We start from the raw sequence: 72,089 nt of genomic DNA, 5'->3' as shown, positions 1-72,089 counted from the left end.
CCCTGGAGGCTCCACCATTTGAAATGATAGACAGGAACTGTCTGTCCCCTCCTTGGTGTGTTAGCGACCTTTTCACTGCTATGACCTAATACCCCACAGAAGGGGCTTAAGGAAAGAGGTGTTTATTTGACTCATGGTTTGGAGTATACAGTTATTCCATCATGGCAGGGAAGACATAGCTTCTGAAGTATGAAGCTGCTGGTTACATTACATATACAGTCAGGAATCAGAGAGAGAAATGGGTGAGCCCCTGTGGTGGTTTGAATAGGAATGGCACCCATAGACTCATGTGTCTGAATGCTTGGCCTGTCGGGAGTGGCATTATTAGGACGTGTGGCCTTGTTGGAGTAAGTGTGGCCTTGGGGGAAGTGTGTCACTGTTGGGGCGGGCTTTGAGGTCTTATATGCTCAAGCTATGCCCAGTGTGATACACGGTCTCCTTCTGCTGCCTGCAGATCAGGATGTAGAACTCTCAGCTCTTTTTCCAGCACCATGTCTGTCTGCACGCTGCCATGTCCCGCCATGATGATAATGGATTGAACCTCTGAAACTGTAAGCCGCCCCATTAAATGCTTCCTATGTAGGGTTTGCCATGGTCGTTGTGTCTCTTCACAGCAATAGAAACAAAAGATACCTTCTCACACATCTTCTATGTTCCATCAATATCCATAGGTGACTAGATGTTCATGCTCAGGGTGATTTAGGAAGCCAACCTGGGCCCATCAGCTTGGGTCTCAGGATGGAGCCTTCCCATGCATTTTACAGGCCGATAGACTAATAATTCTGTAACATACAAGTCTTTCCTACAAGTAATACTACATCCTGTTCCTCAATGCCCTTGAGCTTGTGTCTGTGGCACAGAGAGCATGGATTGAGTTTTGATAGCTCGACAGACTGCAGTTAGTTGTAAAAACATCAATCATTTTGCTGGGTTTGGGATAGCCTAGAGAAACAAAAAAGGTAAGTCTGTGTTCGCTGAGCAGCCTGCAATTCAGGGTAGAGGTCCTTTTACAATCCCATTCCCGAGTCACCCTCTCTGCTGTTAAAATTCATAATCCCATAACAGAAGATTTGCAAGGGTCACGGAGAGAGCCTATCCTCAAGACAACTCGAAGCTTTATTATGCCAAGGAATGCTCACGGGTCTCTCTTAGGGTAGTATTTTATGACGAAGCCAACACATTCCCCCACACAGCATGGATCCTGGAATCGTCTGAGTAACACCAGTGTCATGCCTTCATGGGTGAAATAGTTTCCTGTTTGACCCCCAGGAAAGCAGACCTCCTGATTCCGAGCACTTCATCTCCTAGAGGTGTTTTTCTTGGTCAACTGCTCAGTCATTTCTCTCGGCAGCCAAAGGCAATCTCTTGGTGTGAAGCATCCAGCTTTGCTTTCCAGTCAGGAAGGGCAGGGCAGCACAGGCCTGTCTGACACACGCTGATTCATTATTGCTCTAGGGAAATCGCTCCTTGCCATTTTATTAGAATATGAATCTGGTAGCAGTGGCCAGATTTCGGTTCAGTTTGTAAAAGCACAGTGAAAAAAAACACATGTTGTAAAGCATGAGGGTGGACATATTGTATGTTTTGTTTGGGAGAGCGTCTTGTGTGGAGTCCAGGATGGCCTTGTAATCCTCCTGCCTCAGCTTCCCAAGTGCTCTGCTTTGTCTCTTTTATGACACCGTGAGACTAGGAATGGTCAAGGAGGCGGTTCTCAAAGACTGTAACATGGAGAGTTTAGAAAAACAGGAAGGGAGTTTGCTGGTAAGGGCATGTAGGGCCCAGTTAAGCTGTTTTCTTTTTTAAAATGTATTTCTTAGTTAAAAAGTTGAAGTTAGCATTCCAAATGATGATTGAGTTATGGCATTTCCGGCATCTCTGTCACTATATTATTGAGCCTCCTCTCCTGCCATCTTTTCCTTTCCTCCCTGCCCCCTCCTTGCTGTCTCTCTTCCTCCCCTCCAAAAGCTGTTTTCAGTCTGATGAGCTGGCCATAAAGTCTGATGAGGACTGAAAGACGGGATCCTACCTGGTAGCTGGCAAGCAGACTGTGTGAGGCCAGTCTGGATTTTTTTTTTTTTTTTTTGGTTACTCAGAGGGACCCCCCGCCCCACTACACACCTATACAACTGAGAGAGATAATTTGATAGAGCGTGTGGCCAGATTGCTATGGTTGTCTGAGTGTGAAATGTTCAACTCTTGGTCCTCAGCTGGTGGTGCCGTGTGAGCTCACGGATCCTTCAAGAGGCAAAGCTTTGCTGAAGGAATGAGCCACTGGACGTGGGACTAGCGTTTTATAGTCTGGCCCCACCACCTCCGAGTCTCTCCCTGCTTCCTGACTTCAACACACTATGACCAGCTGCCTCCTGCTGCCTTCCCCACCACGAAGGCTTTATCCCCTCAAACTCGGGGCTAGAATGAACCCTTTATCGCTCAGTAGTACCTTGTTGGGAACTTTGTCTCAGCCACAAGGAAAGTGGTGGCACAGCTGTGATACGCCATTCGTTAGAGAGTCAAGGGCGTTGGGGGTTTGGGCTCTGGCAATGGACTCCTACTGCAAGGCTGAGGTTGATTGCTGATTGGCCCGTTCACCCAACCAGCATGTGACATCTTGGAGGTTCTGGGGCGGGAGATTGTGGTTAACTAACAACCCGAGGGCTTCTTCTGAGGGCTTGCTTCACAGTTCACGAGGGGTACAGATCAAGGAAGAGGGACTGTGGAGTGCAGGGAGCTCTGTAAAATCACAGCAGAACTGCAAGAGAGACCAGACAAGGTCCTGTCAATGCAGCTTCCTGGAAGGACCAGGGGAAGCTTCCTGGAAGGACCAGGGGAAGCTTCCTGGAAGGACCAGGGGAAGCTTCCTGGAAGCCTAGATGTCTAGCCTGTGACATGAAATGTCGAGGGTGGAAGCAAGTGGAAGCTGTGGTTGTGGGGGAGGAAGGATTTGATCGGGGAAGAGGTTGAAGGAGAGAGTGAAGTTGGGTGAAGGCAAGGGCCAGGTCTTGCAGAGCTTTGCTGAACATTTCAGAGGAGGCAGGGATGTCAGGAGAAATGGGAGTTACTGAGGTGATCTGAAAATGGCTGGATTCTTAATTAGTCCTGGAGATGGGTGATCTTACATCAGCCACTTGTTTTGAGAAGGTGACTGGCATGGCTATTCTTGGTTGTAATTTGATCACCTCTGGAATTAACTAAAACCCCAAAATGGAGGGACACACTTGCGAGGGATTTTTGCTTAATTTGAAGTGGAAAGATCAGCTTCTAATAGGAACTTTGGGGTGGGAAGACACAGCTTTAAACCAGATCTCAAGACAGGAAGACACACATTTAATCCAGATCTTTTGAGGTGGGAAAATCCACCTCTAATCTGGGCCACACCTTCTGTTGGAAGCCTAGCTAAGACATGGAAGAAAAAAGCTCTTGTTTTTTGTCTGCTTGCTCTCACCTTGCTAGCAAGTCCATCCCTCCACTGGCATAGAGACTACTTCTTTATGTATATATCCTTGGTGTATACTGAAGACCAGCTGAGACATCCAGCCTTGTGTACTGAACAACTACTGCATTCTTGGATCTTCGGTTCAGAGGCAGCCATTGTTGGACTAGCTGGACCAAGTCTGTAAGTCATTCTAATAAATACCCTTTCTATACACATAGAGAGATTCATTCTGTAAATTCTGTTCCTCTAGAGAATCCTGACTAATGCAGTGACCACAGAAACAAGCGGGGTATATGTGTGTGTGTGTGTGTGTGTGTGTGTGTGTGTGTGTGTGTGTGTGTGTGTGTGTATGCACACCTGAGTACACACTCACTCAGAATAACTTCATCAAGTGCTAACTGTGTACAACAGACTGCTCGTGTTTCACATGTACAGTCTGATGAACTTGGACCCCTGCACACACCTGTGAAAATGCCATCACATTTAAGGCAAAGGTGTGTGTACCCACCACTTTTGAGAATTTCCTCATGCCCTTGAGTTCATGATTTGCATATGTGCCTGCCAACTGAAGGAAAGACTATGACCTACAGATGGACAGTTGCTAGAGTCATTCCTCCAGGATTTGATAAGCTCTTCAAGGAAGTATGTGGAGTGATGTAACAGAACCCCGGGAACACTCATTTATTTGTAAAAGCAAACAGCACCCCGGCGTCAGCAAACCTCCCAGACAGTAACTTGCTCAATATTTTAAGTAGGTCTTGAAGGAGTAGTTGGAGTCTTAAACTTGACATTGGAGAGAAAGAATATATATGTTAAGAAGAAACTGTTGATGCAAAACAAGACAGTTCTTACCTCAAAAGAAATAAGAGGTAGTTTATTCTGGAGCCAAATTTGAGTAACCATAGACTGGGAATTATGAGGCCTGGTTACCCCACATTCCACATTCTCCTGGAGTTTTATAATAACAGAACAAAGAGAGTTATAAACCAAGAAACTTAAAACATACGTTGGTGGAAACATCACCGAGGTAGGTGATGCGGGAAACTCTCCTTAGCCCTTAGATGCTATCTAATGGCATCTTAGCTTTAGGGTTGGTGGAAGCTAATTGTCTGCTACGTTAATTGATTTCATAAGATTTTTATCTATTCAGAGGATGCTAGTTCCAGACACAGAGATGGGCAAGGAATGTCTATTAGGGGGCTAAAGCTCACCTAAGGTAAGTTCTAATTAGGCTCTGGATCTGCAACATTCCAACCTCTCCATGTCACTGCAGTTCTAACCCGCCCATCAGTCCTTGTGGATGCAGCTCCTTCCCAGAGAGTGTTGTTCACAGAATTTATATATAGGACAAATGTTGGACAACTGAAAATCATGAATGATTTTGACACATTTTAAACAGTAAACTTTAAATTACATTTTATTTACTTATTTATTTGTGTGTGTGTGTGTGTGTGTGTGTGTGTGTGTGTGTGTGTGTGTGTGTGTGTTGCACACAGGGCAGCTTATGGGTCTCTTCTTCTACCATGTATGCCTGGTGGCAGGTACCTTTGCCTACCCAGCCATCTTACTAGCCTTTTAAGTGATCATTTTTAATGGAAAAAGTAGTATGGGGAAACCCTTAACACTTACCTCTCAAAAGGCTCTGTAGAAACGAAGCAGCTCCGGGCCTGTTTTCTCCCCGACATCTTCCTTTGCTGATGGAGGTTAGAGGGCAACAGGCCAGGCCTGGAAGACTTCCCTGAGATGTTTTATTGTCAAGACATTCTCGCCAATCGATGCAGTTTCTACCCACTTTGGATCTCACAAGTATAGAAAGGGTGATCCAAGTGGAGGGAATGAACACATGATAAAAGCTACCTAACCCCTCCCCGCTAAAGTTGAAACAACCACCATTCACATCAGGAAAAACGTCTAAGGTCTGCTATGTTCCGGTGAGCCTGGGAGGGGGTTTCAGTGATTCTAAGTGGACAGTACCAGGCACAAAAAGAGGCTGAGTGAGGCAAGAGGAGCGTGAGTTTGAAGCCAACCCAGGTTATGTACTGAGACTGTCTCAGAAAACAAAAACCAAACAACAAATAAAACAACAAATAAAAACAAAAATCCTAAAACAACAAGATGAATGCAGAGGGGTTAAAGCTGAAGACAGAACCTGGTCCCTGAGATGGGTCTTTCCACTGGAATGAGTGCCTAGTACTTCCAACTATTGAGATATATATATGGAGAGAAAGAGAGAGAGAGAGAGAGAGAGAGAGAGAGAGAGAGAGAGAGAGAGAGAGAGAGACACAGAGAGACAGAGACACAGAGACAGAGTAGGAGTAGAGCAAATATCTCCCTAGTTCCTCCCCCAGGGACTGGTTTAATTAAATACTTAGCAAATGTGAATTCTCCTGGCAATCTTACATTTCAGATACAATTGGTGTCTCCCTTTTACAGAAAAACACACAGAGAAGCTGAGTAACTCGCCTGAGGTTACCCAGCTGGAGAGTGGGAGGGCTGGGGTCCAGATGCAGAAAGGCAGGCTCCAGGGCATGTTTCAAAACTGCACATGTCACAACTGCTTGGATGAAATGACTCAAGGCCTACGAAGATGCACAGAGTCAGGAGTTCAGGTTTCATGGTGTTTTCACTTACCTTGGGTCACACACACTTAGGCAAGAGTAGATTTTCAAAGCCTGCCTCTATACTACATGTCCCGAACAGGAGGTCTAGATGTCCACATCTGATAGGGATCCCGTGACCCCCCATACCCACATGTTCTCTGCTCGCGGGTGGTCCGATTTCATCTGCTATGCCAAATCAGCCCCCCACTGGCTTCTCCTTCTGGTGGATGGTGGGTGGGGGCTGGTCTGGCCTGCAGCGTCAGGGCTGTCTTACTGGCACAGAGGGACAAGGAGGGGCTCTCCATGCCTCATGTTCAGTCACAATGTACACTACATGTTCTAGAAAAAAAAAACCGCCTTAAGTGTAAGCAGACTCAGTAAACCCATCAAACACTATACACCACACACGCACACATACCGTACCCCTCCACACCACATCTACCCCCCAACCATACACTACATACACACACATCACATATACCACACGCACACACACACACACACACACACATCCCATGTATACCCCCAAACACATATCACAAACACCACACACACTATCACTCACACAATCACTATGTCACACTATATACAGAATTACACACAAACACACACACAATCACTATTGTCATCCCCACTCCCATGCATACACACACCATACAGCACACACATATATACACATCTGCCTTCCATACCATACACCACACACACCACATACACACACATCCCACACATACCCAAACACCACGCACATACCATACACACATCCCACACGTATTTACAAACACACACCACACACACTACATATACAAACACCACACACCATATACCACACACATACACATGCCACACCACACAGACACACACAATACACACCATCTTGCCTTGGTGTTTTCACTTACCTTGCGTACACACACGGATACACCATCCCTATCCCCACTCCTATACATACACACGCCACACATACACAGACACAGATACACATACCCCCCCCCATGCCTTCGCACCCCACATACCTCCAAACACCACACACACACACCCTGAGCCTCCCGCTGAATCAGGACCCCCATGAACAAGCATTTGTGTAGAGGCCTGCGGGGCCCTGCTGTGCTTGGGATCAGGGCTGAGACCCCATGAAGAAATGGCTTTAGCAGAGTGGAGGCTGCAACTGACCCTATAAATCACAGCGTTGACGAAAGAGGAGGGAGGAGACGGGGTAGAGCACTTTTGAGTGGACGTTTAGGAGTGGATAAAGTACTTAAAAACCAGTAAATCTTACTGCGTGGATCTGGGCTTCACAACAGGGTGTTCGGGGACACATATGGATTGTGAAAGAGTTGTCAACAGAGGAACAGACGGACACATCTCTCATCACACATGGTACTTCTTCTTCTTCTTGTTGTTGTTTTTTGACAAGAGCATCTAAAATCTACCCGACAAAGTCCCCAACACGATACAGGTCTTCAAAATGCATTAAATCTTGTTATGTGTGTATTTTTTATTGAAAATATTTTTTCATGTAATGTATTCTGATCGCAGTTTTCTCTCCCCCCAACTCCTCCCAGATCCTCCTCAGCTCCCCACTCCCCAACTCCATGCCCTTCCTTTCTCTCTTTAGAGAACATACAAGCAAGCAAACAAACAAAAAACCCAAATAAACCAGAATTTAAACAACAAAACAGAAGAAACAAGCAGACATAGACATGCACAAAATCCGTAAAAACACAAAAGCAGAAGCCATCATACACAAGCGGAAGACCAGTAGGGCAAACGATGCCCAAACACAGCAGTATGAGACACAAAGCCTACAGAAATGCCATTGAGTTCATTTTGTGTTGGCCATCTACTGCTGGCGATGGGCCTGCCCTGAAGTATTGTTCATACGCACAGTGAGACTCCCCTTGACAGAATTGCTTTGTCCTTTGAAAGCAGATGTCACTTGCACATAGCGTCTTGGTTAGGGATGGGGGCTCAAGTCTGCTTTCCCATCTCAGGGCTGGGACCGTGGCTGGCTTAAACCTGTGCAGACGCTGTGCAAAAGTCCCCAACACGATACAGTTTTACAGACGTTCCTCCTCATGTGGCCTATCTGCCGACTTGCTCTCCATACCTAAGGTACTTGGTAGGAAAATATTCTCAACCTATTCCTCTAGTTTGGGCCTAAAAACAAACAAAACAAAGAACAAAACATGTTTTCCTCTTGAGAAATTATAAAGCAAGCAAAGAAAAATCTATAGATAAAATTCTCTACATCATAAAGTAGATGATTTTCCCTTTCCTTTAGCAGACCGGTTTCTTTTATGTGAAATAGAACCACAAAAACTTCCTTTAACTAGTTTCCCAACTTTATAAAAAGAATTTCTGTTTGCTTCTTTTCATAAAAGAATTCAACAATTTCTGCTCCGAAAGGGCTAAGTTGTGGTATATAACCATAGATTTAATCAATTCCTAAAAGACACTTGTGAAGGCTTTGGCAGAAACAAAATTCTAAGTGGTATATTTAATCCAAGGAGCGTTATTTAAAGTATACCTTCTTGTGGCCACAACATACCAAGTAGCCGACCTGCCCAGATTTGCATTTTCCCAACTAACAGCCTTAAAAATTTAGCTTTGTGACCCGAACGTTACCTCCTTTCCCCTTTGGGTAAGAGAGTTTTGAAGGTTTATCAGACATCTGTAAAGAAAAGCGTTTGCCTGCAAGGTGTGTGGGACCTCTGTTCAAGAAGAGAATGACCACAATGTTGAGACCATGGCTGTCCCTCAGCATTTCCAGATGTGGAACCAAGTGTCAGCGTACATTTCTCCAGATTTGCTCCAAGTGCGGGCTTGGCTGGCCTCAGTGCCTGGAACACACAGGGAGATGGTACCGAGGCAGAGGCCGTTGTCCTGCATGTAAAGGCTGGGCTTGTGTCTCTCCCAAAATCGAACTCTCGTGCTCAGAAGCCAGCTCCCGGGAGACACAGTCTAACCACAGTGTTGGCTGTTTTGGAGTAAACTAGAAGTCTCAAGAAGCGCAGGAGTAAGGGAACAGACTGACGGAGAGGACAACGGTCTCCCGCTCACACACCTTAAGCTTTGATTTAAGGTTCACTGAAAGATTTAGTTCGTTCCCAGAACTCCTTGTGGTGGAGCCCCGTGTTTCTACCTGTATGCTAATTCACAGCACTAGCTTTAGACATACCTGCTAGTTCAATTCACTGTTCCCTTGTTGGAAATCAAGCCCTTCTCTGCTTCATCTGTGTCTTTCTGTGTGTGTTTCTTGTTGTTGTTTTTTAAATACGGTTTGTTTGCCTTTGACTTGCTTGTTTGTTTTCTCAAGAGAGAAAAGAGGCCTGGAATTGAATGGGTGGGAGGCAGGAGGACCTGGGGGATGATGGAGGAGGGAACTGTGATCAGAATATAGTGTATGCATTTTCAGTTCAAAAAAGAAGACTTCGCAATTAATTCAGTTAGAAGTTCCATGAACGTAATGGTCTTTAGAATATTTTGTGGGGTTTCCTGTTCTTCAAAGTGTGCCTTCCAATGGCACTTATGTGTATCACGAGAGTGGGGTCTTCTTTGGCGATTGTCACATCGCCTCTTGAAAAGTCATTATCAAACAGGGAGTAGTAGGGAAGGATGGAAAAGTGGAGGAAGGAAGGGAGGGAGGGAGAGAGGGATGACAGAGGAAGGAAGGGAGGGAAGGAGAGGGAGGAAGGAAGGAAGAAAGGGAGGGAAGGGGGAGAGAGGGAAGGAGGGAGTTAGTTTTAAAAGGACTGAGAAAATGTGAATTTGATGAAATCTGAACGGAAATAGGCAGATACTCATGCACTCCTTTAAAACTCAAAATAAAACTTCTAAATACAAAAGGTAAAGGAGTAGACAAAAAAAGTTGTCCACAACCTGAGTCATCTGCATGATAAGCCACACCCACACGTGGAGGATTTAAGCCCCTTTTTCTTTTTTTTTTTTTTGTTTTTGTTTTTTCGAGACAGGGTTTCACTGTGTAGCTTTGCGCCTTTCCTGGAACTTACTCTGTAGCCCAGGTTGGCCTTGAACTCACAGAGATCCACCTGCCTCTGCCTCCCAAGTGCTGGGATTAAAGGCGTGCTCCACCACCGCCCGGCTGGATTTAAGCCCCTTTTCTCCGCCAGTTTGCGTTTCCCAGGCTGAAACAGTGAAGTGCATGCTCACAAGTTCATCAAGTGCTCACTCTGTGCTGGGGAGTGTTTGGGTGGGAGCTCCAACTCAACCCCTGGCAGGCTGGCATCCTTATACCCAAACAGTCTGGAACGGTTGGAAGGAGTCTGGTGGAAGATCCACCTGGGCTCCCCTCCCCAGCTCCTCCCCAAACCCGCCCCTTCAAAGCCCGCCAAACACAGCTCCTCCCCCAGAGATGCTCAAGAGCACTCCCACAGGGGGTATATAAGTGGGGCATCCCAGAAAACAGACTGGTGGTTCTTTTGGTCTAGTATCCCAGTCTCCTCTCCGTGGGCTGGGGAATCCCCCGGAAGCGCTTTACTCATTAAACCTGGGCTTTCCAGTTTGGTCTGATTCAGTTTGGTGTGACAGCCGAGAGACCTTCAGCAGGCCTAAAACTTATCAGGGAGTTTTGTGTTTTGTGAGATCTATTAACTCTTAGGAAAACCTATGAGAAAGCAACTATTATTCTTCCTATTTACAAGTGGAAGCCGAGCCTTGGCAAGGTCACAGAAATGCCCAAGGTCACCATCAGGTTCTTAAACTCTCCCCAGCTGCATCACTGTCCACATCTTGTAAGACATAAGATGTTCCTCGGTTTCCTCAGTGGCGGATCCCTGCGGTCCTGCCCTTGCCGGCATCTTGGCATCTCCCTCATCACTGCCCCTCTACCCTCACCATGCTTCTCCTTCTGTTCACATGAGCCTCTCTCTTGGTTTTCTCTCCTGGTTTGCCAAAGCACCCCCGGAGAAGAGTGTACGCAGGAACATTTCTCTGAGAGCTTGGATTCCAAAAATGCCTCTCAGGTGCTGGACATGGAATCCTACCCTGACGATATTTTGTTTGCTTGGTTATTTTAGTTTTTTTTTTTTTTTAAGGTGGTTTTTCGCTGGCCTCGAACTCACTGTATATCTAAGGTGTCCGTGAACTCATGAAGCCCCAGCCTTCCAAGTGCTGGTATTACTGGAGTGTCACCACCATGTCTGGGAACCAAGCATTTCCTTCAGAAATTTTAAGGAATTGTTCCTCAGTCTTCCAGCTCGCACTGGCATCCTGAGTCTTGATTTTTGTGTGCAAAACCTGTTTTAGCTTTCTAGAAGCCTTGTGTATTATACTGTTATCTCTGATTTAAATAGACTGGGTGCCCCCCAAATAGAGGATCCCTCAAATCTGTGAGTAGATTTGTGTGTGTGTGTGTGTGTGTGTGTGTGTGTGTGTGTGTGTGTGTGTGTGTGTGTGTGTGTGTAACAGAGAGATTACTCTCAGGAGACATGGGGTGAAGGACCCCGGGGCAATAATGGAAGTGGTGTCCCAGGACCCTACCCTCTAACTGGCAGGAGGGTCTGTAGCCGGAACTGCACCACAGATTTGGCTCTCTTTGGAGAGAGAAAAGGTGACTGGTCTTTTGACCCTTCACGTCTGTCAGTCACGGACTGTGTCACACTATCCTGCGCAGGGTGTAGTAGTGCGTGGGACCGCCTATGAGGCACGGCTTCTGCTTGGGTGAGGGAATTCTCCAGAGAAGGGAGCTATGAGACATGGCCCTGCAGTGGTTTGACCGTCTCCCCAAAGTTGGGAACTTAATCCCCGGAGTCATATGATAATGATCATTTGGGAGTGAGACCTTTGCAAGTAATTAAGTTAAATGAGATCATAAGAGTGGGCCCCATGGTGGCCTCGGTGACTCTGGAAGAGGAGGAAAACCAAGTTAACACCTGCTCTTCCTAATCACATGGTCAGTCAGGAGGGGGCCGTCACCAGACCATGCTGATGTCAGACTCTCAGATTCCCAGACTCCACAACCCTGTTCTTCCTAAATTACCCAGTCTCTGTACTGTTACTGCAGCGGAAACAGGTCGGGGGCAGCCAGCACTCCAGCTGCAGGGCACACTTGCCTGGTACAGGGGACAGGGGACAGGGGACCAGAGCAATTGTGTCTCCTGGACAAGTGCTCTGACACTTTACAGCCCTTGCCTTCCCCTTACAAACCCATGCTCGTCAGTCCTGGAGCATCATAGTCAGTTGCTTTGTGGATGATGTGTTTTCCAGATGTTCTTTTCTGGAACTCCTCTTGTTCAGATGCGGGGGCCCTGGGACTTGTCTTCACGCATCTTCTTATCTGTTGTCTCATAGCTTTACCTTTTCCATTTCGTTTTGTCTTTAGTTTTCTTCCTTTTGAGCTTCTGATGAGTTTCTGAGATTTTGATTCTCAAGCCCCCTTCTTGACTCTGATTCCTGCTTGTCTCTCATGGCTGTGACATAGTCTCTGATGTCCAAAGCTCTCTTCTGAAAGGGTTGCTGGTGTGTTCACACATGACAGTAGGCGTCTGAGACACTGGTGGGAAACCCTGCACCAGTGAGGTGACCGACCTTGATCTTCATGGGCAGTGGAGTGGGCCGGATAGGCCAGTGGGTGGTGGGGACGCCATCAACGAGCTGCTTCGGTCACCACACATTTCCTGACATGACAGAAGTTCTGGTGAGGAAGAGTGAGACAGTTGTCCCTACCAGCTCTCTCCTTTTCTTATTTCTATTGGATCAGAGCCCAGGCCCTGCTCGCAGGACGGTGGTCCCCATTCAAGTCTGGCTCCGTCTCTCCTTAGTTCATTCTCTCTGGAAATGCCCTTACAGATACACTGAGGGGTGTGCCTCACTAAACCTCTTGGCATTTCTCAGTCCCTGAATTGACAATGAAAACTTAGGCTGTCAAATAAGAATGTTACTAAGAGCTGACTTGGATAAAAATGCCTTGAAATTCATCACTAAGTTCTGCTGTTTTTTTTTTTTTCAATATTGAATTTCCAAGAGGTTTTCCTATTTAATTTCCCATCTATTTCTATTTTTCTTAAACAGAACTACCCGGTCCTTGATTCTCTGCTTGAATGAGTATCTTTTGACAGTCACCTAATGGGTCCCGTTGACACTCAGGAAATGGTAAACAGTGTCAATAGCACGTGTCAATCTCTAGTCACATAAACCTCATCAACAGAGGCCTTATCATGGACTCTCACCTCCCGGGTAAACAAAGAAAGGCTAAGAAGTGGTGTGAATGTTCAGCCTACTGCCAAACACGGGAGCTGCTTGTATTGGTGGAGCCAGAAGGCTTGCTGCATCACCAGGCTGGTTCCCCTTCTCCCCTCCCCGGCACAGAAGGGCTTTCAGAAACGCTGGCTGACTGTCTGCAAGGGCCATGAGTATAAACACTGCTGCGTGGACAGAAACCAAGCCACCAAGTGAGTCCCAGAGCTATTCACAGAACTTGGGAAGCAGAGAGCCGTCAAGAGCATCGGGCTGCAGGGATGTGGTTGAGACACTGTGCTGGGGAGAGTATGTATACTTGAGACGAGGGCCTGGATCTCAGCCACTCGGTCTGTGAGCCCAGGCACTTGTCAAGGCTCTCTAACCTCAGTTGCTTCAGGAAAATGGGAATGATGTTGACATTTAAGAAGGTTCTTTGGGGCTGGTGATGTGGTTCAGTGGTAAAGCACTTGCCTAGTACTTGAGGCCCTGGATTCTACCCCAGTAAGAGAAAAAGAAAAAAGAAATCAAGCATTCTTTGTGGGATTAAAAAAAAAATACATTGTGTAAAACATCCAATTACAGGGCAGTGGGTTAGTTCTGACTGTCTCTCCTTGCTGCTGGACTGATGTGGTAATACTCCACCACTCTTTGAATGACCCAGTCAATACAAAGTAATTACCAATTTCCATTCAAATACTGATTTCTTGTTTAGGCTGTGATTCCAGGTCACTTACGACACATCAAACACTGGCACCCCCAACCCCTATTTAATTTTTAAAATGGTCTAAGAGATGAGACATTTCCCCTGATTTATAGGTGAGGAAGCCCAAGTTTAGAGAATTAAAATAATTCTGATAAAGACTATCAAACGCGTGGTGGAGCTGAGATGAAAAGACAGGCACCATGGACCCGCGCGCGGCCCTTGGCAAATGTGGGATTGAATTAGGCTCGTGGGACTACGCATCCATACCGTTTGGCAAATGTGCGGCTGGAGTTAGCGGGAGTCGGGGTTGGGACAGGTGGGAGGCAGCTGAGGAAGGGCTTGAGCAGGGATAAACAGGACATACTGAAGGGACAAAGCCGAGTGTGTCCAAGGATTTGGGCAGCCACGTGATGGCTCAGGTTGTTAGATGTGTTCTGTCAGGTGTGTGTGTGTGTGTGTGTGTGTGTGTGTGTGTGTGTGTGTGTGTGTGTGTGTGTGTACACATGCGTGTGCGCTCTTACTGTTAGACATCCAGCTGCAAGGGATTGAAGACCCAGCTGGAAATGGCCTAAAGAGAGGGAGTCAGCTGTCTCACCCATTCGGAGGGCCTGATCCAGTGGGGACCCCTCAGCCGTTGGTTCATAGTTCATGTGTTTCCATTCATTTGGCTATTTGTCCCTGTGCTTTATCCAACCTTGGTCTCAACAATTCTCGCTCATATAAACCCTCCTCATTCTCGTTAATTGGACTCCCAGAGATCCACCCAGGGCCTAGTCATGGATCTCTGCATCCAGATCCCTCAGTAGTTGGATGAGGTTTCTAGCACAACAATTAGGGTGTTTGGCCATCCCATCACCTGGCTTGATCTGTTTGGGAGGCATCCAGGCAGTGGGACTAGATCTTGTGCTCATTGCATGAGTTGGCTGTTTGAAACCTGGGGCCTATGCAGGATTGTTTGGCTCGGCCTGGGAGGAGGGTACTAGACCTACCTGGACTGAGTCTACCAGGTTGACCTCAGTCTGTGGGGAAGGCTTTGCCCTGGAGGAGATGGGAATGGGGGGGGGGGCGTTGGGGGGAAGGTGAGGGGGACGGGAGGGGGGAGAACAAGGGAATCCGTGACCGATATGTAGAACTGAATTATATTGCAAAATAAATTAAAATAAATTAAAAAAAAAAAACCAAAAAATAAGTAAATAAATTAAAAAAATTAAAAAAAAAAAAAAAAAAGAGAGAGGGAGTCAGTATCTCACTAAGCACCCACCCTGAGAGAGAGGGTCCCAGGACAGATTTAGCCACTGGTCTGGGACCTAGAATGTATTTTACACCCTTTCACTCCGCCCTAGTCCTAATGCCCACAATTTCCTCTTCCCCTGAGCTGCACAGTGGTTGAGGAAGCTCTTGTCATTTCATGTAGAAAACTCATACCCAGCCACCAAGGGGGTGTTTCCTCCTGGATGCCTGTATCTACAGAGTCCAGGGAAAAATCTTGCTGGAAGCCCCCCAGATTGTCTTCCAGGTTCCAGCTATTAGGGTTGGAGATATGACCTTGTGCAAACACTCTACGGCGCGGGAAGGAATTACTACCATTTCCCAGTATCTGTAGGGGGTTGGTACTGAGGCTTCTCTTGGATACTCTTAGTCAGTGTTCTATTGCTTTGTGAAGAGACACCATGACCATGGCAATTCTTATAAAAGAAAGCAATTAAATGGGGCTTGCTTATAGTTTCAGAGGTTTAGTCCAGTATCATCATGGCAGGGAGCATGGCAGCATGCAGGCAGACATGATGCAGACTAGCTGAGAGTTCTACATCCAGATCTGTAGGAAGGGGCAAAAGCCAGACCCTGGGCCTGGCTTGAGCATTCGAAACTCCAAAGTCCACCTGCAATGACACACTTCTTCCAACAGGGCCACACCTCCTAATCCCTATCAAGTAGTGCCACTCTCCAATGACCAAGCATTCAATATATGAGCCTATTTGAACCACCACAGATAGCAAAATCCATGAATTCTCCCATCTCTTGTATAAAATAGCATTGTATTTACATATCTCCCACATACTTCAAGTCATCAACTCAACTACTTATAATACTAAGTAGACAGTACTGTGTAAGTGATTGCTGTACTCTATTGCTTAGGAAATGATAGCAAGGAAGGAAAGGTCTCTCTGCACATCATCAGGTCAGGGGCAAGTTCTTCCCAAACTATTTTTAGTCCACAGTTGGTTATATTCAGAAATATGAGACCTGCGTGTAAGCGGGGACATCTGTAGTATGATTAGCTTCAACTAAGCAACAGTCACCTACTGGGACCCGAGTGAGGGGTCTTTTTCCTTAAGTAGTGTGGGAGGGGGGCAGGGGTATGGGCCATCAGACCCAAACTGAGCTGCTACTGAGAAGGAAGTATGTGACCTGTGTGTACGTGTATGTGGAGTGTGAGCCGCTGGATGGAAAAGGAAGCTGGTTCTACCATCTGCCTCGAGAGTAACGGCAGCGTTTTCGTGGACATAGACAGTACTAATGAATCGGCACTGAACTTTCCAAGCCAGAGGCCTCCCCGTTTGCTGGTGCTTCCTCTCTGCACTCTTTAATCCAGGCCTGCCTCAGTTGTCCTCTTCCTTATGGCTGCTGTAAATTCTCCCCAACAATTCCTAACATTGACCCCCCCAAGGCCCTTGTTCTCTTCTGTCCTCCCAACCACTCACTTTTCGAAAGAAATGCACATCGATGACATGAAAACAGCCTGGGAATGGTAATACCAGCAATTCACTCGGCCATAAATTACTATTTAGAAGGAAAAACATAACCACAAAGATTGTTTTGGGGCAAAGAATATTTTCTCCTAAATATTTCTGCATTTTTAATTCCTACTCAAAAAGCCATTTTCTGTCTTTTATCGGACAACAGAAAAACAGAAAACACGTCCCCTGTCCCTGCTTCCCAAGGGCACATCCCTGTGGGAACCCCAGCCACTGCCTCCCTGGCAGGCACCAACCATGATGGAGGCCATCCCTGCTCACTCTCCATTCACTGGGGTGGTGGCGAGGGTGGGGTGGGAAGAGCCTAATACTGAACAGGGCTGCTCCAGTTCTGAAATGAGTGGTGGCAGGGAATCCAGGATTAAAGACATAAATAAGCTGCAGGTTTCCAGAGACCTGCCAGCAGCCCTCTGAAACAGGAAGACGATACTTGGAACTGTCCTGCTAACTCTCAGCCTCCGCTCATGCTCAAGGCTGAGACTGTCTGGCTGCTAAGCACCGACTTTGCGGCTCACTCCTAAGGCACCAGGCTGAGACTGCTCCCTGAGATATCAGAGTGCAGGGGGCATGTCCCTAGTCCCCAGATAACTCCCCCATTTGCAGGAGTTGGTGCGGTTATAAATGTCATTCCTTTTCTGGGAGATGAGCTATTAGACGCCAGTAGGCCTCTGGGAGAACTAAAAACAAACAGAAATGAAAGGGATTAGGATAATGGGTAGATATGGGCTTGCCACTTGCTGTTGCTTCAAAGCTGTTCCCAAGTACCTTACATCCTAGGGCTTACACTCAGCTGGGACTTAGAACTATGTGGTTCATATGTAGAAAGAGCTGGAAAAGCGTTTTAAACTCTACTGCACTCAAGCTAGTACGGGAGTCAAGTAGGAGAGTCATTAGATGCACATGGAAAACCACCACAGATATATACAAGGGATACAGCAGAAACAGAATCTTTCTGTAGAATCTACAGCAGTCAACATGTGGCTGATGGTCTGGTCACATCAAGAAGTATTTGATAGCAATGGACCAGGGGTTTGGGGTGATGAGAGTCAAGCCTGCGGTTACAACTGTGTTTTATACACCAAGGAGATAGCCGTCACGTGTCACGTGCTTAACGTCAGAAGCTTAACATCCCCACAAGTACATAGGCTTAACAGTTTAAGTGACAGATGAAGAGAACCTAAGAGGTCACAGGCATTATTTGAGAAATGATGGTGCGTGTGGTGATACCTTAGCATCCCAAGTGGGCACAACTGCTGAGAGGCCAAGCGGTCTACTGAGGCTTCTATGAGAGATGGGTTTGGTGTGGGGATTACAGGATAAAGGATCTGGGCACATGAAGGGGAAGGGGAAGAGGGATGCTGAGGACAGAGCAATAGCTGTATGTGAACAGTGTCGTTTCACTTGGGAGTCTCTGCCCATCTGCGTCTGTCTACTTGTGAGCATCTACATGGACAGCACTGTCCTTAAGGCTTTTTTTGATTCTAAAAATTCATTCTTTTAATTATATTTATTGTTATATTTGAACACAGCTTCGTACAATAAATCGTGCACAAGACACACCCTTTAATAGGTCTTGACACACATGTGTAGCTCTGACATCGCTGCAGTCAATCTAGTAACTGTATTCATCCGCCCCTGGAGAGTGACAGCCTTGTCACATAGGAAAGTCAGCCATGCGGCTTCAGCATTCCTACCCTCGGGGGTTCTATAGATCAACTCCTTTCCCTCCTCAGGGAAAGGACCACAGAACATAGATCTCATTTTCTTTTTCAGGAGATGAGGGCCTCTTCCTTCCTTCCTTCCTTCCTTCCTTCCTTCCTTCCTTCCTTCCTTCCTTCCTTCCTTTCCTTCTTTCTTTCTTTTTTCTTCCTTTCCTTCCTTCTTTCTTTTCTTTCTTCCTATCCATCTGTCTGTCTGTCTATTTTTTAGATAGGGTAGCCTTGAACTCGAAATTCTGCTTCATTCTTCCAAGCACTGGAGTTACAGGAGTGTGCCCCTGCAATGCCCAGCTTCATGCTTTAGTGATGGCCACACCAACCTTCTTCACTGACAGCATTTGGCATGTACTTGTGTTGTGGATCCTAAAGAGAATCCCAGCAAGGGGGCACCATGACTTTAGTCCCATTCCACCGGAAGAGAAGACAAGTTTAAGACAGGTCAGTCACTTGCCAGCTGTGACAGTTGGGAGAAGGAGGAGCCACTGCTGCCTCTCAAGTCAGCTTGCCTTAAAAAAAAGAGACTTATTTATTATTTCAAAATTTAGGTATATGTATGTATGTATGTATGTATGTATATTTGTGTGTGAGCCTGACTGAGTGTATGTGTACCACATGTGTACAAGAAACCATGAAGGCCAGAAGAGGGAACTGGATCCCCTGGAACTGGAGTTGCAGGCTGTTGTGAGCTGTCACGTGAGTGCCTGAAACCAAATCCCCATCTTCTGTAAGAATAGGGAATATTCTTAGCTGCTGAGCTTTCCAGGGCCTAAATTCTGCCTGCCGGGCAGCCAGGGAAGATCAGCCGGGTCACTGTGGAATCCTGACCGTGGACAGTCTAGTGAGCTCAGGTTGTTGGCTCTGTTAGCTTTCATTCTCAGCACAGTGCCCAAGGGTTCCCCTTTCTCCACAGCCTCACTGGTGACAGAGCTCATGTCTGGTCTCTTTGATAACAGTCACTTTAATAGATGTGAGATGATACCTTGAGACACCTTTGACTTGCTTTTCTCCCAATGTTTAATCGGTGTCCCCCTGTTCACTATAGCATCATTCACAGCCAAGGTGAAGAAACATCCCCCAAATGTCTGTCATCAGGAAAACAGAAAAAGAAAATCACACACACACACACATACACACACACCCCAGAATATTATTTAGCCTTTAATAAAAGAGGGGGCTGCTGCCATTTGTGTGATGAATGATGCATGATGAACCTGGAGGGTATTATGTTAAGTGAAATAAGCCAGGTGCAGAAGCCCAGATGCTGCAAATCTCACGTATATGGGTAATCTCAATGACCAAGTCCATACCAGCAAAGAGGAGAATAATGGTTACCAAGAGCTGGGGATTGTCAACTTAGTCTTCATAAAGTTGAGGGGGTAAAAACTTGACCATGGCTTCTGCTTTCTATAAAAGAGACTTGATGGTCCCTGGTGGGAACAGTGTGATGGTCCTTCTGTCTACCACTGCCTTGAGGTCCCAGAGAATCACCCAGCCTTTCCTTAAATTGAATCAGGATTCCCACATGCCTGACAGAAGAACCTCAGCCCAGAAAGAGGACAATAGGCATCTCCTAATGTCCATGCTTCTTTCCTGTCTGTTCCACACTTGGGAACCAGAACTCTGCTTGAAGCTGCTGTATAAATGTCCTGTCAGCCTGTTTATCCTCACAGGGCAGTTTCTTGGCTGCCCCAGCACTGTTAATTGCCCCCAGCTCAGGAGTCTTTGAAGGGATAAAAGCCAGATTGCAGACACACAGCAGTGTTTATCACGCACGTCTTTCCTGGGGGTCCCTGTCCCGGGAAGGGGCAGGTCCTTTTCTTCATGTGCCAGCTCTGCTGCCTGGGGTTGCCTTGTGCCCTTCACCAGCTCCCTTTGAACTGCACTTCTGATTCACAGAGGACAGCTCATTCTAGCCCAGGAAGCTGCAGCTCAGGATGGGAAACACTGAAGTGGATTTGTTTTCCTTACCTGTGTGTTTCTGTGTTGCCATATCCCATCCTCCCATCAAGGCCTGATCTGTCCTCTGAGAATCCTCTCTCTCCTGATCCTCCAGGCAGCGTTCCCTCCTGCACTTTAGATGTTTTCGTTCGAGGGCTGTGCACAGAAGTACCCCACAAGGGTTCTCCAGAGTTTATTTCTGTAAAGCACTGTGTTAAAGGAGACTTTTTTGTACAGGAAAACACCACACGTGCAAGCATGGCTAGACTATTACAAACACCGTGAAGTCTCTAAAGAGACACGATGAAATGTGGACTCTCAAGGGAGGGAGAGAAGGCACCCAACTCAGGACCAGCAGGGGCCACATGTCAATTCAGTTAGTCTCTGATCATGTCACTCTCCCTTCAGGATAATTATAGTAGGTAAGAGAACTAGCAAGCATTGAGAATGTCGGGTCCCGACTCTCAGGTTTCCAGGGGAGGAACGATCTGCACCCTGGAAGCCTGGTTGTTTTTTTAAAATTCTTACTCTTGAGAATAAATACACATACACAATGAAGTATAATCGTATGTCTCCCTTGCTTCATCCCCATAATTTCCCTATCCCCCTTAAAAACATACTCCTCAACTTCATGGTTTTTCCCCCAAGTTCAGTTAGTGTTGCCCATATGCACATGAGTGCGGGACCAAAGCACCAGAGCATGCAACCCTACCAGGAGGATTGTCCCCAGCCACTATCCACATTTCCCCCAGCCACTATCCACATGTCCACATTTCCCCCAGCCACTCTCCACATGTCCACATTTCCCCCAGCCACTCTCCACATGTCCACATTTCCCCCAGCCACTCTCCACATGTCCACATTTTCCCCAGCCACTCTCCACATGTCCACATTTTCCCCAGCCACTATCCACATGTCCACATTTTCCCCAGCCACTATCCACATTGTCCCCAGCCACCATCAACGGCCAATAACTCCTCAGTAAGGGGTGTGGTCTGGAGCTCATCTACCCATGTACTCCAGAATTTGGGCTGGCTTGATTTTGTAGAGATCTTATTCAGATAATCTCAACAGCTGTGAGCATATGAGAGTGACAGCCATGGCATGTCCAGAAGACAGCACTTCATTCCTCCCCATCCTGTGGCTCTTCAAGTCTTTCTATCTCCTTTTCTGAGATGTTCCTGAGTCTTAGTGAGGGTAAGTGGGTGCTGATACAGGTTCCTTACGGTTGTGTGCTCATTTTCTCATTCTCAACACTTGGAGCACTTATATATCTCTCCATTGACTGCTGCCCGGTACAAAAAAAAGCTTCTCTGACTGAGGCTGAGAGCAGCCCAGATTGATGGGTATGAATACACATATTTAGAAAGTACATTGACAGCATGATCATGTAGCAAAATCCTCAGCTATGAGCTTTTGACTAGGACTACAGTATCAGGCATGAACTCCCATCCCGTGGAGCAGGTCTCAGATCCAATCAGAAAGGTGTTAGGAACAGACCAGTCATGCACTGTGCCAGGCCGGGACTGTAGCATGCAGGGTCAGACCACTGATACTCTTTCTCCTCTAGCCATCTACAGAGCATCTTCGGGCACTGTGAAAGCTAGCCAGCAAGAAGGAAGTTTCCTGACCACTTTGAGACTGGTTTCTCTATATTCTGCAGCCAAAGTGTATGGTTTCTTCAGTAATAAGGTCTTACCATGTGGTCTTAGAGGGCAGCCAAGGGCGATCACAATAGCCTGTGTTCTTTTTCAGACCTCTGGGGCCACTTAATCCTTTACCACTCAGCATTCTCCTCAGTCTTGCCTTTTGTGTGTCTGTTTTACTATCCCTTCAATTATTTTGAAAATTGGGTTGCGGGATAGTAGGCGTCCATGTGGCTTTTCACCCACTCTTTCTTTTCATCTAGCCCTCCCTTTTACCCTCCGGCTTCCTCCACACTCCCATGCCCCTCCCTGCTTCACCCTGTCCATTCCCAGCATTCCACCTCTCGACTCTTGTTTTACATATAATCTGTTGTACCCACTAGCACATTCCCTACAAAAGACCCCTTTCTAGTTTCCTGGGAAGCCCAGCTCTTACCCACAAAGCCTGGCTTGCACCTGATGATACCTGAAAGATGAGTAGGGATTGGTAGGCACAACTGGAAGAGAGTGTCCCCATTGTGAAGACAGCAGACAGACGAAAAAGACACGCCATAGAGAAGGGTGGAAATCATCCTCAGAGAAAAACCATTCATTTATTCATGCATTCAACAAATCGTTGCAGAACTCCTGCTGTGTACCAGACACGTAGGGTCAGAAGCTCTGATGAACAGAGATCACCTAGCTTCAAGCACTTGGTTTCTGCTGTGGGGATACTGACTTCGAAAGCAAAGTACCGTACTTGAGAAGGATAGAAAAGGCAGCCCTGCTTGTCCAGGACTGAAGATTTGAGGCCGAGTGAAAGAGTAGCACTTGGTACAGGTGGCGGTGGGCGCAGCCCTTGGCCACTCTCACACTCTCCTCTCCCTGCCTTTCTTTAGCTCATCTGTTTATCCATTTATCACAGTAACCTTGGAAACATGGCATTCTTGAGTCAGTGTCTTAGGACAGATTCTTCCTGCTGCACTGACAATCCCAAACTGTTGAGAACACACCCCGAACCAGCCTGGAAGACGCTGTAACCCCAGAAGGTTATGATCTGGCTCCAGGGCTGAGTGTGGTATCTGATGTTTTTCTGATCCCCAGGCCAAGCTGGGCCTGCTGGCTTCCTGTTTACCACGTCTCACTTTGCCCCCTCCATACCAGAGGGTCAGCTCCTAGAACAAGGTTGAGGACAGAGTCTTCCTGGGCTTTGTGCAGCCAATGGCTTTGCTGCAAAACACCCCACCAGTTCAGAGGAGGCATCGAAGGAATGCAGAGTGTTACTCAAGAAGGGGAGTGCAGAACTCTGCTGAAAAAAAGACAACCGTCCCCGGCACCCTGGCCTGGATTCCCAAGTAAACAATCTAGACAGAAAGTAGCCCACGGAGGGAGTGTGGAGACAGAGGCTATCCCAGAGCCATCACGGGGATTCAGAAGGAACAAGAGCAAAGGCACTTCAGAGAAGAGGCCTGGGTCAATTCACAAAGCAAGGACTTTCCCTGTCAACGCAGGAACAGAGATAACTCAGGGGAGACAAGCCTATGTGGGTGCGTGCGGTCCAGGCAAGGCAGGATGCCTTTGATCCCCAGCGCTACTAAGGAATCATTTATTGACCTCCAGGACAGTAATGACCCACATCCCAAGCATACATACGTCATGCAATGTCCTTCCCTTGCCTGGTTCTTTTCCAGTGAGTCTGCTTGGCCCCTCCCTATGGGTTTTCTAGCAAGACTTCATTGCTTTTCTGGTGGGAGTGTGTAGGAAAGGATGCTGTGAGCTGTTGAGATGATGCTGAGTCTGGATATGGAAAGTTCACAAGCAGTCAAGACCTTCCCCAGTTAGAGACTGTTTAACCGCAAGAGCTGAAATACACCCCAGCTGGTGGAGACTTACTTTATGGCGATGTGAGGAGGAGGAGGACGTGTTTCTGGAACCGTACAGAAGCATCTCATACACCTGGGGGTGGGGATCCAGCCTGCTTCAGAAGGCCTGGAATGGGAATCCTGGGACTGAGCCCCCTCTGCAGGCTTCTCTCTGCATAGCTACCTTCTCCTTCCCTTGCAAGCTGGCTTCCTCCCTTTCAAAAGCCCATACAGACCAGTTCTTGTTTCACATGGGTCCAGTTCTCAGGAGACCTTGACCGGGACAGCTAGACTCCAAATTCCCGTGGGCAGACCTTAGCCCAGAGTGTCTTTAGGGAGAGCCAAAGAATTCTTACAAAATAATCCTGGAGGTTTCTGGAAAGGAAGCTGGAGTGTAAGTGAAGGTCATTGGGAGAAGTTGTGTGACACCATTCTTGGGGGATACATGAACAAATCACCCCAGATAGCAAGGATACCAACAAAGTGTAACTTGGTGAATCACGCATGAGTTTTATTGGGTTACTTACTGGATATAGGTGAGGGGTCGCTCACAGACAGCTGTGTCACCAAGGCCACCCCAGCATGGGTGACAGCCCACAAAAGGTGGGACCCTGGAACACACTGCACAACTTACAGGTAACTCAACAGGTTGGAGAAAGTCCTTCTGGGTGGCTCAACTTGCCTGAGCCTGTTCCAGGTCACTCAGATGGGTCTCGGCTTTTCCTGGGAAATGTCACGCAATGGCCTTCCTCCCACAGTTCTTTACTTAGCTGGTGTCTGCCTCTTCCAGTGAGCCCAGCTGGTCTGCAAGTATCTCTCAGCAATCTTTACTGCTTACACACACTTGGGGGACAGAGGGGCCTGGTGAATCTGGTCAGTTTCAGTGACTTCCTGAAGCTACTGAGTTATTTACTTCCCCAGCTTAAGGAGCTTTCCTGGAGGGCGGAATGTTTCCTCTCCTTAGAACAGTTTCTGGTCTCACTTCCCCTTTAACATCCCATGTCTTAACAAGCTTTCCTCTGAGATGGGAGGTTTTAATCTTAGACGAAACTGCTACACAACTGAAATTTTTTTTTTTTCTAGACAGCCATTCCAGAAAATGCTTCTTACATGGTTCTCACTCGCAGGAAATGTTCCAGAGAATGGAACAAACCCAGCACTATTGATTCGAATACAAGTTGGCACTCAAATGCAAAGTTAGCCTTAAAATAGAGGGTTGCCCCCTTATGGAGAAGCTCTTGGCAGTCGATAGAGGCAGAGGAGGAAAAAGTATTCTATTGAGAGGATGTGGTCCCTGGTAAGATTCCCATGCTCCATTGAATGGTCCCATACCCATGTACACATGGGCGACATTAACCAGAGTTAGTCTGTCATTTAAGGAAAAGACATGATGTGAGGAGTGGTTGTTGTAGGGTACATAGGGAGGGTTGGAAGGGGAAAATGGGGGGTAGATAGGATCATATTTCAATTTAGACCTGTATGGAATTCTCAAGAGCAAAGAAACGTTTTCAAAAGATGGTTGTTTATTTCTGTCACGCATTAAGTTTGTAGCATTAACAGACCGGCTACAAGACAGCAGTGTCTCAGGGGCAGATCCGTAGCCCACGATTCTACAAAGGCTCCCGGGGTCTTGCCCTACTAGCATTCACGGCCTTGCATAATCAGTTCCCTTTGGGTGGGATAAGATCTCCCCCTGCCCCTAACACACACAGGCAAATACCAAAATACTGCAGCATGTGGCTGAAGTAAGGGTAAGAGGATGCCACTTCTGAGGTTGGGTCATCAAAGATCTAACTCCCATCTTGTTCTCTCTGTCTCTTATGGTCTCTAGGGGAAGCCAGCTGCCATGAAGTAAGGTTAATGTGGCGAAAAAAAATCTGCATGTCTGTGACCCACCGCCGACAGAGACCTGGAGGCTGCCAACAGCAACATGAGTTAGGAAGTGGACCCTCCCCTAGTCAAGCAGAGAGATGCAGAAGTTCTGGACAGAACTTGATCAAGCCTCAAGAGAGACCCCAACCCCAGGAGGGGCCTACAGAGCTGTGCTTTCTCTTCTGGCTAGGGGAAATAGTGGGTTTATCAAAGTTGCTTAAGCCACCACGGTTTGGATGAATTATTAGAAAGAAGTAGAATGCCGGGCTGCTTCTACCTTGTTTCCCTGCCATCTTTGGGTGTCACCCTCCTTCACATGGTCCAAAATGACTCACCACCATGCCTGCATCCCAGCCAACAGCAAGAAGGAATGGGAATGGAAAGACCATAGCCGCTATTCATTCAGGGGACTGTTGGAAGCCACATACAACGTCTCCATTAACAAGCTACTGACCAGAACTTGGTTGCATGACTGCCCCCAGCTCCTGAGGAGGGGTGAAGTAGCACAGTGTGCTCAGCTGAAAACCAGAGATTCCATGACAGTGGAAGAAGGTGAAATGATTAGGCATTTCTGCCACATACATTCATAGCCCTAGTGTTTACTTTGTGCACACAGTGTCTACAGTCCATAGACCAGGTGGTGTGGACACCTGGAGCATACTGAAGTCAAGGAAGATGAGACATGGGGGCTGGGAAGATAAGTTTATAAAGTGTTTACCATGTAAGCATGAGGTCCCGAGTTCAAGCCCCAGAGCCTGCAAATGAAACCCGAGACGTGGTGGCACAGGCTTGTAATTCCAGTACCAGGGAAGCAGAGACAAGAGCATCCTTGGGGCTTGCTGGTCAGTCAACCTAGCTTAATGGGTGAGGTCCAGGCCACGGAGAGACTTGATCTCAACAAATAAGGTGTCTGGTGTCTGAGGAACAACTCCTGATGTTGACCTTTAGCCTATACACACCAGTGTATACCACTGTACACACACACACACACACACACACACACACACACACACACACACACACACACACAAACTGGGCACACACCTTCAATCCCAGCACCTGAGAAGCAGAGGCAGGCAGATCTCTATGCGTTCAAGGCCAGCCTGGTCAACCTAGTAAGTTTCAGCCCAACCAAAGCTATGTAGTGAGACTGTGTCTCAAAAAAGGGTGAAAGAAATGGCTTCGTGATTATGAGTGTAAGCTGCTCTTCCAGAGGACCCAAGTTCATCCCCAACACTCATGTTGGGTGGCCCACAACTGCCCATAACTCCAGTTCCAGGAGAGCCAATGCCTGTTTTCTGTGGGCACTTGGACTCATGTACATATAACCTTGGAAGAAGAAAGGAATGAATGAATGAATGAATGAATGAAGGAAGGAAGGAAGGAAGGAAGGAAGGAAGGAAGGAAGGAAGGAAGGAAAAGGAAAAAAGAGAGAAGGCAAGTCCTAGAAGAAACTTCGCAGACTCAGCGCTGGCCTACATGGCTGGTGACAGCTGCAGGTTTATGGGGTGCCTAAGGGGCCAAGAGCCTTGTCCCTGTCTGTGATTTCTTCAGCAGCACAGATATTCAGTAACAAAGTCAGTGTCACCCCTAGTTTCTGCCACCCCTCCCAGAGCTCTCCGTTGGTAGAGGGCAACTGTAGAGCATTTAGAGCGTTTATTTGGGGCAGGACTAAATGTGAAGTAAGAAAATGAGGAGAGAGGGACATACAGCAATGCCCTCCCAACAGTCACGTGCAGCCTTGGCATGACTTTTCCCACCAGGCCCATATGGGTTGTTGTGGATCCCCTCGTGAGTATTACGACAGCCTTGTGTCACCACGGGCTCATCAATGCCTTGTCATCCTTGGCTGCCCCAAACCTCTGAATGCAATTGGCTTCTTCTCAGGTGACCAGAGACAAAGTCTTCACCTTTGCTACAGTTTCCCACAAAGAGAGAAACAGGCAAGGAATGGTCTTAGCCTTTAGTGTAGTTTATTTACAGATATATTGGGATTTTCCCTTTCACAAAGTCCTTTTTCTTGGAAGAATATCTCTGCATGAGCTAGAATACAGGCACACGGGAGTAAATGTTAAGTGAAATTGCAGTTCACCCCAGTAATGACCGAGGCACCGGGGGTGGGGGGAACTCTTGTCAAGCCCAGCCTGTCATTCTCCATGCCCAGCCTCCCATTTTTCACTTAGAAATCGGATCCCCGTCTTTCAGCCTGGCATGCAGGTGATCTGTGAGAGGCTGTGTTTCCCAGTTTTCGTTGCAGCTGGATGCAGCCTTGTGCCCACATTTGGCAAAGGAAATGTGAAAGCAAGTGACACCCACAATATCTGGGTCATCCCCTGGCCAGTGGGCAGTGGTTGTGGAGGCATGCAACAGCATTTTTATGCTTAGAAGTAGAAGCCCCATGCTGAGGAGAGTAGATCTCAAACCTCAGGGCTGTGTGGGCTGCTGGATTTGAACCATCTCCCCACCCAAGATCACCTGCTTCTCTTGGAACTTAAAATTTTCTTTTTTTGTTTTGTTTAGACTTATTTATTTTATTGTTTTATGGGTACGAATGTTTTGCCTATGTGTATGTGTGTCCACCACACATGTGCCTGGTGCCTGTGGAGGCCAGAAGAGGGCATCAGATTTCCAGGGACTGGAGTTATAGACAGATGTGAGCTGCCATGTGGATGCTGGGAATTTCTGGAAGCCAGGTCCTCTGTGGGAGCTCTTAATCACTGAGCCGTCTCTCCAGCCCCAGGTTTGGGACTTTTTACATGAGGGAAGTAAGTTTCCATCTTGCTGAGGGCTCTGCAGCTGAAGTCTCTTAGTGTGACGTAAAGAATCATCAGCGTTTAGTATGTTGGTGAGTTAGAGGCATTGTTTAACCAGCTACTTAGTTTTTCTTTTCTCTCCTTTTTTTCTGGGACTGTATGATCAATCTGAAAATACTTAATGTTTAATTAAAATGTATAAAGTGTTTTCAGAGCCGGCCATTAAAAACCCTCTGAGGGATCACTAACAGAAGGACACCCCACCACCCAGTACAGGTGTGCTGTCTCCAGACAATGGCGTCGATTCTGCCTCATTAACCACAACTTGACTCTTTCTCAGAATACAAACTCTTGACAGAAAAGAGGTACAATTAGAAAATGGATGTCTGCAGTTACACAGCACATCCCTCCTGTGAAGCCCCGGCTCTTTTCAGAGAAGGTAATTGCACTGTAGTTTACGAGACAAGAGTGTGAGAAGTTTCCGCTAGATAGTGGAAATGCATATTATTTTAAAACGTTACCTGCAAACCCTACTGGTTCCAAGAACATTTTGGAGAGCCCAGAAAAGGAAGTCGAATAATTTTAAACCTGTCACAGAACGGGCACTTGACCTTGTGTGGTCCACACTGGTTTATCTGGCTGGAAACTCACAGACGCCATTTCCCATCTCCTGTGTCCTTGCTGTGTACTCTCCGTGCCCCTTTCTAGCAGGGGGAGGTATGTAACCCAGGTTTTCATGCATGCCGGGCAGGCTTTCTACCACTAAATACAATTTCAACCTATATATGTTGAGTTTTAAAAGACAAATTCTTGACCTTTGGTGGTGCTCGCTCTTCAAAGGAGCCAGGAAGTAGCCTGGCATTTTTGCCATTCGGGATAGACCAGCTATGGTGATGCCACACTGTCTTTGAACCACGGAGCACCAACATGTACTTTGGACGTCCTCATACTTCTGAAATACATGAGGAGGGCTGTGCGTGTGTGTGTGTGTGTGTGTGTGTGTGTGTGTGTGTGTGTGTGTGTGTGTGTGTGCAATGAGAACGTGTTCTCTTTCATCCCAGGCAAATGGCCTCCCGTGGGAAAGGATGTAGTCATTTCGTCTCCCTTCCTCACTGTCTCCTCCCTATTTGTAAGCCATTTTTGCTTTCTCTCTAAGGTCAGAGTGGGAGGTCAGGTATGGAAGCGGGAGGATGTGGAGAAAACAGGCAGGGCTGTCACAGTTCTGCATCCGAGCCTTTCTAGACTTTGTGCCCAAAGCTTACTCTTCCCCTGGGTTCCTGGGAGCCCTCGGGTCTGAGGACTTCCCATCCGAGGCTCCACTGACAGGGTGCTTCCTTTAACTGGCCTCGCTGGCCCCTGCCAGGGTCAATAAGGTGCGAATGCTTCTCGTCGTCACCTCTGACGCCCTGGAGGTCCTCTTGCACAGGATCCCTTTGGAAGTGACCCACCACCAGCTCCCTTCCTCGGAACCCACACCTGGACCGTTGCCTGCTCTGTTTCAAGCTTGGCAAGGGCCAGCTCTCTCTCCGGCAGAAGTAGTTTACACCGCACACCGTGAACTAGACGCAGCAGGTGGGAACACGAGTCTCCCAGGATTCCAGGAAGAAGAGGTTATTTCGTAAGTGGGTCAGTTTAAGGACACCATGAGGGATTCTTCCTTGACTCCTTCACGTCATGTCATAACAGGAAGACCTGGGTGAGATGCCGTGCCACCAAGTCCTGCCCCCAAGGCTGGCCCTTTGGCTCCCTATTCATTTCTGGCCTGGCTTATTTTCTTCAGAAGTCCTCATAGCCCACCACACCCACAAATGCCATTGCCGTAAAGTACTTCTTTGGGTGGGGGTGGATAACCCATTAGGGCATTGGGCAGCAGTCTTACCAGCTGTGTGGAGCCACGGAGAGGGGCAGGTATGCATGCAGAGGCCTCCCATCTACCCCTGGGACCCGCCAGCACTTCAGCACAATGGTCAGGAAGCAAGCGTGAGCCAATCCCTGGGAGTCCTGCGGGGAGAGTCTCACTTTCATAGAACAGTGGCTGAGGCCTGGGGTGGGCCAAGCAGAATCCAGAACAGAGAGCCCAGAAAAGCCCTGGGCTCTCTGATTTATGGTTCGCCAGACCCCCTGCGAGCTGAACACACATTTAATCGAATGAAGCTCATTGATTCAGTATCTGTTTATTGCCTGAAAAAACTTGGCAAAGTTTTTCTCCCCTAAAGTGTTGGTTACTCCGTCTCTTGATAATAACACATTCTCTGAGTTGTGGCCAAGGACTAAACCTGCTAAGTCCTGAGGCTTCTCTCAGATCCTGCTTTCTATTGGTGGTAGGGGTGGGGAAGAAACTGGACACAATTCTCTATGTGCCCTCCTTCCCCTCAGAGTAGTGTGCTCACCTTCACCCCAGGGTAGTGTGCCCTCCTTCACCCCAGGGTAGTGTGCCCTCCTTCACCCCAGGGTAGTGTGCCCTCCTTCACCTCAGGTTAGTGTGCTCACCTTCGCCTCAGGGTAGTGTGCCCTCCTTCACCTCAGGTCGTGTTTGGAGGAAGAAGAGCTCTGGTTAAGAACCCGTGTTCTGGAGCCTGGCTGACTAAACGTGAATTCCGGAACTATCAGTTTCTAGCAGTATAGCCTGGCTCAAACAAGACTTAGTTAACCAACATGTGTTTCTGTTTCCTCTACTGTATAGTAGGCCTATGACTTGCCTTATGTGTTCAGAATAAACCCTGACACATGGTGAATTCTCAACAGATGGGAGCTGAGAATACAGGAAAGAGATGGCTCCATTTTCCACTGATGCCTGCTTGGGATAGTGTCTTCCCAGGTCATAGTTCTTTATCTGACTTTCTGGACAAAGATGTCATGGCTCAGCATGGTTGCCGGAGTGTCATAGGTGTGTGGCACATGTTACATTGAAGCTGTTACTTTCAGCACTCTCTGTCCCAGCTGGATCCAGTAAAGACCCGTGAACATTATTTTAGGGACCCACAGTGGGAGAGCTGCAGCAATCTCTTTGGAGGAAACCCAGATCTTCCAGCATTTGACTTTAGTGGATTTGCTGAAGGACAAGAGTCCCAGTCCCTGCCAATTTGAGAGGCTGATTTTTTTTCCCTAGGAAACTGCTTGGCTCAATGTATTTTCCTGTCTTCCTTGAAAAATCTACCTGTTCTTCAGAGTGTTTCCTAGTCCAGATGCTTTGCAGCTAACTCCCTTACATCTAGAACCATTGCTTTTGGAAGTTCACAGGGTTAGGTTTTCACTTAGCCTTTGACAGTGGAGTTGCTCAGGGGAGTCCCTGTCTTACCTTTCACCTTCTCTGTGGCTAAGAGAACATATGTATCTTGTAACTAGGTCCTGTTTAAATAAACACGTGCCTTGAGAGCTGGCAGACTAAGCCTGTGCTATCAACCTTAATTTGAATTGTATTTTCTTCAAGTGTTAAAAAAAAAGCAATAACTCGTCAATATACACATAGCATTTTTTTCCCTGTCTCAGCCTTCATGGATGGACTATGTTTTGGTTTGAAAGAGCCAAGTATGGGAGTGTTGTAGACTGCTGTGCCCTGAGCGCGGTGGCCATTGCATCTCGCTAGAACAGCTGTGACAAATCAGAAGAGACCCCCCCGAAGTTGATGGAGGAGGGGGTCATTCGACCCTCACTGAGAGTCCAGCCCCTCCTTCCAGAATTACATACGGAATTATTGTATGTGATTCTACCTATACTGCATGTATTCTTGTGGTCCTGGGAGGTGGTACGGTGTAGAGAATGGGGAAGATTAGCTGAAGGGAGCATTCTGTCTATGTGGTTTATAGGAAAGTGGTCATCCATGCTTGGATGAGACTTTTTGGTGGTGTAGCTACTTAGGGGTCATCCATGCTTCTGTAAGTAACCCCTCCTCTGTGCTATGTCCCTGAGCCCAGTGAGTCCACTGATTCACCGAACCACAGCTGGATGGGACTGTTGCTCTGGTCTGACTTTTCTCTCTCTATTCCATTGTGTCCATCCCCACTTCACCTTTATAAGAAGTCAAAGACAGCTAGTCCCAGGGAAGCCCCTCAAAAAGCACGCACACTAGTAGCTGAACAGGAACCCAAAGCAAACATGAGCACATGTAGCCAAGTCACTTTTGATAAGAAGCACCAAGAATACGGCGGGGGGGGGGGGGGGGGGGGGGGGAATATTCTTTAAACAGTTGTGTTGGGAAAACTGGGTATTGACATGGGAAAGAATAAAATTGGATTCTAATCCCCAAACACATAAACATCAGCTCAAAATGGGTTAAAAGAGCCAAATGTAAGACTTAGAATCCTAAAACTCAAAAAGCACTGGGAGGGGATCCTGACATCAGCCTAGGGAGTAATGTTCTGGACACCATAGCAAAATCTCAGGCAATAAATCCTACTTAAAAAAGTGAGGCTACATTAAACCAGGAGGCTCTGCATAGCAAGGAAGACCGTCAACAAAGTGGGAACGTTGTCTACAGATTGGGAAAATACCCGCAAACTATTTATCTGGGTTAACAGCCAAACAATATAAGGAGCGCACACAACATAATAGTAAAGCACCGAATAACCCCATTTTAAAAATGGGCAAAGAACCTGATTAGACAGATTGCCAAAGAAGACATGAATAGGGCAATCTGTGCATGAAAAGATGTTAGCGTTACAGGTCGTCAGGGAAATTCGTGTTTTTCTTTTCTTGGGCTGGATCAGGTTTGAGATAAGGTTTCACTAAACAATCCAGGCTGGCCTTGAACCCCAGCAGTCAGGGATTGCACGCATGGACCACTGCTGCATGCAGATGACAAAGAAGCTGGTCGTTATGAGTTGGCATCGATGACAGAGGATATAATTCTATAGAAAATGAGGGCTACTCCTCAGTCTTGGGGGAAGAGTTGGGCAGCCTGACCCAACACTTCTTCCATCAGCGGCCCTTTGTTCCCCAGCAGGAGAGCATGCCCCGGCCTTGCAGCAGCTTCAAAGCAAGGCCTGTTTTCCAAATGTCATCGTGTGATGAGCAGCTGCAGCGTGGTGGGAACAGCCTGAGCGTCGGAGGCTTCAGGGCGAATCTCTCACCTTGGTGAATCTGCACAAGCATTTCCATGCTGTCCTGAGCCCAGAGCAAGATCTCTCGTGACAGAGGAAAAACCACCGCAAGCTTCTTGTACAGCCTTCCCAGTCCAGCTGTGCTCACTCAAATCTACAGCCAGGTCTGGGCTGTGTGTAAAGCACTCTGTCGGTGGGGGTGTGAGTGGGGGTGCATCTCAGAGATGAATCATTGTGAAGAGCCAGCTGGTGGGATGTTGGGGACTGAATGGTTCTCAGTCTCTCCTGTACCCACCTGGTCATTGGTCCAGCAACCTGGAGTTGGCTGGGTTCGAAGTGGCAGGTCCTTCTTCTTGGGGTTGGCCATTACTTGACCTCAGCAAACTGCCTGAGGAAGATCTGGGGATGGTAGGTGCCATGGATGTTTGTTGAGTGAAAGGCTGTGGTCGTTTTCTGGATTCTACACCTGGGCAGGACTCTGGTTGTTTCTTTAACACATAGGCAAGCATTGGCAGTCGGAACTCCCTTAGTGTGGCAACAGGGTTAGCGTCTGGCATAACTGTGTGGTGGCACTGGACACCATCCAATAGTGCCCATATGCAGTTTAATTGCAATGTGGCTGCCATCTTGTAATTCTGAATAACTTGCGAGTGTATCTTGAATTTTCATTTTGCTCTGAGCCCTGAAGAATACATAGCCGGACTTGGGGATCAGTCTCCCTCATAAAGTAAGAATAGCAGCATCATGGAAAAAATGGATTTTTCTTTTGAGGCAAGGCTTTGCTATGCAGCCAAGCTGGCCTCAAACTCACAATCCAGCCTCAGCCCGCAGAGTGCTGGCATTACAGACAAGCATCACTACACTTGGCTTAGGAAATAGGATTTTGATGATACCTAATCCATCAAGTGACCTCTTAGCTCTCGATGCTGAAACCTCAAGGAGCTTCACAGTGGGGAGAGATTGTTGACAGTCATTAGCTACAGGTCAGTCTACCAACTCCTGGGTCCTTGGGAAGTCCTTCCTCTCAGGGGAGAAGGTGCTGCTGCTGCTGAGTGTATTAGTGTGGTGTGCAGACTGGCGAGGCATTTTTCCTTTAAGGACCTTAATTTTTAACCAATAAGCTTAGAACACTCAGGCCAGCCCGAGCCAATCTATTCATGTGGTATTTCCAGCAGGACCTGGGAGCCTCCTCTACCTCCAATTCTACTGCAAGTCTCCTGTAATCCCTATCCAGCCCTTGGCAGGTGGTGGGTGCACTCTGTGTTTGCTGGCAATGGTGATGGTGTAGACAATATATACAGATTTTATCCCCCCTCCTCTGCATCATGGAGTAAGGACCACACATCACCCAAATTTCTTCACTAATAAACTTCCAGTTCCTTACTCTCTCTCCACATTGCCTTCTTCAGTAGAGGCAATGGGTGAACTCCAAGCAAACCAAAGTTAGGGGCTATTTCTACAGCAATGCTGTGGGGAAAATTGTCCCCCAATTCAGTGGCAGGTACTTATGAATCAGTTAGAGATGGCGGGGTTGGCTTGTGAGAGAAGCGGTGCTTCAAGTTGTGGGTCTATCTGGCTTCGTTATACTTGGGGGACCTTGCTCCACATGTGTTCGCTTTGGGTCCAGAATGGGATGTTGCGTGGATGCAGGGCAAGCTGCTGTCTGGGCTTTGGACAAATGGAGATGCTGAGGTATCTTAAGGTCTACACTTAGGTCGGATACTGTGGTATCTGTGCAACAGTTCATTGTCCAAAGCAACTCACAGGGCTAAACTCTAATTGGGTGCCAGAGCATTCTTTCTGCCAATATCAAGTCAAGAATGTAGTTCTTGGGGTGAAGAACTAAGGCCCGTAATTAAATCCACCACTCTACCTTTAGGACCTAATACCTCAGCTAGAGTCTGGTTGTTAGTATTCTGACATGCTCCTTGGGGACCCGCCCTGTGTCCTGATGTAAATCTTCTTTTAAGGAAAATCCCCTCCCTCTTCTCTGTCTCCCACCCTTCCTCTCTTCCCTGCCATGAGGTGTGCATCCTCACCCCCCTCCCCTTCCCACCTCTTTTTCTCTCTTTCTATCAAAATAAACTCATTTCCATGTAGACATGTGCCTGGGTGTGAGAAACTTTCATGGTGCCACGCCAGCTGCCGCCAGCTGCATACCTTGTCTGCCTCACCCACCGAGGGGCACCTTGGCTCTACCCACCAAAGCCTCCTGGGTGCTGTATCGTCACACTAATCATACCAGGGACATGGTAGTTAATCTCCTCATTGCCATGACAAATTCCTGACAGAAAGGATGGAGAGTTTGTTAGGGCTCAACATTTCAGAGGGAGGTCAGTACCTCACTACAGGGAGTTCTAGAAGTGTTAGTGGCTGTCTGAACATGGAATGGCGGCTTTTTGACATGGCACAGTGCAGGGGAAACAGGAAAGGAGACAGGAATCAGAGACAGTTTCCTTCAAAGGCCTCTCCCCTAGTCGCCTCCTTTCAGTGGTTTGGCCTCTTTTCCTAAACAGTACCACAAACTGGGGACTGAGTGTTCCGAACATGAGCCTGTGAGGAGCATTTGGGATTCAAGCCACAACAGGGATCACTGCGTCTTGTGCAGTTAATATCCACCAAGTAATTTTGAATGGAATTGAATGAAAATATATCCCATAGCCCAGAATCCTCAGGTTTTATCATGAAGTATCTCCTAGGGAGCATGTTAAAATGAGGATAACCTGTTCCCAGGGAGAATGACAAGGATGTCCAGGGTCCAGGAATCTGCATTGCACTAGAACTCAGGAGAAAGAGGCTGAGGTTTGGGGATGAACTCTCCTAGTCCTTAACGATGTGTGTCCATAGGCTAATCAATTCTGGGCCGCTAGCAGGTTTGGTCAGATCTGCTGAAGTTCTTAGAGATACATATTTTGTAAACATACACACAAAGATGTGACTTTAATGACCTCCCCACCATCTTTATTTCTGCATAAAGCAAGGTCCTGGTGATGTCACTGAGCTTTGCAGGTAGTCTCTGGTCTCTAGAAGATAACTAAACAAATATACCTTAGTGTCATTTTTATAAATTGAAAATCTGTCTTTGTGCTTAATCCTATAAGACATTGATCCTTTCCCTCTATTCATTAGACAAAGCCTTTTGTGTGTGTGATATTTCATTTGGAGTTCTCCCAGATAACCACATCTTTTCTCATAATTGATGAGGTAAATCCTAGCTGACCCTGACCGCCATTATACTGTCTCTGGTTCTTGGTTAAACCACACAAATCACACAGTTGCTGAGAAAGGCCGTGTATTTGAGTCGGGCCAAACCTCTGTCTGTCTGGAGTATGTTCAGCTAGTACCATAAAAGCCTGTGGCTACTCATCTTGTCCACCACAGTAGCTAATGCTGCCTACAAATAAAGGAACAGAAAGAAGAACAAAGGGTTTTGGCAGCAAAGTTGAACACCTGAGTCCAGCTGGGCCTAAAGATGGATCGCCTAGTTCTCTCCAATGGAGAAGCAGATGCTCATAATGTTTAAGCTTGGAGGAGTTTGGTTTCCCTTACCTGCAACTGTAAGAGCCCTGGCCAGTATTTCATCATCTGATATTGAGACCAGCTTGACCACAAGCAGGTGGGACTGATCAGAGCTTTGCAAAGCCGAGGATTTGCTCAGCAAGACACATGGTTTATTCTAACAACCACAGCAGACGCGGGGACCCAACTCCGCTACTCCTGAGGTCCTTCCCTAGAAAAACGAATCAATTAAAAATAAATACAGCCGTTAACTCTATTTGTGTGTTCCAAGAGAGACCCAATCACATTCTTCAGTATTATTTCTGGCGACTTCCATCTGCTGCCAAAGTTATGTTTCTTTCTCAACGCCCACCATTAACCTCGAAGCCTTCTTCCCAGGTATTCAATAGGAGGATCTCCAAAATGACTTCTTGTTTCTTTCTGGTTACGATGGAAGGGTAGAAGCCTCAGTTTGGACGACAGGAAGCCATGCATCACTTTGACCATGCTGCCTTCTTTATTATAAATACGACAATACGGCTAGGTGGGATGGTTTCAAAGGGACAGGATGTTACCTTAAACATTTACAGAGCTGCGGTTAAAACAGCCTTCTTAAACTACCTTTTCAACCCACGGAGCTTATATAAATATTTGGCTGTTGGTGACAGGCCTAATAAATCTGTTTAGAATGGCACAGCACTATTTACTTACAAAGTAAAGTCATAGCCCACTTGGTCCAATGGTTTTAAGAGGGAGACATGCTACTTTTTAGCACCTTGAATAAATATTTGCAAGACATATAAATTCAAGATAACCCTGCCTCTTCCCCCCAACCCCACAGCTGTTTACCGCTTCCTATCCAAGTGCTCCTTTTAGATGTCACTTGGTTCAGCTGGAATGGCTGGATATTTTCTTAAAATATATTGGAACATGTCAATTAGTGTGTGCAGGAATTCTTGGATTTCTCAATACTAAAAAGTCCTGCAGGGTAGTTTCAGCCTGGAGGGAAAACAGAATTCTTTTGAGCTTAAAGAATTTAAATCAGAACATGAACATGAACATTCAGGGGGTTGGGGGAGGTGGGAATAAATCTCCATGTCTGACTCAAACCTAAAAACACATTCTTGGTGACCTGCCTACATGATGGGCATTGTAGAAAGTACTGGAAACAGAAGTAGAAAGGAAAGGAGAGTGACTCCTCTAGGCTTGCTCCTTCATTGACACTAAGATGGTAACTTCAGTTGTTGGCCATGGGCTATACAGTGAAGAAATGGATCTCCATCCATGTGAAGCAGTGGGGTAGCAGCTGATTTCTTCTTGGCTCTTTTCAAGAGTTGAGTTTCTTCTTTGTTCTCAGAAATGATTCTCTAAGGGAAAAAGATGCTAACACTGACTAGCGTCTCTTCATGAGGATCAAGTCACAAATTAGTTCATGACTGCCTGTTACACTCTGTGCTGGTTCTTCTTCTTCTTCTTCTTCTTCTTCTTCTTCTTCTTCTTCTTCTTCTTCTTCTTCTTCTTCTTCTTCTTCTTCTTCTTCTTCTTCTTCTCCTCCTCCTCCTCCTCCTCCTCCTCCTCCTCCTCCTCCTCCTCCTCCTCCTCCTCCTTTTTTAAAAACACAGTTGAATTATTTTTTAAAAACCAAGAAGTGTTTCTTGCTTGCCTGCCATGTGGTAGAGAATCAAGGTTTTAAAATCCCTGTCCCATACATGGATATCACGCGGATCTAGAGTGCTTGTTATTTCCATATCACGTTACCATATGAGGTTTAATTACCAGTACACGTTAACCAAACAAGTACTCACAATATGTAACACAGCAAGACTGACTCATAGAGAGAGCAACTCAAGGTCTCATGGAAAAACTGCCTTTGTCCAGGTGTATAACAAGGCCTCTTGGTCTGAACACGCTTGGAGAAAACAAAGGAACTTGGGGATTTCTATTATCCAGCGGTGGAAGAAGATGATGACCACTTTGAAGGATGGTATTTATCCTTTTTTTTTCTTTTCAGTGCATGAATTTAAACCAGATGGTCTATTCACAGTATTCCCCACCCCACTCATTATTCCCCACTCCAAACCATCTGACGAAGTGGCCCTTATGGAAAGCCCCACTTCCTCTCTGGCCATAGACTCTGACGACTGGCAGGCTACTGTGCTTACTTCTTCTGCCAGCCTGTGGGAACACACCTGCCTAAGCATGGCAGCCCACAGATGGCTCGAGCAAGAAGTGTCCTCAACCAAATGCCATTTAGGTCATAGCATTTTCTTCTGTCTCTGGGAATGGCAAATGTAAGACAAAAAACAAAAACAAACAAACAAACAAATAAAAACACTACCTGGTTGGTGATGGCTTCATTTAATCCCAGGAAAATGGAAGAAGTCTTCACAAAGATTGAAGAAGCAGATCAGACAGGACATTCTAAGTGCTGTAACAAGCATCCCCTGACTTGGTACTAGGCTTTGGGGACACAGTGATAAATAGAACAAAGTCCTTATGCTCATGGGCTTCAGTTTTGTAGCTTTCAGGATTATGTTGGTGTCTATGGGGCATGATTCCTTCCATGAAATATCAGTGCTGGACTTTCCCACACTGTTGTCAAGAGCTCTTGAGGAAAAACTCGTATTAATGGGTCCTACTCTTAGGGGAGTGGAGACAAAAGTCTTAATTAGCTATTTTCTGCCAGAAGACACCCCTCCAGAGGCTCTCACCTGATCTTCCTGCTAGCCTCCCAGCTTCTCCTGTGGTTTTCAATACACTAAAGGTATGGGGAAGTTTTCAAGAATACTGACAGACTGACTTGGTCAGTAGAGAGGCGCCACCAAAGAAGCTTTGCCAGATGAGGTTGACAGGCAGTCATGGTTGATAGTCATGGAGTTAGCATCCTTGGGCTGGTGGCAATAAGGAGGCCAGTTTTGACTACCATGGTTGCAAAAGCTGAACTATGCTCGGCGTATTTTACATAGTAGGTTTCTCCATTCACAGGCCCATGCCAAGTGTCTTCTCTGTGATGAATGCCAATGGGAAAATAAAAAATAAAAATAAAAGCTACAGGCTCAGCCCTGATCTGTGGCTGTCACAGTGAACCTGTAGGGAGACAAGACAAGCAATAGTTACCATCTCATGAGAAAGAAAAAGGTGATGGGAATATTTTTGTCTGATTTGTCCACTGATGTACTGGACAGTGTTTTGCTAGGGACAGTATGAATAATTTGGGGTGAAGGGAGCCTGGGAGGGTGACTTGGGGGGGGAAACAACTGCCACATAAGCCTGACAACCCGAGTTTGGATTCCCCAGAACTCACATTAGAAAAGCAGGTGCAGTCGCTTCAACATCTGTCATCCCAGTGGTCCTACTGGGAGAAGGGACTTACAGACAAGACCAGGGAGACGACCAGCCCAGCTAGCCTGGCATACACAGAAGTGAGCAAGAGAGACCCTGTCACAAGCAAGGTGAAAGGCAAGGACCATGCCCAAAGATGTCCTATGACCTCTACATGTGAGCTCCCCCCCCAAATATATACAAAAGAGAAAAGAAATAATTTGGAGGAGGTTGTAATGTGGTCTTCTTACTCTTTGATTCTAAGGTCAAAGACACAGCTAGTGTTCCAGAAAGCAGTCGGAAAATAATATAAGGCCCATAAAATATCAGTACCCATAAACTCCTTTCTGAGAGTTCTTCCTAGAAAACTGAAGTCAAAAATGAAAAGATTCAATTTTTGATGTTATTCATCATAGCAACTCATAAAAACTGTCATTTAGCTACAATATGAGGATGACTGTATTAACCAGGACAGGCGAATGCTGTAACAAACAACCTCTTTGCAGACCCACACTCGAAACCTTTCTTTCTCACTTGTAATTTAGTGTGGGATGCGTGCTTTACCAGATGGTGATTCTGGGATTTGGGATTAATCTCATGGCTCCACAGTCCTCTGGGATCTTGAGCTCTTCCACATCTGGCTATCAGATGGTGAGGAGGAGAAACAGGGTACAGGGAAATATCCACAGGGCACTTTAGAAGCCATAAAAAAGTAATGTGTATCATACCCACCAGACAACACTTAAGAGAGCTGGACACGGACTGGGCACATCGGGATTGGATAAGGAGATGGCTCTGTAGATGCAAACCATCGTTTATGGCACAATGTGTCAGCTGTACATAATAGGGAGGGGAACTGGGGGGTTGCAGGGAAAGAGGCAGCATGTTGTGTTATTGAACATCTTCTGAATCAAGTCAAAATCTCTTTTTGTGTCTGTTTTAGACCATAGTGCCTTTGTAGAACTGGGGAGTGGCTATGACACAGGGCACTGTCTGTCTGTCCATCTGTCTCCCTCCCCCTCTCTCATGTGTGTGTGTGTGTGTGTGTGTGTGTGTGTGTGTGTGTGTGTGTGTGTGTGTATGTGTGTGTGTGATGAGAAATGAGGTTGAGAATGCAAATAAATGATATATTAGCCTCCAAGGAGGTTTGGAGCTAGACTATAAAGTCTCTTCCATGTTCTCTGAAGTGTTCAACTCCGTCCTGTATACAATAGAAGCACAATAAAAATATGTACCAATCATTGCATTTATATGTTATTTGGAAGGTAGCTTAGAGATAAAGAGATTGGAAGGGAAGGGGACTTGTTAGGAATCTGTCTTTCTAAAAGCATGATTGGTGCCTCCTTGATTCATTAGCACATTCAGGATCTTTTAAGGCCAGATGATCTTACCTTTGCAGCTTGTTGGTTCTCTACTCCTGGACACTATGGAGAATGGATTCTGTACTTGAGGAACTCTCAGGTTAGTGGGAGAAGACAAGGATGATGGAAGGGAGCTTGAGTACAACTTCCAAGGTCACCTGGGTCTTCAACAAAATCTGATAGACTGGAAGTTTTTAGAATGAATAATTGTACTTAAAGGAAACATATTGTATATGTGGTAACTCCACATAGAAATGGGCTTTAGACACTGGGTGTCCCCAAAAAATGACAATTTCCAATAAACAATTATAGTAATCAATCGGTTGTCTGTGTTAAGTAAAAAATGTACTGAGAAGCAGGTGTTTCTGTCAAAGCAGATGTTTCTGTCTCGTGATGCTGTGACAGGTGACTGCAAACTAAATAGTTTAAACAAGAAGAAGGCAGAAGTCTAAAATCAAGGTGTTGGTGAGACCACATTCCCCCTGGAAGCTCCGGAGAAGAACAAATTCTTGCTTTGTCTAGCTTCTGATGGCTGCCAGCCTCCCTGGATTCCTGGCACATCACTCCAGCCTCTGTCTCTGTGGTCAAATCCCCTCTCTTTCTTGTGTCTCTTGTCTCCCATTTGGGTTTCTTAAAAGGATACTTGCCATTGGATTCTGACCCCTCCAGATGATGTAGGATGATCTCCTCATCCCCAAATCACTAACATCCCCAATTCCTCTGTTGGTGCTTTCCCTAGTGAGACCGTACCACAGGTTTCAGGACAGGATTTCTCCTTGAGGGCCATCACAATCCAGTCCACTGCACAGTGCATTCATTTACTTGTCCATGTGGCTTGTTTCTTTAAGTATTTCCTGTCTTTGGTGATGATGCTCAAGACAGACCGTATGTCTCCCCTGGCCTGAGAAAGCTTCTAAGGGATGGGGCGGGGTGCTGACAGGGTGGGGTGTACTTAAAATTAATGTTGTTTCTGAAACTTCCACTTCTCTGTTCTGGAATTTCTCCATTAGCACTACTCTACATTCTGTCACGATTCTCAGTGGGTTTACATGTTGACTTCTTCCATAGCATAAACTAAGGACAGAAACTCCTTATGTTCCATGTATCCTTTCCTATAAACACACTGAAGAATCTTCCATATCATACAATCACTCTGACTGTGCTAAGCTGTGTTTATAACGATGGGTGTCCCAGATGGTGTCTGTCAAGTTCATCTTAAAAACAAACCATCTACCTGGCCATGGTGGTGCACAGCAGTTATTCTAGCACTTGAGAATCTGAGGCAAGAGGATTGCTGTGAGTTCAAGGCCAGACTGGGTTACATAGAAAGACCCTGACTCAAGGAAAACAATAACAATGTGATGATCTAATTTATATTTAAAAATGGATTATAAGATTAGACCTATATAAACACCTGCACATGGACATGTATAGAGTGCCTTTTCACAGCTACAAAAACTTGGAGGCAACTGGGTCTTTCAAAAATTGAGCAAACTGTGGTGTATTACGGGGGAAATATTGTGCAGCATGGGAAAGGAATGAGCTAGCAACCCATGAGAAGATGTGGGGAAAACAGAAATGCTTTCCTAACTGAAAGGTTACATAGATTATGATTCCAATTCTATGGCATTCTGGAAAAGGTAAAACTATGGGACAATCAAAATATCAGCGACCGCCAGTTGAGAGGATAGTGAATAGATGGTGCTCTGTCTTTATAGCAGGAAAACTGCTCAGTGTGGTCCTAGAATGATATGTACTTTTTTATGTTGCCGGGACCTTGGTTCACCACCAAGAGTGAACTCAGGTGCAAACAATTGATCTTGGTTTATTGGGCTGTGTCCCTGTTGGTTTCCGTACTGTAATCAGTGTACCCCCGTCTTAGTTATGGTTTCTATTGCTGTGAAGAGACACCATGACCACGGCAACTCTTTTAATTGGGGTGGCTCGCTTATAGTTTCAGAGGTTCAGTCCATTATCACCACGATAGAGAAGCATGGTGGCATGTAGGCAGACATGGTGGTGGCTCAGTCCTACATCTTGCAGGCAACAGGAAGCTGACTGACTCACTCAGTGGTATCCTGAGCATAGGAAGCCTCAAAGCCCACCTCTACAGTGACACACTTCCTCCAACAAGGCCATACCACTCCAACAAAGCCAAATCTCCTAATAGTGCCACTCCCTATGAGATTATGGAGGCCAATTGCTTTCAAACTACCACAATCCCTCAGGCAAGAGCGATATATATATATATATATATATATATATATATATATATACACACACACACACATATATATGTGTGTGTATATACATATATATGCCCTCCACCTCTCCATATATACATATATATGAATATACACATGTATAAATATATATGGAAATGTAGAAAGTATATGTAAACTTTTCTGTGAGCTTAAGACGGCTACAAAAATTAAATAAAAAATTTTAAATTGGCTTATCTATATATTACACAAAACAAACCCCAAAACAGAACCCCATTTTTTTTTCTTTTTCCTCTCAGTCAGGCCAAAGATTCATAAACACGTTTTGGCAACTAACTCCCACACAGACTCTGACATTCTTGCCTTTTCCTTCCTAAGGCAGAAACAAGGACTGCTATTCAGATTGTTAGAGAAATGGTGTTTCTGGGTTAGCATGTGAAGCGAGCCGGTCAGATTGTTAGAGAAATGGTGTTTCTGGATTAGCATGTGAAGCGAGCCGGTCATGGAACCAGCATTCTTTGGAGTGCTTCTTCTGGATGAAGGGAAAAATGCAGCTCTGTCTGGCATGTTCCTTGGGAAGGAGCCAGATTCACAGCCCTCCCCCTCCAGGGTGTCCTACAGAGGGAGTAAGACTTCTGCTCAAGGCTCTAACAAAGAAGGCAGTGTTCCTCATCCGGCAGGACTTCCTAGATGGTGGCCCAGACCTACAGCGTTAGTCTACTGTGACAGAACTTAGTGCCTGACTTCCAAAAAGTGAAGTCATGCCCACCTACCTTTGGGTAAATAACGAGCCTGAGTAGACTGGTCACTTTTAAAATAGGGGAGATAGTCAGTTCTTTTTGATCACACCGCGAGGTGGCACACAGACAGAAATCAAACAGAAATGCCAGCTGTCGGCAGGTAGTGAAAATACTGGGGTGAAAAATGGTCTGTCAGAGACGGTAAGAAAATTCGGCAAGGCTGAGTCAGCCAGCCAGTCAACCGGTCTATGAGAGGCTGCCACGCAGAGGCTTTCCAAGTTGGCATCAGAATAGTTGGAGAAACATGTACTCCTTGCCATGCTCTGTGGATGGCCTCGTGTCTGTTATGGCTCCTCTCTGATGGGCACCTTTCCATAGGTGATGAGGAGAGGCCAGCTGCTGGGGGTGCGGGCAGAGGGCCTCCAAGGATGCTGTAGAGCTAGGAGCAGGGATGTCTCAGATACACTGGGAGCTAGCCTGGCTTCTCCTACAGGAAGAGGGGGCCTTCCTAGTGCCAAGCCCTGCCAAATCTAGGAGAGCTAATGTTTACAAACCTCCCCTCATGAGGAAACAGGTACATTCTTAATGAAAGTGCTTCCCGTTAGCTGAAACTGAGGCCAAAAGGAAAATGGGCAATCCTGGCAATCCAGATGCCGTCTCACTTCTGGAAGACTCCAGCTTCATGGAACACTGCCAACAGCTGCTCATCCCAGGGACCTAGTAGCAGAGGATAAAAAGGCCTGCTCCTGGCTGGCTGGACCACATCCCTTCTCTGCAACTGTATATACCAGCCAACGGGCCAGGACTGTGGCATGCCTATGTGTGTGCAATACAAAGGCATATGTGTCAGAGACAGAATCCTTCCGTGGGTTAAGCGTTTATGCAGCCGGCATTACAAAGTGCTGTGACCACTTTATAGGTAGGGGAGAGTGGGAGTAGGAGTGTGTGGGGTGATTCGGGGTACATAAAGAACTATAGAATGTGTCAGTGGTCTTTAAAATAGGCATATCCTGAAAGACGCACAGCCTTGAGTAGGACAAAAGGATAAAAACACGATGCAGACCAAAGCTGAGTGAAAGGAGCCTGAAAACACAGCTAGAGTTGGGGGTGGGGGGCAGTCAGAGAGGAGGGGAAGGAAAGGATGAAAATGGAAAGCAGGAAGAAAGGGGAGAGACAGGGAGGATATGAAGGCAAAGGCAGAGAAGTAAATGATAGAGTTCCCTACTACAGAGCAGCCCAGCATATGACGGGCTCCCGTCACCACAGAGACGCCTGTCACATGACATGATCCCACCACCACAGAGTCACTCCACCACGCCCTTCTTGCCTGATGGGCTAAACTTCTGGAACTGTAAGCTGAAGTAAATTCCTTTTTGAGTTGCTTCTGGCAGACGTTTGGTCCCAGGAATGAGAAAACTAACGAATGCATTCTGCTCACCATCTATGTGCCGGCTCTTCTAGTGACCAGTGAGGAGCTCCTGCCCCAATGTCAGTGTCGGGGAGGCTGGGAGCTAAGGGCTAGTGGGAAGAGTAAGGAACATTTTAGTGGACTGGTGGGTGAACTATGAGGTGTGATGTTACGACTCAGGTGCAGTGATGGATGTAGGAAGAGAAAAGATGGCCTTCCTGTCCACATACGCATGGGAGCCTGTGCATACAGTGAACTGAAGCCCCTTCAGGTCTTGTCAAGGTCTCACTACAGTGTGGCTATGTGATGCAGTAATCACAGAGCTCAGGCTATGAGCTTCCAGCTCTGCCACGTTCTAGACATAGGACACTCAGCAAATGACTTGGCTTCCCCAAACTCAGTTTCCTCATCTCTGAAGGGCAATGAGGTAATAAGTCCAACTCAAAGGGTGGTTGCAAGGGTTGAGAAATCTATAATAACAATGCCCAGCACCAGACACAGGGTAAGCAATCATCAAATGTCAGGGTTTTTTTTTTTTTGCTTTTTTTTTTTTTAATTACAAGAGCAAAGGTATAAATTGTGTTCTTAGCCTCTGCCACATAGATGCTAAAACTTGAGTGACATATAAAATCCTTGTGGAAGAGAGTATGCTCACCAACACCACACCTATTGTCTTCTTCTTCCCACTAATCGAACTCCTTGTTTTATTTAAGTACCACACTTATATTGAATGTAGGCATACCCTTTAACAGCTTCCCTTGCAGCTAGAAGTTACGGTTTCACCAGTGAGATGTCAGCACTCTGCTCTCCTCAAAGCTCTTTAAATTATCCACTCAGCAGGCACAGACCATCTGATCATAGCACTTTTCTTCCTCCTTCCTGCCTGACATAGGCATGTGAGGGATGAAATTTCAGCAACCTGATTTCTGCATGTGGTGATGGAAGCTGGACAGATGATGACTGAGTTCCACACGAAGAAGGGATAGCAGTGGAAGAGTCTTGGGCTGTTTTCCTCTCAGAACTCCCTGAACTGTGTAAGTCATTGTGTCTTTGATATTTACCACTGATTACAAATTGGAAATGATGCATTTCTCCTTGACCCGGAAATTTGGTGAGGGGCTGAGCTGACTAGTGATGGTGGAACCCTGTGTAGTGGGCAGCTGGTTTCCTCTCTGTTCTGGTCTTTCTGTTCTTCTCTCTCCAATGGGCTCAGTGGGGCTCCTAAAAGGTATGCCCGTGTCTTAATCCCTGGAACCTGTGAATGCAGGTTTATCTGAGGAAAAGGTCTTTGCAGACACAGTTAACAAATTGGAAATGAAGAATGCATCTCGTGCATCTTCCAGGTGGACCCTAAATCCATCAACCATACTTGATCTTGTGGGAGGCAGAGAAGGGACAGTGAGACAGAGGAGGAGGAATGTGACCATAGAGCAGAGATGGAGTGACACAGTTATAGACAGTTATACACAGTTGCAGGAAGGCCACAACCCCCAGAAGCTGGAAGAACCAAGGATTCTCCCCTGGAATCTTCACCTGAGTGTGGCCTTCCTGTCATCTTGAATTTAGGCTTCTGGCTTCTCAGACATGAGAGAATACATGCCTATTTCTCTAAGCCATATCTAAGCTGCTGTGGTCATTTGTTATAGCAACCAGGAGATCCTCCTGCATATCCATTATACATGGCATCTTAGGCTCACTCTAGGCAGGATTGATGTCTTCAGCTTTCTACAATTCCACAATGAATTCTTTTGGAATGGGTGGATGTATTCTTACATCAGGCTGCACTCTGTGTTCTCCTTTCCCGAGTGAGAAAGAAGCAGACCCTGTGACATTGACATTCCCCACACATTCTGCTTCCCAGACTCTGTAAACAGCTGTATTCCAGGGGCAGCTGCAACCTCACCAAACATAAGAGTGAAACCATTTGTAGCCATCTGGGGGGACACAGTCAGGTCCTCCTTGCCCTGAGATGTCTGCAAGGTTAGGAATCTAAACACAGATTCCAGTTTGTCAAACTTCCCAAAGCCTGGGCTATATTACGTGGTTGCATAACACAGCTCTGTGGATCTCCTGCCTACTCGTTCTGCTACACCACATGGGCCTATGTAAAGAGTTAGGAAGTGAACCGCAGGTGGCCGGAAGCCAAGAGATGGGCAGCAGGAGGGCACAACAGTCGGGGCAGGAGATCTTGAAGACCAAGAATCATTTACAGGCTACAGTACAACCCTGGCTATGTATGCATGGATGGATGGATTTAGTGGCAGGTTATTGCTACATAGCATAAGCTTGAACTCTCAATCCCCCTGCTTCAATCTCCTGAGTGGTGGCATTACAGACACAAGTCACCACACCCAGCTATCATTTAATTTTCCGCAGATTCCACAATAGTACAGCAGAGGTATCATCAACATTACATCCACTTCCTAAATACAAGCCGCTCAACCCTGACTTTGTATCTTTGTCTTCCTGGAGTTTTGTTTTGGTTCTGTTTCCAAATAGGGCTGGAAGATTCTCATGCTGCAGTTATCCCTTTCCCTCATTCATGCCTACAATACTACTGACAGGAGTTAGAATCTTCCCTCTGTTAGAATCCAGAGCAGCCAGTAAACCTACAAAGATACAAAGTCCAAGTGGACTCCCACACATACTCCCTCCTTTTATCTTACTTATTTACTTATTTAATTATTTTGAGACAAGATCTCACTAGATAGCTCTGGCTGACCTGGGACTCACTCTGTAGACCAGACTGGACTCAGACTCGGAGATCCCCCTGCCTCTGCCTTCCGAAGGCTGGGATTAAAGACACTATCATTCTCATTCCCAGCCCCCTCACATAATCTTTCTCATGCAATCTGTTTTCCTTTTCCAATGCTGGAGATGGAACCTATGACCTTGTGTATACCAGGGGAGTACTCTACCACTGCACTATGCTACCCAACCTTGTAGTTTTCACTGGAGAAGGAAGGAAAGCTGAGGAGGGTGATGAAGGACAGGTTTGGCTCCAGTATTTGCCATGCCTGCTAGATGAAAGTTAAAACAGATGGAGTTTCTCTGAGCAGGTCCCCCATCTGCATGAACAGGGGAGAGCTGAGAAAAAAGGCAATTTCTGGCTGGTTCTCTCTCAAGAGAGGACACGCAGAGATGGCCTCAGAGGTAAGGACCTACTGAAGGGATTTGGTGGCTAAAGGATGTGACATCGAGCCGGAGGCCTGTCTCCACACACTGTCTCCTCTGCCTGAGCCAGCTCCTTCCAAGGTGTGCAGTCACCAGTGAGAAGCCTGTGAGAACTAGACGGACATTTGTGCTTCCATATGGCTTTTCGTTCTACAACTCAGAAGGGCTGTCACTTGCCAGTAGTTCAACCCAGCAAGATGCTCAGATGCTAAATGCTTAACTCCCAGTTCAGCGTTTAATAATAATAGACATCTTTTATTCTTGGCTGCAGAATGCAGGGCACCAGTTTTTACCGATGACACCTATGAAACCCTTGGGGGAGGGAATGGGATCAGTTAACTGAGCTTCCTATGGCTGAGAGAGTCCTGTCCGCATTTGGAAGAAAACTGGCTTTGAAGATTTGGCTCATAGGGTCTGTGGAAGGGGGAAGGAAAGAGCTGAGGGGTAATAAACTTGACCCTGGAAGGAATATAGATTACTCCTTGCTCAAAAGAGAAAAAGATGAATCAGGTTCTCTATCAAAGAATAATTATAAACATGCTTAATGAAATTGGAAATGATCATCTTTAATTGTTTCCACTAAGGCACATTGCAATGGGTCTTTGTTCCCTCTTAAGAGCTCACTCTTTCTCTGAGTTCTTTTAACCCAGTGTACTAGCCAGAGAAACAAAACCAGCAGGCTGTGTGTGGGAGCCCAGGAACTGGCTCACATGATGGTAGTGCTGGTCAGTCTAAAATCCTTAGGACAGGCTCACAGTTCAGAAATCTGGGAAAGAGGTGATGGTGTGGCTTACTTCCATAGTTCGTGTACAGACAGAGTTCTCTTTCCTTAGAAACCGCTAGGTTCTTCTCCTCCTCAGGTCTCTAAGGGATTAAATGAGGCCCTCCCACATCAGGGAGAATTATTTGCTTAAAGTCTGTGGACTTAGAAGTGTGTGTCCCCTCAAAAACATTTCCCCAGCATTAGTATTTTACTACTACATAGTTGAATACTATGACCTGGTTCAGTTGACACATAAAATTCACCGTCCAGCGTTCTACTATTTTCCCTTGGTCTCACTAAATTATCCAGAGATGTTAGATGATCTTATTATGACTGGGCCATCCTTAACACAGGGTGAGGAAAGGAAACAGCAATAACTCCTCCCCAGATAGCATCATCTGTCCCCGAGAAATGCATTCTGCCTCCAGTGACAAAAGCCAAAAGCTGGGAGTTAGCTGGGTGTGGTGGCACACACATTGGTGTGAGCACTCAGGAGCAGAGGCAGGAAGAGCTCTGGGAGTTTGAGGCTGGCCTGGTCTACATAGAACCAGAGAGAGAGAGAGAGGGAGAGGGAGAGGGAGAGGGAGAGGGAGAGGGAGAGGGAGAGGGAGAGGGAGAGGGAGAGGGAGAGGGAGAGAGACGGAGGGAGAGGGAGAGGGAGAGAGACGGAGGGAGGGAGGGAGGGAGGGAGGGAGGAAGGAAGGAAGGAAGAAATGAATAAATTGCTTGTTATGAGCAATGTATAGAAGAGGGATGACCACTTTACCCTTCAGGATGAGGTGGGTAGAGAAACTCGGACGGGTACCAAGAGGAGGTAACCACAGAACAGCATCCTAATCTACGGCTAAGAGTTTGTCTCAAGGTGAAGCAGGTGAAGCCAAGGCCACCGTGTGTGAGCGCTGTCTGCACCAATCAGGTCTCTGCAGGAAAGCAGGTGCCTCTTCAGCTGTCCACAGTATAAAGAATTTAATGTAAGGGACTGGTGAGGCCATGTGCTAGGGAGAGATGCTGGGAACAAAATACAGGGTGATGAGGCCACACAGAGATTGGCATCAGCAGGAAGCCTCCACCTTCCTGCTAGAGGGGGAAAGAAGTGCCCAGAAGTCACTGGGGGCCTGACCATCAAGAGCTAATACTCCCACAGAGATGTTGTGTAAGCCACTTAAAGTAGCACAGAGAAAAATAGCCTGGGGTCTCCTTTCTTCCTACCCACCCCATAGCTACCATGATTTTGCATGTGCCTCCTGCTGGTCTCAGCCAACCAGCTGGAAGTATGCAACCCAGGAGCCTGTGAAATGAAGCCAGCAAGGGCTAGTCAAGATGAAGGAACACAGAGCAAAGGAAGGGTGGGGATGAACTCAGGACAGTATGCCCAAGAGCCAGGAATATATCTTTAGGAAACCGGCATACAACGGGTAAAGTTCAGCGTTTGCCTAGTACCCAGTGCATGGACTGAACATGAAGAGGAGGGAGAGGCTAGGGGTGTGGCAAGGTGGAACAAAAAGCAAGGCTCACACCACAAAAGGCTGTCCCGCCATGCCAGTGGCTTTGAACTTTGTCCTGAAGGCATCAGGACCCATGAAGAGTTGGAGAACCGTGCAGTTGATTGGTTCTTTTGAAAGACCATTCCACGACCTTGTCTGATGTCCAAGAACTGTTAACTCCTCAAGGTAAATAGTGGAGATCAGATGAAGGAGACCAGGGTGGGGCCAGCCTCTCTGGCCTCTCCTCCAGACAGCATCACTCCTGAACACTGTATCATCTGTTGATATAACGAGGGTCTTTGTTTACTTTGGCTCAGCAAAACTGGAGGAGCAGACCTTTTTACAACAAAATATTTGTTACTAATCTATACAATGGCTGCAGTGGTTGATGAATTAAGGCATCAATCACCTCGTTAACGCACTTCCGGAAGAATCCACATCTTTGCAATGTTCCAGACGGTCTTGCCTAGCCTTTGGTTCCTCAAAGCACACAGTAGTTCTTTGGATTTGCTTTTCAACTTTTAAAATACATCAGTGTCAGTTGTCATGGGGTGGTGGAGGTGGCAGCTGGAGGCAGACCCTGAGACTAACTTGAAGTGTTGACACTATGCTATCATAGAGCCAAGAAACAGCCTTAGAAGAGACATTTAGAATTTCTCTCTCCCAATGGTCTCTTCTATCAGCAAGACAAGCGAACCCACACCGATGAAGTGACTGGTTCCCGGATCTGAAAGTAGTTAGCGGACAGAGAGCTCACCCCAGACTCCAAGACTAGGACCTCTTCCACACTCGGCTCATTGCCAAGGTGTCCAGAGCTCATAGGAAGTTGTCTGTCTCAGAACGCATGGGCCAGGTGGTGAGATCCATCTCCCACGGACTCAGGCAGAAAAATAATCTTATTGGATGCATAAATAGTTCAGGAGGAAGCCAATTTCAGTTAAGGGCCGTCTAAGGATTCTGCCCTGTCATCAGGACTCAGTCACTTCTGTTTCTTGGGTTACTTTCTGAACTAATTCCGTTCAGGTGTGCTCTATCCATGGTAATAGAAGAGAACAACCCAAAGTCCCAGTTTCCTTGTGAATGCTGCTCTTCCAACAATAACAATACAAGTTCAGGACCTGAACTGTACTGGTTGAGTTTAGGTCATATGCACATTGGCCAACCAATCACAATATCATGGGTGAATGGATTACTGATTGGCCAAGTCTAGCCAATCTCTGTTTTGCCTATTCAAGGATCAGAAACTATGTATAGTACGTCCATTAACAAAACACATACTTCTACACTGCTTAGCGAGGGGGATGTATTCTGAGAAATATGTCATTAGGAAGAATAAGGATAATAACATGCCCAGAATGGGTGGGGGGGGGGCAAAGTCCCATCAATACAAGAAAAGAGATTGAAGTACTAGTCTGACATAATCGAGATACATTCCAAGCTCTGAGACTTAGTCAAATGGAGAGGCTTTCTAATATTGGGCATATTCTATTGCACAAAATGACCCAATTTAGCAATCATGGACTCCCCAAAGGACATGTGCCCATCATGAACTTCAGAGCAGCCTGAGCTACAGGAGAGATTAAGGCCAGTATGGGATTTTGTTTTTTATTTTAAAGGGCTGGGGATATAGTTCAGTGGCTGAGCATTTGCTTAGCTTGTGTGAGGCCCTAATTTCAATCACCAGCCATGGACCTCTGCCCCAACCCCAAAACAAACACCCCAAACCAAATAGTCATGGAGGCTTGATGAAGCCATGCTCACAGCTTCATTTCAAAGCCACTACCTCCTCTTGTGGGACACACAGAGAAAGGGGATAAACTTGGTAACTACACACTGCTTTTGATCTGGAAAAACGAAAACTAGTGTATGGTGAGCAGAAGGGAGAGAGCTCAGTCAGGAAAGCGCTTGTTGTGTGAGTGTGAGGGCCCAAGTCTGATTCCCCAGAGCCCTGTAAAAAAGCAAGGCATGTGAGAATGAATTTGTAACCCCAGTGCTGGGGAGGCAAAGACAGGAGATGCTCAGGGCCCGCTGGCCAGCCAGACCAGTCTAGTCAGTGGGTTCAGTGAGAGACCCTGTGTCAAGACTCAGGTGGAGAACTCCTGAGGAACTGACACTCAGGGTTGATCTCTGGCCTCCACGTGTGCATGCAAACATTTGCACCGCCCCCCCCCCCCATGAATGCATGAACACATACACACGAGTGTATTGAAAAACTATTAAGTAAAGGGCAAACGGCAAACTTTGAATAACTGTATAATTTGTATAACAAAATGTCTCTTATATAAAGGATTCTTTTTTGTTTTGTTTTGTTTTGTTTTCAAGACAGGGTTTCTCTGTGTAGTTTTGGTGCCTGTCCTGGATCTTGCTCTGTAGACCAGGCTGGCCTCGAACTCATAGAGATCTGTCTGGCTCTGCCTCCTGTGTACTGGGATTAAAGGTGTGTGCCACCACCGCCCAGCTATATAAAGGATTCTTATGGTGGAAAGGATAAGTACCACAGTAAACAATAGCATTCAACTGCATGAATGACAAATGAATAATAATAATAAAATAATAATAATACATGTTTGAAAAATCATTTGCTCTCACATAACTAGAGAACACCAGTGAAAAGAACAGAGACAGCATGTTTACAAGATTGACCATGTCAGAGTCAGCCTCTGGCACACCGTTGGGAGTTAGGTGGCCAAGGCCTTTGGGGAGGTGGCACTGGGTGACTGAGAGGCTACAGCTTTTTAGCAGCCACTCTAAGAAGCCATGGGTGTACATATCTTTTACTCAACAGCTCTAAAGAACTGAGCTGGGGGAAGAGGTAGCTACGGGCTGTTTGTGATAATAAAATGCTAGAGGCTAAGCTACCCTCATACAGAAGAGTTAGTTGAATATATTACAATGTACTCACTGTTTATGTGACCAAGAAGGAGGAAGGTATAAATATAAGACAGTTTCGTGTCATCTTTCACTGGCTTTCAGATGAAGGTTTGAAGAATATTCACGAAATGTTAACAATGGGTTTCTTTCTCTCCCACCTATACCTTGCTAATCACAGATGGCCGTGGATGGAAATAACAGTGTTCAAGGAAGGAATGCTAGCCTGCATGCGTGACAGGGAGCTTCCCTGTGCGTCCTTCTCTTCCCCTTCTGGGAGAAGGCTGAATGTGAGGTCGGGCCTCTGATGTCCTGGTGGGTGTCCACGCCTGGCTCCCCTGGGTCTGAGAGATCCCCCAACACGATGATAAGCAAACTTGAGCCAAACAGGAGGCTTTTGATCTTTAGGCCTGGGCAAGAAATCCCCAGGTTGTGCTAAGTCTGGCTTTCTGTTTCTGCGTTAAGGCCTTGTTACAGACAGACTGCAAATTTCCCTTCTACTTTTAGGAATATAGTGTTTCTTAAACTCCCCACTGTCTTTTCCCCACAAACACATCTGAGCTTTTATGGAGAAAAGAAAAATGGAAGGACTGTTGAGTGGGTATCCGCTGGCCTAATTTGTCTCCAGATCCTATCTGGTGTGGGCTGGAAGCCGGCTGCTTTACATCACCCTCTGCGTTCTGCGCCTCCCGATAAGATTCCCTGCTGGCTTCTCTGCTGTCCCGGGGAAGAGGCTCCAAGCCTAGCTGAGCCCTTTCATGTCCGACTGATAGAGCCTACGTTTGTTTAGACTCTGTCACGCTGAATCCACGTCAACGGCGGCATATCATGCCCCTACCCCGACGGAGAGATCAAGCGATGCCGTGCTCCTCCCTCGTGTTAGGTCCACTCACGGGCTCCTGAGGAATTTAGGAGATGTGAGCCAGGGCTTTGTGGTAAGCTAGCAGAAAACAAAACAGAATAAGACAACACACACACACAAACAACAACAACAACAAAACAAGCCCCAAACCCCCAAACCAAACCCGCCGTTCAGGTATACAGAGTCGACATATCTCTTTTTTTTCCAGCCCTCGCCATCCATCCTTAGCACCAGTCACACCCCGTCCCGCTCGCCTGCATTTCGCTTTGCTTCATTTCGCAAGCTAGACTGTTCATTTTTCTGATCGTGGCTCATCTGGATGGAATTGCCGCATCATCCTCTCCCACCTGATGGATAATTTCCTGCGTTGCGTGTTGCAAGACAATCTGGTGAACACTCCTTCCTCCCGCTGAGCCAAAACCTTCCATAAGCTCTCAGTCCTTCACAAGGGATCCAGGCTGGAAGCTGCAGGCGCTCAGAAGAGGGTGGATGGCTCCTTAGCTCTGACACCCACCCCCCTTTAATTTCTAAGTGCATGTTTTGAGCTTTACCAGGACTCTTAGGTCTTGTTGAAGTCAGAAATCAAGGATAATATGTCTTTATAACTTCCCAGTATCCTGGAAGTTTTCTGAGGGGCTGCACAAAGGTGCTGGGAAACCTGCATGCATTGCTTCCCCATCTGTTTTTAATATAAAGGCCCCCTGCAAACGGGATGAGCCCAGTTTATGAAGTGCTCAGAAATCCTCAAAGAACATTCATCCCTCACCCCAAGTCTCCTCATGGCTAGCAGGCCTGCAGCAAGGAAAGCAGGTATTCTGCATAAGGGGGTGGCTAGGCCTTCTGAGCTCCAAAGAGCTGTTCCCCTCTACCTCCTTCATATGGATTAGGATTTTTCCTTCTAATTATACTGTCTGTGTTTGTGTTGAAAAGAGCCACATATTAGGGGAGTAGGGCATAGGGGCATTAAAAAAAAAATCCATCAAGATCTTCTGGGACCAAGTTACATAACTCTTTTATTGACTGTGGCAATGGTTTCACAGATGGATGCATACCTCAGAATTTACCAAGGTGATACTCTACATGCGTACATTTGACTTCAGGCCAATTATACCCTCCATAAAAATGCCAAACAAAACAAAAACCTTTGTCCACTCCACCCCCAGCCAAGAACATCTTCTATTGCCTCGTACTATTATGAATAAATTGGATTGTTAGGAAAAAGTAACACAAAACTCCAAATACTTTAGGTTCTGGAAAACCTCTCTAAAGTGAGCTGGATGTGGTGAATGCCTTAACCCCAGCTCTCAGAGAGGCGGAGGCAGGAGAATCACTGTGAGTTTGAGGTTGACTTCGTGAGATCCAGGGCTACAGAGTGAGACGATCTGAAAGCAATCCTCCTAAAGCAGCCAAGGATCTTGATTCGTCTCATTATTTAGGCTACGATCAGAATTTGGGAGCCTAAAGTGAGACTCCGCTTGTGGGAAAACAAAGATATAATAAGGCTGATCTGCATCCGAGGAGATGGTGATAGAACTCTATATCAGAAAGTATTTAAGATGAGGCTGGATGCAGGAGACAGCTGTGGGCTCTCCCTCAAGGAATCACTGCAGCTTGAAGGCGTCTCACAGTACCACCTTAACCGTTATCATAAGGTTTAGCTGTCGGCAGCTCTCACATCCTGTGATTTAGGTGATATTTATGGGCTAGTAGGCTAAGATTTCAAAAAGTGTCTGTGGGTTGAAAGAGGAGAGAGGAGGCAAAAAAAAAAAGTGACTTGTTCAAATGGTGAGAAATTGCCTTCTCTCTTTCACAATTGAAAGCATACTTTTTGCTAATGTCCTTAAATAAAATATGAAAACTGTTCATAGTTGTGAAGCTTATGGTGAATATTGAAGGGAGACAGTGGCTGACATGGGCAGTGAGAAGTCACCAACAGGGTCTAGGGTCCCACCAGGCCTTTATTTTCTTTCCACGGAGAGTGCTCAGGAACAGAGCAGGAGTTACAAACCGAGTACAGTTTCCACCGTATCATGGCCAGACTTGCTGGCTTGAAATATGCTTGGTTATAGCATGAATCTTAAAAGTTCTTATTAATAAAAACAAACCTGAAGCCAGTTATTGGGGTGAATGCTCGAAGATCAGAGAAGCAGAACAAGTCACAGCCACCTCGCCTCACCAATTCCTCAGCTGATCCTATTTTCTTAGACTGGAAGCCTCTGAGTCCTCATCCAAATGGATCTCAGCTGAACTGCTGCTCAAAAGCCTAAAAGCTTAATCAGGCTCTAGTTCCTGGTTTTCACACCTTATATATACCTTTCTGCTTTCTGCCATTACTTCCTGGGATTAAAGGCTCACAGTACCACCTTAACCGTTTAAAGGCGTGAGTCACCATGCCTAGCTGTTTCCAGTGTGGCTTTGAACTCACAGACATCCGGATGGATCTCTGCCTCCAGAAGGTTAGGATTAAAGGTGTGAGTGCCACCATTTTCTGGCCTCTATGTCAGTCTAGTGGCTGTTCTGTTCTCTGACCCCAGATAAGTTTATTAGGATGCACAATATATTGGGGGACACAATATAACACCACACTTGGTGCTTAACCTCACCCTCTGAAGTAGGAATACAACTTGTCAAGGTCATGTAACAGCAACAACAATAAATAATTGTAGAGCGTGTGCTTTGTGCCACAGACTCCACCAGCTGCCTTGTATATATCAATGCATTTACGGTGCACAGCACACCTTGGCTTCCACTGAAGAAAAAGAGAAATAGTCACTCATTCTAGGACAGACATGACAAGTGAGAGTCTGTGATTCACAAAACAAAATGTGTGTCTTTCTAGGATGAATGAAGCCGTGTGTGTGTGTGTGTGTGTGTGTGTGTGTGTGTGTGTGTGTGTGTGTGTTCATGTTTTGTGTGTGTCACTATGGTAAGAGGTCTGTTTAACTTCCACAAAGAAATCTGAATGAGAGTTGAGTCTGACCCGAGGCTTTCACTCCATCAGAGCCACAGACTGTCCCCTCATCGCACCAGCCAGTTTGACTGACAACTTCCAAGGTCCTATGAGGAGCTGGGCCTGTAGTTCAGAATGGATGTTCCAGCGCTCAGCAAACTACAGGAGTGAAGGTGTGCCCTACACTCGGACCATCTGAGACCTGCCCACTGGAACATGTGATTGGCCCAGCATTGAGCATGTGAACAATGGAACCAGTCAGGATCCTCCCTTGGGGTTATTCATTTATATGTTCAGAGATGAAAAGACTCTCTGGTTTCTTCGGAAATTTTCACTAGGAATGATACACTTGAAACTGAGGCCAGGCTCCCTTACTCTATTCTGCCAGCGGTAGCCATGATGGGAAATGGTGAGGCCAGAGGGACACAGAAATGGGGACAGGGACACAGAAGGAGAAAGAGAGACAGAAGAGACCTGTGTTTAGTCTTAAGGCCCACCCACCCAGTCCCTACCTTTACTAGCTATGTGTACCAAGAAATTTACTTACTGGCACACTCTGGAAATATTCTCTTTCCTTTGTGATTTTATTTTACTTATTTTAGTGTCTTACAGGATTGGGGATTGAACCCAGGGCCGCATTCCTGTTCGGTAAGACCCTTGCACCAAGCTGCTTCCTCAGCAGCTGAAAAAATATTAAAATCAGCCAACTGTGGTAGCTTACAACTGTGATATCAGCTTCTGAGAGGTGGAGACAGGATGATTGTTAATTTGAGACTAGCCTGAGTTGTGCAGGGAGCTCCAGGCTTAAAGTAAAAATAAAAACAGATTTAAATCCCATTTCCTCCAAATTAAATAATAAGCCTTACACAAGGGTAAGATTGTAAGAGACTATGGTTGTGGCCATTTAAATACTCCAGGAGATTTTTGTGTCCTTTTTTGTCTGTCTGTCTGTCTGTCTGTTTTAAAGTGGATCTTCCCATGGGAATGTAGTGTCATTAAGGATAGTAGGGACAGTAGATCAAGAGTGTATGGAACCTCTAGGCTCCTGCTCACTCTTTGCCAGAACCATTGACCCTCCTGGGGCCTCTGGCCTTCCTTCTGTCCTGTTCCTTTCCCTGTTTTCTTGGGATCTTTTTCTTCTTGTGCAAACGTGTTTGTGTCTGGGCTCATTTTTTTGCATAACCCAAGGAACCATAAATCATTGTCTTGTCACCAAGATGAGTTCTGAAAAATATGAAAGAAGGCAGCTGTCAGGTTCCTCTCCATTTGGCTAGGTTTCCCCAGGTTTTTGTCTCAGACCCTGCTGACTTGGAGGATGAACGGCATCCGTAACCACTTGTTTCTTCTGGAGTTGTCTGCTGGTCATGAACTTCCTGGTCCAGATAGTTACTGTGTCATTCGTGACCACAGTGACAGAACCAGGGAAGCAGAGATATGAGCTGGAGACAATTAATGAAATCCACTGGGCTTGGGATAAGAATAGATTCTGCATGGAGCTGACTCCCTTTGACCACAAATTGAGCAAGATCAGCAAAAGTCGGGCAACATTCCAGAATTTTTGCCTTAAACCAGGATGCATTTGGATGTTCCCTACAAAATTTGCCTCAACCAAATACATTTCAAGATAATGTGGGGTTTTTTTTGAGGGGGGTGTTAAAAAGCAAATATATTTTGGATGCGTGGATGTTTTGTCTGCATGTGTGTCTGTGTACCACATGTGTGCTCGCTGCCCTCAGACACCAGAAGAGGGCATCAGATCCCCTCAAACTGGAGTTACAGGTGCTTATGAGTCACCATGTGGATGTTGAGAACCCAACCCAAGTCCTCTGCAAGAGCAACCAGTGCTCTTAACCACTGAGCCATCTTTCCATCCCTGACAATAAAGTTTCTATAGAGCAACATCTACTGCTCTCAGCCCCAAAGAATATGGCTGTCTTGGTCTTCAAAAGAATATGGCTGTCTAGGTCTTTAAATACCTTTGAGTTCACTAGTAGAGGGAACTTACATTCCTTCTTCCTCTGGTTATCTTTTTAAAGAAAAAAAATTTGATGAGTAATAACTGTATTGCTTGTATCTTAAGACAATAATTTTATGGTAATCAAATGCATGGATTTGAGCCAGATACTCTGGGATTTTATCAATGCCATATCATTGATTGTGCCTTTACATCCTTCTTTACTTCCCCGCTTTGGGTAGACCTTACTTTCCTTCTCTGTGAAATGAGGATGAGAATAGTGGGATTAAAGGTGATAATGCATGCATAACTTTTAGCTTAATAGTTGGTTCATAGCACACCCTCAGTCAATGGGAGCTGTGGTCCTGAGAATGGGCTACCTTGAAAGAGAACCAGGAAACCAGCCAGGAGCCCCAGTGCTCAGCCTGTTCTCCAAACTTTGCCCAAGTGACCTTTTCCAAGCATACCTCATCCCCATCCACCTGATAAATGATGACACGATTGTCCCATCATGCCTTGTCCCCAATGGTGGCAAACCCAAGACAGTTGATTTGAGGATAAAATGAGGAAATAGGAATGAAAGAGTTTATAAAAAGAGGAAATGGGTTTTTTAATAAATAATCAGTACTCTCTGAAAAGTAGTTTATTCGTTCAACAAATATTTCCCAAGTGCCTGCCAGGTGTCAGGAGTGAAGCACAGACTTATTTTTGAGCAGCTGCTAAAACTTGTTCCATGATAAACTCAGGAGAGATTGAGGGCTCCTTAAAAATGGGGGGAAAGACCCCGGCATGGTGGTACACACCTCTAATCCCAGTATTTTGGAGGCAAAGGCAGGTGGATCTGTGTGAGTTTGAGGCCGGCCTGGTCTATATAATAAGGTCAGCCAGAGTCACATGGGGAAACCCTGTCTTAAAAACAACAGCAGCAGCAACAGCAGCAACAACAAAACAAACAAACAATAACAACAACAACAAACCCTGTAGAAAGCAACATAGTGAGACTGTATCTAAAAATAACAACAGCAAAACCCAATGTATTGGGATACAGCTCTGTAGAAGAGCACTTGTCTAGCATGTGGAAGGCCCTGGGTTTAAGTCCCAGCACTTGTTGGGGGTGGTATGGGAGGGATGTTTTGTCTGTGTGGAGAATGGAAAAAGACCAAGCTCGCCATCTTCCCGTTTCTGCGGCAGGCAGACTCTGTCTGGCCCCTTTTCATGTGGTCAGCCCAGAGCTCTCATGTCATCTGCTCTTCGGACCAGTGTCAGCTGAGAAGAGTCAGGGGTGTCTACATCACACCCACGATGGCTGGGATCTCATAAAGCTGTCTTCCAAAGAACAGAATTCTTTTTAAAAAGAATCTAAGATAATTACCCCCATGAATTTTGGAATTTGGGCCACATTTTGCCCTTCCCTGCCTCCCCCTCCCCCCATTACTAAATGTCTCAGTGGGTTTTCAGGGCCACCAAGCTTTGGGCAGGGATGATGTCACTGCTCTGAAGTTCTTGTGGTTCCTGGTGACAGCCTTCATATCCGTGTCCTTGGATCTCACCTTCTATTACACCATGCTCCTTCATTTTCCTTACAATCACCACCTTTCAGGGGACAGGCCCAGTGTGTGAGCCACGGCCCATTGTACACCTTTGTTTAAAGGGCTTAGAAGGAGGGTTTTGAGGTCTTGTCAAGCAAAGTGAGCAGCACAGCTGGCCCACCACATGGCACCTCCATTGGTGCTGAGAGGGGCATGTCAGGAGGGTAACACTCCCATGGGACAGGTGGGACACTCTGGGATGTGAAGGGGACAAGGGTATAGCTTGTTGGCAATTCTGGGGTCAACAGTGAGGTGTGAGGCTAATGTTGCCTTAGGAAGAAGTCTCCATGCTCCAAGCTGAAGAAAACACAGGTTGACAAGGCCTCATCTGCCACCTGTCTCTGCTCTATATCGACTTCAGTTCAGCAAAGTCCACACTGTTGATACAGGTCACTTACAAATAACAAACAGAAGTAAGAAAACCCCTCCTATCCCAGAATTTATACTTCCCAACATTGGTTGTCCAGCTCTCAAACCCACCACCCCGGGTGAAGAGGGCCCTCTTGTCCACGAGGCTCATGGCCACACTGGAGCGGTTAGCTCATCCACGAGGATGATGGCCACACTAGACTGCTGCTCTGGAGGAACAGCCTACAAACAGAACAGAAGTCATGTGAATCATTTCAACAACAACAAGGACAATCTTAGGTGTTCAGAAAGATCCTCACATTTGATCAACAGGGTAGACGATCCACTCATGAATGTGATTTGGGCTGAGCAAAAAGGATGTAGCTGGATATAGAATGCTAGTTGATCCTGTAGGGTTAACCATCCCCATTAACCACCACAGATTGTAATCCTAGAATTCCATGGAATGAAGCTAATAACATAGGTGCCTCATTCATCTATCTGTCCATCCATGCCTTCACTTAGAACCATTTTTTGGAGGCCTGTGATATTTCATGGCATTGTACCAAGAGTTGAGGTGCAGTGCTGAGCAAAAGCAGACTGGGTCCCTTTGAGTTAGAAGGGAAGAAGAGGAACTTGATAAAGGAGCATCTGGAGTTAGGGGTGCAGATCACAGAGATGGCAACATGTGATCTGAGATCACTGGGTGGTTGGCAGATGTGGAGGAAGAAGATGCTAACAGCACCAGGGAGGGGCTTGGTATGGTAAACAGTGTGAGCACTACAGAAAACCCAACCACATCCCCAAGCTGAACTCCACCCCATATTTGGTTGCAGATAGGTGCTCACGTGTTTGAGCCATGGGATGGACGTTAGCTTTTTCATACAGCGTGCTGTTATTTAAAGGTAAAGAATTACGACTATAAACACAGACTCAATCTTCACTTGACCTATTTCCTCCTTCACTCTATTGTTCCCTGTGACTCCGGCCATTTAGACATCGATTTCCTCAAGGACAAAATTGTGCCAGGCAAGCAATGTGCCTAAGTTCCCTTGAGGGACTGCCTATAGCCGTGATGGGAGAGCTCTCTGCGTTTCCCATCTGTCTGCACTTCCCTGAAGGTTTCTGCTGCATTGAGTGAGCTGTACGAAGAGCGTGTGGCATGGTTCAGACCCAAGACAGCATGGGGAGGCACAGAAGATTTCTGTCCCTCAGCGTTTGCAGAGTGTAGAACCAGGCAAGACATCTCTACACTTCACATGCAATAATCTAAAAACTGGCCTCACTTAACAGGGGCCAGGTCAGCTCAGTCCAGAAGCCAGGCGGCTATTTACTTACTAATAACAGTAAGGATGACATTGATGGCTAATGCTCATCGAGCTTGCCTTGTGTGCGGATCACTTTATGTTCACCTCTCACGTCTCACTTCTAGAAACATGGGTTGGTGAGGGTTCAGTGGGTCATGCACCATGCGAGTGTGAGCACCCGAGTTCAGATCTCCTGAGCCTACATGAAGTGGATGAGGTAGCATGCATCTACAATCCCAGCCGTCCTGTGGTGACATGGGTAGTGGAGGCAGGTGAATGCCCAGAAAGCTGCAGGCCAGCTGTTCAGGGGTAAGTAGCAGCAAACTGCAAAAGACCCTGTCTCAGACTAGGCAGGTGAGGACAAACTCCTGAGGCTGAACTTCGACCTCCACGGAGGTGCCGTGGCATGTTCTCACTCTCACACACAAATGTAGATGGATCAGAAGAAAGAAAGAGATGTTGTCCTGTCATTATTCCCATTTTATAGAGAAGGAAAGGGAGATACAGAGACATCACATGACTTGTCCACGCTCTCACACCGCTGTGGTGCGACCAGGTTGGGAACTGAAGTCTGACTGATCACAAAGTCTACTACACAACACTCTTGAAGCTTTCAAAGTGTTTTCTCTACAGCCTCCAGAGCACTGGACATTCCTGCACCGACAACTAGCAACTCACCACTTTCTGACCGAAAATCACAGGTCTCTAGAGACAGTAGCCCAATACCGTTAGGTTCTAAATGAGTGAAAAGCTTCAAAGTCCACAGGACTCTGGCAAAGGTTGCCAAGAGTTTCCATCAGTAAATGGGTGGTTAAAAATACAGCTCACCATCATTTTATTAAGGAAAGGTTAACTAGAAGTGTAGGAGTTAAGTAACACAAGAATCTAAAAGCTGAATAACTTTAACCCCGTGAACAAGTCACCCCACTGTTCTGGTTTGTCTTATTTTGCTTCACATCAGTGCGGATAAGATCCCAACACTGACTGGCACCGATACAAGTGTGTGTGCAAGCATGCATCTAGCCTTTGCTTTTTAATACAACACTCTCCTTTTGAAGGAGGCTGGAGAAAATGGAATGGTCTTCATTACACTCTTTTGTAACTCAGACTTTCCATTACCTTCATCTGGTTTCTATCCCCCACCACACAATTAGTCTGAATAGTTGAGGTTTCCCTATTGTCTCTGGGAAGGTTCTCGAAGACAAGGTCAAATCAAGGGCGAGTCTCACAGGTCAGGAGGATTGTGCTTTGAGTCATCTGAACGTGCCTCTCAATAACTCTTACCAAGTCAAGTCACTACGATGTTGAAGTTATTGAGTGTTTAAACCAATGGGCTGAGTAGGTCTTGGGCCCAAACCAAAGAGCATATTTTAGAGATGGTAATGATTTAAAAATGTTCATCCATCACAGTGCAATTGGGCCAGAGAAGCAATGTCAGCCGAGAGGGGAAGACTGGGTTCTGATTTGTTTGGAGTCAGTGACCTTTCCCTGCTCTAGTATTTTTGCAGACCTGTGCTGACCATTCAGCATCACTCAGCCCATAGTTTATGAGCCACAGGTTATCTTGAGGGCAGTGTCTCCTTTTCTGGGGTGTTTGTGAAAATTCCACCAGGTAAGTTGTGTGCCATCACTTTAATTCACGATTGGTTTCCTTGACCTTGGTGGGGGGGGCAATCTGTTGAAAGTGTGTGAGATGCCTTAAGATCTCCCTGTTATGCAAAGCACACGCCAAGCAAGGTCCGTCTTTAGAATGACTCTGAGTCCATGTCTTAAAATCAGCCATCTGCATCTTCCAAGGTGTGGAGAGCAAGGGGACCTCTTTAAGTGTTACAGGACTTTGATTTTTATCTTCCTCTTTGTTTTCAGAGTGATTCAGAAATCAAATAAAACCAAAGATAAGGATTTCGAGGGTTTTGGTGCAAAATTCCCTGTCAAACCTAGTGATGAACATCTGGAAGCAGATCAAAATTCCCTGCTGGTTCTATCGTTTACTTAGCGATGAGCTTGAGCCACACAGCCTTGAAATCTCAGTCTTCACAGGTAGAAAAAACAGCTAACGCAAGAAGACGTCATATGTAAGTCCCTCTCGCTGGATTTTGTGTGAAACAAAAATGCACCAAATGCAGTAGAGGCCATCTAGGCCATCGGAATGCCCCATGGGCTCCGCTGCGTCTCCTGGCTTCCCTCAGTGCTAGACAGTAAGTCTGCCCGTCACATCTGGGCTAAGGCATTTAAAAGATAGAGTGTTCTCACTCTCCCCCCCTCACCCTCTCCCTCTGCCCTTTCTCCTCCCTTTCTCTCCCTCCTCTTCCCCTCTCTCCCTCTCCCTTCTCTCTACCCTCTACTATAGTGACCCAAGAGCCCCATGCTGAGATGACAGAATTCTAAGACAGAAGGATCCTGGAGTCACTGCTTGGAGGAAAATTCATGCTGAGTTTTATGTGAAGGCACACTGAACTTTTCCCTATAAAGATGTGGAACTTTTGAGGAATGTTTATGATGGTGCATTATTAACTATCATAATACACCCTGGGTCAAAATACACACATATTTTGTTCAGATCAAGTCATATCTTTTTTTTTTTTTCCTAGCAGGAATCCATTTTCATTATGTTGACTCCGTTTTTCTGGGAAGGAAATTGGGAGAAGTGTCTAATCTCATGCGTAGTTTATCTTCTTTTGACCTATAAAGCAGAAGCCAAACTTAACGGTCTGAACCCCACCTGGCCGTTGCCTAAGCCACTGGGGCCATCTTGACTACATTATAGCTAGGAGCACGCTCTGTGGGTCTGCTGGGGTGTCCGCATTCTCTTCTCAGATGACATCTACTCAGTATAAACACAGACACCTTCCCACCTCTAACCACAGTCCTCCTGAGTTTAAATAGCAGATATAAGCCCCCAATGAAAGCTGGATACATCAGTTTGCTAGGGCTGCCATAACAAAATCGCACAAACCGGGTGGTTTAAACAGCAACAAAAAATTATTTTCTTGTGGCTCTGGATGCTTGATGTCGAAGATCAGGGTGATTTCTGAGCCCAGTCTTCCCTGGGTGCCTGTGCTTCTGGTTTCCTTCTCCTAGGAGGGTGAGGGCAAGCCATATTGGATTAGTGCCTATGCTAAGGGCTGTTTGTTACCTCGATTGTCTCCATAAAGATCCTGGCTCCAAGTATAGCTTTGATTTCAGGTACTGAGAGTTGGGGCAATATACAAATTGTGGGGAGACACAGATCATCTCTGACCATTGCATAACCCAGAACCAGCAGGAAATGAGGCCCAAGCATTCGCTCTCCCGGGTACTGTGCCTGCCTGTGTGCCTGTGGTTTGACGTCACAGCAAGAGTCTTGGAATCTATTAAAAGGCAGTCAATCCTCTGAGGTTTTTATTTAGTTCATATAATGATCTCACATCCATCACAATTGATCCAGAGCCGGTTTAAAGGGTTTAACTTTTTTTTTTAAAAGTCATTTAAGATTGAAATATGAGTGGGCTTGCCAGGGTTTCCTTGCTCCGCCTTTGTAAACAATAGCAGAAAATGTACAAGAAAAGATTATGCAGCTGACATTCTGCTCTTTAACTTTGGTGCCGTCGTTGACAATGTGTTCTTTAACTCTTGTGCCATTGTTTGCTGTGCGTTTATCGGTCAGCTGGGACTGGATTTGGGATCAGCCTGGCCTCAGTGCTTGGCTTCCCTGCCTCCCCTTGGACATGCTGGCCCCACTGCATTCAGACACACAGAACTTAGCCACAGCCATTTCCAATTAGATGAAAAGATTCCCTTTTAAATTGGGTTTGCTGCCCTCTTTGAACATGTAAAAGACCAATTTGGGGTTTCATATATCCTTTCAGGTTGTTCGATTGTTTCAAATTCATGCATATGTGTAAAACCATAAAAGGAAGTTAAATCGGGGCTCGGAGCAGGGAGCTGTGATTAATTGCTGGCCTTATTAAGACAAGTCACTACACAAAGCTAAGCAATAAATTAATAACGTCTCAGATCATAAATTAATCATGACAGCTTGTCTAAGAGGTAAATGATTATTTGTAAAGGCTGTTGCAGCCAGTGTCTAGGGCAGCCCTGGGGCGGTAAACGGATTTGAAATTGCTGGCTATTACAGCCCATGTGTTCTGTATGGTAAGAAAATTGACAAACCCACCTCAGATTGTATAGCGAACCCCAGTTTACATCAGAGGAAAGCCTTCATTTCGTCCTGCACAGAGTTTGGGCCGGGATGGGGAGGTGATGTTGGGGGAAATAGTGAACTGGGGATCCCACAGATGGTGATCTGAGTCGACTTCTCAGCATTGGTTCTTGCAAAGAGGTATGGTGAAAACAGCCACGCAGGGCCAGCAAGATGGCTCAATGGTAAGTGCAGTTGCTGCCCACGAGTTGCAGTTCCAGAAACAACGTAGTGGAAAGAGAGAAGCTGCTCCAACAGGCTGTCTTCTGACTACCACATGCACGCCATTGCGTGTGTGCCCACACAATACACAGACACCAATATCCGTTAGGAGGAGGGAGGGAAGGAGGGAGGGAAGGAGGGAGGGAGGAAGGGAGGAAGGGAGGAAGGGAGGAAGAGAGGAAGGAAGGGAGGGAGGGAGGGAAGGAAGGAAGGAAGGAAGAAAGGAGGAAGGAGGAAAAAGAGAAAGATAACAGCTGCATTCCTGGCTGTCATGAGGAGTGTTGGTTCAGCAGGTTGGTTCCTGATAGGCAGTAGGTCTGAGAGAGAATGCACAACCCCTCAGGGCCAGCCAGGAGCACAGGATTTAGATCAGTGGTCTCAACCTGTGGGTCGCAACCCCCTTCGACAAACCTCTAACTCCAAAAAAATATTTAAATTATGATTCATAACAGGAGCAAACTTGTAGTTATGAAGTAGCAACAAAAATAATTTTATGGTTGGGGGGTCACCACCACATGAGGAACTGTATTAAAGGGTCGCAGCATGAGGAAGACTGAGAACCACTGATCTGAGAGACTTCTACAAACCTTATCCAGCAACTGTCCCCAGGCTTTGTATACAGATGCTGCCTCCTGGGAATCGTCGGGGTCACCCACCCCAGCCCAACTGGGTTGTCCTCTCCCTTGGGAGGATGGCCTCACTGGCCTCACTGTCCAGCCACCCTTAGCAGCCTAGCTGCAGTCACCAAATCCAGTGCAGAAGAGCTCTAAGGGGACTTGCCTGTCACTCTTAGCTTCTGCCTGTTCACCTGGTGTTAGCACCAAAGAGGAAACAGTTCCATCATGTAGCACAGCAAGGAGAGACTCTTCCAGCCACACTTTGCCTCAGCTTGGTCTACTCATTACAGATTCTGGAATGTTCTGTACCTGGGCAATGTTTGGACAACGTTTAGCAAATTCCATGTGCCGGTAAAGGTGTTTTCCAACAATTTGTGTCCCAGAGCCCAGTCACACCCACCTGGTCAGGGCATTGATGACCTGAGGGCAAGCTGTGTGCCATGAGGCTTAGGGACAGCAGCCATGGCTGGCTGCACTGTGCTGCCGAGGCCCTGAATGTGAAGAAAGGCTCAGTTCTCACGACCAGGAGCAATGGCTGTGTACTGACCTCTGCAGAGCCAACCTGTGTTCAGCCGAGTTTCATCGTCTTCTCGGGTAAAAGGGGAACAGAGAGGGAGTAGGGTTTGCTACCTGGGAGTTGAGTTCCTGTTTGTGAGTTATTAAAAGTCTCAGTGATAAAAGAATTTAAAAACTGACCCAGAGCTAGATGACCATTTCACTGGTTGGAGAGCAAAACCATAGGCAGGCAGGTGTGGATCCCGGCAGGCAGGCAGGTGTGGATCCCGGCAGCCGTCAGAAGGAGGGAGACAGAGAAGACGTAGAGAGAAAGCTGGTCAGTCCTCCTGACCTCTAGCAAGGTACTGTGAATGTGCACAGTCCCCATCTGGGATGGTTCCTACTGTGAGGACATACCAAGGGCTAGATCGTTCTCTTCCTCTGGTCTCTCTGTCCTTCAGTCAGTCTGTCTGTCTCTTTCTCTGGCTGAGGCATTTGAGATTTAATCACAGCCATCATAATAATTTACTCCTCATTATTTCAACTTCTCTTTCCTAGTGCCAAGGACATTCTCCTACACAAGTATAGGAGTAACATGCAGGGAATTTAACATGAATACAGCTCTACTTTACATTAGGAATTTAGAGCCCATATTTATAAACCTTCCAAAGTGTGCCTACAATAGCCTTTGGAGATTTCTTCAGTTCGATCAAATGCAATCAAGCTCTTTCCCCCGTATTTCCGAACACCCCAGTGGACATTCACGAGAGTAAAAACACAAACTTTTATTTCTGAGATGAGTCCCTTATTTTGTTTTTAAAAGAAACACAAGCCAATTTTCCATAGTTTTAATAAACATAAAGTTTAATTCAAGTGCAATCACCAGGCCAGTCGAGGGCCAGTGTGCCCCGTTTTGTTTTGTGTGGGGCTGAATACTGATTGTGACTCTTTGGGAAAATGGCGTTGCTGGTGGGGATGCTGCCTCTGGTGTCTGGGGCCAAGTGCACGTGGTCTGGTTTGCACTGTCACAGAGTCCTCAGAGTCATATACTGCATGACTGTCATGCATGCATGGTGTGACGGGGACTCTTGCAGGTGGTCTTTCATTCAGGCCTGCTTAGCCACACACCCAAATACATGCCATTTAGAAACGGCCTTTCTATTCCTCTTTCCTTTCACGGTTAAGGCACTCATGATGTTGGGTTGTCTCTTCAAATCATGACACATTACAGGCAAGTATAATAATAAAAAATGTTGTTTCAGGATACTGGAGGGAATGTTACAGGACGTTTATTATTAATGAGACTTGCTGACCCATTAGGACATGGACTAAGACAGCTGTCTTGCCAAGGGGTGGCGGGGATACTGAACATCTGGAATGCTGGAGCACAGCTGGTGTGAATGGTAAATGTGTAACAACCTGGGAAAGAAAGTGTAACAGTTTCTGACAGAGTTAAACCTGTTCCCACGGTGAACCCAGGCATCCCTCCTAGAGGTCTATCTGAGGACACGTGTGTTGCATGAAATGATGTTCATACATGTTCTACTTGAATATTCGTGCAAGTTTGTTTGTTTGCAGAACTCAAAACTGGAAACAAGCCCAATGTCCAGGTGAATGGACAAACAAATTGTAGTATAGCCACATAACAGCATACTACTAAGCAATAAAAAAACCAAATGTCAGTACACCAAAACCTGAGTGAATATTAAAATAATTTTGCTGAGGGAAAGGAGAGAGACAAACAGAGAATACACACACACACACACACACACACACACACACACACACACACACACCACCTGCATATTCGCTTACATAATTCTAGGAGATGCAAACTGATCTGATCGGTCAGGATGGGAAGTCAGTTACATGAGGCAGAGGTTCTCAGATCATGGCTACTTTTATTAGTGTGATTGTAACGATGGCTTCAGAAGTATAGATACTTATGTCAAAGCTCACCAAATTGCACAGTTTAGATCTGTGAAGATTTTTAATATATCAATTATACCTGAATAAAGCTATTAAAGAAAAAGAAGCGATGTTGTTCAGTATACCTGCCCTTTTAAATAGAGCCTATGTAGCATCTTCACAACTGGTCCTTTCTGATTTTTCTCCTGGGTTGTGGGTTCTGGTGGTTTAAATTAATTATGGGGGTTTGATCTTCCTCCTACCCCAGCACTGGGTTAGATGTGAGCCTGAAGAACCACTTTGGATAATATGATACCGAGTCTGAGAGGAGGCCTCTGGGAAAAGCACACTTTGGAGAGAAAAGCTAACAGAATGGGTAGTATCCTTCTCTTCCTCTTGACATGGTTGTGTCTAGATGCAATGGCTGGGGTTTTGGCAGTCATTTGGTGCCATGAGGGGTGGTGCTCTGGGAGCAGAGTTAACGCATGGAGAATAGCAAAATAAAATCAAGCGAGAAACACAGGCTTGATAACCTTGCCCAACTGCTGGTCAACTGCTGGGCTCTAGGTTCTGGGTTATGAGAGATAATAGACAATCCTTTATCATGCAAGACTGTTAAGATATATTCATATTTCTATCTATCCATCTATATATAGAGATATGTGTTACCTTTGGAGTCCCCTTGCACCTGTCAAAGGCCATGCTCCAGACTGTCTCGCCAGGCTGAGAGGAGAGGAGGCCATGCCTCTTGCTCCACCCTCAGGCCGCTGCTCCTGTCTTCATCACTCTCTAAGAGAACACACTGGCACTGTCCCTTTCATGCTAGAAGGCATAAAGGACCTGTGTGTCACTGGCCTCTTCTTGCCCCTGCTTCGAGGCTGTTTGTCTTATTTCTATGGATACCTTGGCTCAGGTTTCCTCTACTTGACTCATTCGTATATCTTGGGTACCTCCCAAGAGTACCGGGTCCAGTCACACTGACAGGTGACCTGCCTCCCAGGTTGTCACCCTCGAGAAAGATGGAAACCCAGCCAATGTCTGTCCCTGGGCCCCTGTTACGTGTTTGCCTCCTTTTCTGGGAATCGAACCTCGGGCTGGAGGCAGAACGATTCATCGTGTTTGGGCTGTATAAACTGTGCCAGAAGGTGGTTCCTGTTTTCTGAACAAAGACCTTCTCTCTAAAATCTGTGACATGTGATGTTGTGTTCCATCCCTTACCCTCCTATAGCCTTCCAGGTTGCTGCCTAAGAACTCAGGCTCTAAGAATTGAAAACACGGTTCTACATCTGTGTTCTGTCCCTTGAGAGCCATACCAGTCCAGA

Source organism: Peromyscus californicus, unplaced genomic scaffold (genome assembly GCF_007827085.1).
Source record: "Peromyscus californicus insignis strain IS unplaced genomic scaffold, ASM782708v3 Scaffold_13__1_contigs__length_99412109, whole genome shotgun sequence".
NCBI lineage: Eukaryota > Metazoa > Chordata > Mammalia > Rodentia > Cricetidae > Peromyscus > Peromyscus californicus.
The sequence above is the reverse complement of the archived record's forward strand: the minus strand, read 5'-3'. Positions refer to the sequence as shown.